Source organism: Notamacropus eugenii, chromosome 3, assembly GCF_028372415.1.
Source record: "Notamacropus eugenii isolate mMacEug1 chromosome 3, mMacEug1.pri_v2, whole genome shotgun sequence".
In the NCBI taxonomy this organism is placed as follows: Eukaryota; Metazoa; Chordata; class Mammalia; order Diprotodontia; family Macropodidae; genus Notamacropus; species Notamacropus eugenii.
The window spans coordinates 219366630-219437275 of record NC_092874.1 but is presented as its reverse complement, the minus strand read 5'-3'; the positions used below and the strand labels follow the sequence as shown (position 1 = coordinate 219437275).

The window sequence follows — 70646 nt, the reverse complement described above, 5'->3', positions numbered from 1 at the left end:
GGCTTCTTTAATGATCCTGCAGTCTCTTCTTACTGAACTACATTTTTCCATCAGCCTCTTTGCTGATAAGGAAGCACAGCACTTTCTATAGACCTCTCTTTTTTCATGTCAGCATATGCCTCAATTCATACCTTTAGTTCACAATCTCTCTATCAAGAGGAGAGAAATATATTGCAAGATCAATTCAATACTATTAGTCATTGAATTGATCTGAGTTTTGTCTTTTGTCATTGTTTTCCTTTACATTAGAGTAGTCATTACATTTCACAGACTTTTGTGAGCTGTCAGATGAACCCTCCCTGGAGGGGAGTATACACCCTTCTCTACCCTTATATTAGAAAACTTAAACATATGGATTGACTTTCCCCTTAATGCCCTACCTCCAATTTCTTCCTAGCTATCAGCTCCTATGATCTAATCCTCCATTCTACTTCTTTAGAAAGAAACAGCAATAATATAATCATACATCTATGCTAATACCTTATTCTTTTTTTCAAGGCCAGCTCAAATGCCATCTTTGCCATATAGCCTCTCCTTTTCTCCATACAGTCTAGCTTAAAGTCGTTCCTTTCTCCTTAAATTTGTTGTTCATCCTTCATTTTGAAGAGGACCAATGACATCTCAGGGTGATGTCTTGACTTGTGAATGAATTGGATTTAAGTGATACAGTCATCAGCCACACTCTCCTCTTCCTCATGGAAGTCCATCACAAGACATCAAGATGACTGGCAATGATCCAGGTTTCAGTGGATGACCTTGGCATCCCTCGACATCTGACCGAATGAGGGGGTTAGGCTTTCTTAAATTTATTAAGCCAATGAAGGCCCTCTTCATACATTCTTTACATAGTTATACAAAAATAATAATGAAATTCATATGAAAGAACCAAAGCTCAAGAATATAAAGGGTAATTATGGGGATGGGGCAGGGAGAAGAGGGAAAGAAGGATGTCTTGTTAATACATTAATACATTATCACCTACAATTACATCCTGTAACTCTGATTCATCAACTGAATTGTGGGGAAGAGTTGGTTAGGACACTACATTTCTGCCCTCCTTCTTCTCCCCCTCGGGCTGAGACTAAGTTACTTCTAATCTCCAATGTAGCTTTAGAATTTTCTTATTCAAACCACATTACAAAGCAGTAATCATTAAACGGATTTGTTTACCGGTTTAAACGGTTTTTTACCGATTTTTAAAAAAGAAATGTTGATCAGGGGAACAGATTAGTTACACAACACATAGAAACAAACACAATAGCATAGTGTTTGATAAATCCAAAGGCCCCACTTACTAGGAGAAAGACTGACAAAACCTGCTGGGAAAACAGGATAGCAGGCTGGCAGAAGTTAGTTTCAGACCAACACTTCATCCCACACACCAAAAGAAACTCCAAATGAATACATATACCTAGATATAATATGTCATATATAAACAAATTAGAGGAACAAGAAAGAAATTACCTTTCAGATTTATGCATAGGGAAAAAGTTTATGACTAAACAAGTGATCAAGACCACACAAGATAAAACAGACAATTTTGATTTTGAGAAATTTTAAAGGTTTTGCTCAAACAAATCTAACGCATTAAAAATTAGAAAGAAAATAAATAATCAGGAAAAGATCTTTGCAACAAGGTCTTATTTCCAAGCTATATAAGGAACTGACTCAAATTTGTAAGACTAAGAGTCATTCTCCAATAGGTAAATAGTCAAAGGATAGAAACAGGCAGTTTTCAAAGAAAGAAATCCAAGCTATCAGCAGCCATGTGAAAAAATTCTCTAAATCACTAATCATTAGAAAAAATATAAATTAAAACAACTTTGAGGTTTTACTTCATGCTTATTAAACTGAAAAAGATTATATAAGAAGAAAATAACCAGTGTTGGAGGGGCTGAGGTATAATAGTATATTGTTGGTTGAGTTGTAAAACTGTAAAGTTGGAACTATGCCCCCAAATTTAATAAACTATACATACCCAGCTATCCTATTACTAGACCTATGCCCCAAAGAAATCAAATAAAGAAGAAAGGGATCTATTTGTACAAAAATATTTTATAGCAAATCTAAGGGGGCTGTCCTCTTGGCAAATGGCTAAATGAATTGTGATATGTGTATGTAATGTATTACTGTTGTGCCACAAGAAATTATGAAATGCACAATTTGAGAGGAAACTGGGAAATGTTTATGAAATGATATGGAATGAAGTGAGTAGAACTAGGAGAACAACATATACAATAATAACAATTTTATGGAGAAAAACAACTTTAAAAGACTTTAAAACGCTGATCAACACAATGATAAAATACAAGTTCAAAACAATGAAGATGAAATATGTCACACATCTCCTCAGAGGCTGTTAACCTAAAAATGAAGAAAGAGAAATACATTTTCAAACATAGCTAACATGGATATATATGTTTCCAGATTGTGTGGCTATATATTGAGGGATTGATATTTAAGGCTGCCTTTTAAAAATAATCTCAAGGGGGTAGGGTGTGTGGAGGGAGGTGGTAGTAGTAGTAATAGTAGTAGAGGCAGATTAATTTAGAAAACACTTATTACTTAAAAAAGAAAAATAATAAACTTATTTTTAAAGGGAGGAAAAGTTAGATCCCCAACTATTGTAGTTTGCTGTCTCTTTTCCCCTTCTAATTAAATTAACTTTTCTTCAAGTACTTAGATAATATGCCATTTGCCATATACATACATACAACTACATACATACATGTATATGTGTGTACATATACAAAGAGAGTATTGCTATTATTTCATTATCTATGATACCTTTAAGCATAATGTTGTCTCCCGATTTATTTCTTTTGTGTCTATTTTTACTGATGCTTTGTCTTCAGTTGTGTTCGATATCCTCACTTCCTTTAAAAAGTCACTTGAATTATAATATATTCTGCTTCAGCCTCTCAATTTAACTTTATCTGAATTGTTACATTTCAATTGTGTCTTTTATAAACAACACATTTTGGGGGAAGTCTTATATTGTAATCTATTCTGCTACTCTTACTCCATTTTATGGACGAATTCTTCCCATTTTTGTTCACTGTTACGATTTTAATTGTGAATTGCCTTTCATCATGTCCTCTTGCACTTTTTCCTCTTTTCTTCCCACTTCCCTCCTTACTGTGGGCATGAAGGGAAAAAAAAGAAAAAATCTAATCAATACTAGTCATCTATAATTGAACGGGTCTGTTTTCACCTCTACCTCCCTTCTCTCTTCACCAAGCACACTCTCATCTCTGGTTCTTATACTTTGTTTCTCTGCCCTCCCTGTGATCAATCACTGATTTTTTTTTTTTTTGCTTATGGTTATTCCCTTCCCAAGTCTACCCTTCCTCTTATGCCCTCTGGTTAATAATAGATGTGGACAATATTCTTTTATGATAACTTTAAATACAGCATTCAAGTTTTTTGTTTAGTTGTGTTTTTTAGGAAATCTGGTGATTACTAAGTTATCTCTCCTTGACTTATTGGAAAATAAGGTTAACTTTGAAAAAGAGTAGATATATTTTATTCTGTTATCAATATAGCCCTCCCTCACTCAAATAAAGTCAAGTGCAAGTCACGTCATCATTTCTCTGATGGCATGGTCTTCTTTGGCAACGAAAGACGAACACAACAATCTGTGAGTAGACACAGTTGCCTGAATGGGCACCCAGCTAGCTAGGTAACTCAGCTCCTCCTCTCCTGTCTGTCTCTCCCCTTCCTTCCTTCTCATCTCTAAAGGAAGGTAAATTTGGATGGCCAGAAGATACCCAGTTAACTTGGGTTTTACTGGCTAGATTCCTCTCTCCTCCCCTCCCCTTCCTGCTCTTCTCCCCACCTGTCCCTTCCCCTTCCTTTCCTTTCCCCAAACCTTCAATCTATTGCATGGTGAAATTCATACATTGGACACTAGGCCCCTGCCTAAGGGCTGGCTTCTGGACCCTCCTGGCTTCAGAGTGATTATCAATAGTAACTGTTGCTGTTTCCCTCTCAGCCTCATTATTTATTTTTCTTTGCTTCATTAAAGGGGCCATCTCCTAGCTACTTCTTAAACAGGCCTATTCAATGAATGGGTGTTACTTCACCCTAAGTGAGTACCTGAATTCACCTTGGCCTAAAGGGGCCAAGGTCTCCCAGTGTATTCTTGGTCATCTCCAATCATTCTGATGGATATCTGGTCACTGGATTCAGATGACCCTGGAGGAGAAGTGAGGCTGGTGACCTGCACAGCCCTCCCTCACTCAAAACAAAGTCAAGTGCAAGTCATGTCATCATTTCTCCGATGGCATGGTCTTCTTCCACAACAAAGGACGAACACTGCAACAAGTATTTCTTCACTGTCTGACACTTTCTTTTGCTTACTCATATTTTCAGTCTCACTTCTTAGATTGAGATTTTGTGTTTGGGCCATTCCCTTTCAGGAAGATTTGTTTGATAACATCCCCTCTGTAATTCAAATGATGCTATCACTGTTGATCTGGATAAGGGAATTGGTTTTGGGTCCCACCTTCTGCCTCAATCTATGGTGTCTGTTTGGATGAATTGAAGTTCTGGGGGAGAACTATGAGTACTTGCCTTAGTTGGCATCTATATTCTTCTCCTTGCAGGATTCCCAAATCAGAATTGTTTTTTCCCTTGTTGTGACCACTAGAGGACACAGTGACATATTGTACATCACTCGGGTCTCAGGCTTCTTGTACAGCCCCTTCTACCTCCAACACTACCCTTATGTATGGTTAGGTGTTGAGTTTCCCTATTTCCTACTGTGGCTCCCAGTGTTCTGAGGAGTGCACTCCTAGGCCCTGTCTCCTTACACAGTGACCTGTAGTGGTTGGTTATGTCTCCTGATTCTCTTCTAATAGTCTAGGGTTAGTATTTGACATCAGGTTCCTGATTACCGGAATATATACTGGCTTAATATGCCCTAGTTCAGAGCACCGCCTAACTTTGTTTGCAAGAACTTGTACAGGTCTCCCTGGTGCATGTCTTCTACCCAACCTCTCATGGTCCTTTTGTGGAGTTTTGTACTGGATAGAGGAGCTTACTTTGTCTCTTTTCAGTTTTCTTAATCATTACTATTTCTGATGTCCTTTAAAAATATTTGCTGGGGTTCATCTGGGCTTCTCATCATCTTAATTAGAAATTTGAAAACTATTTTTCAACCTCACTGTCACTGCCAGTCCCTCCACTCCTCAGTACTATCACCCCTGCAATGGTTATACTCGCCTTAATCTTGACCCTTTGGTTAACCAGTTCACCTCTATACTATTCTCTACCCTTAAACCCTTGACCCTTATCCTATCACCTTGCCTTGCCAAACTCCATCGCTAGATTACTTCCACCATCTGCCTCAACTTCCATTCACATGTTTTTGAACATGAAGGAAGTTACAAAACCATGCTACTTGGTACCACTACAAATTTATGCTATCTTATCTCAACTGAGCCCCTTCTACAGTAAGGCAAACATTTTACTCCTCTCTAACCAATCCTCTATCTCCCTCCACAAAGCAACTGCTACAAACCTTCTCTTTTTTTCCTTAAATTTTTTAAAAATTTGTTTTGACTTTGCATCACTTTCTTTTCTGAATAAAGCCCTTCTCTTGCTTTTGTAACAAAGAATAAAAAAAAAAATTAGTGGGAAGGGGAAGCAGTTCAGCAACCAGAAACTTCAACAAAGTTTGACAGATACAATATTCCACATACACTTCACCCCACCTCAGAATTTCCTTAGCTCTTCTCTAGGGCCAAACTAGGTCCTTATAATTACACAACATTTAGTTTCAGTGGACTTTTTGTTCTTATTTTTATTATTGTATTTATGTATTTTTCTTTGTTGTGCTTACTCCACTCAGTATCAGTTCATATGTCTTCCCATGCTTCTCTGCATTCATTTTATTCATCATTTTCTTACATCACAATAATTCCTTTACATTCATGTACCATAGTTTGGATGAAAATGAAATGAGGAGCTGGGAGCTTCATGGGTACAGAACACTGCATATATTTTCAGATTTTTTCAATGTATTTATTGGTATCACTGATTATTTTTTCCTCTTCTGCCACCCTTTTTCTCCTGGAAAAAATATTCTGTTATATTTTTTAAAAATTAGGTGAAAATGAAAGAGGAATCACTCCCTCCTCTGATCTGTTCCTCTCCCATCTTGGAATGTGGTCATTATTAGCTTGGTGCAGATACATTTTCTCCTCCCTCTGGGTACTGTGAACTGACCCTTTTTCTGACATCACTGTTTTTCTCACTGGTGGCACCAACCCTCCAATCTCCCTTACTGCAGTCCCTCAGGATAAGAAGGGGTATGCATTAATAGGAGGAGTGCAAGAACCACATTTCCTAGAACCTTGTGGACTAGAAACAAGAGGGAAAATACACAGAGTCTTGGGGCAGATGCAAGATCTCCTAAATCAGAACCATTGCCCTAAGCCCTAAGCCAGTGAACAAGCAGAGGAATTACTTGACCTCTCTAAGAACTAGGATTTAGCCAAGTGAGGCTGCAAAGAGAAGTCAGAGGAAATAGGGACGACCAGGGCCAAAAAGGGCTATTGCTGCTTGCTTCACCTAAAAAACTCCAAACCTACCAAGGATGTACTGATAAATGTTGAACAACTGGCCCTCGGAGAGAGAAATTTACACAGACATATTTTAAATTTAAACTGCATTATTAATATTTCCCCATTACTTCCTTAGGTCTAGAAAAAACAATTAATCAAGCCCTGATTTGTAGTTTGTCAATTTCTCAAGTGTAAATGCTCACACGGAAAATTTAACAATCAGCTGTCAACAGCCAGATGGCTCTAGCACAGCCCCAAATCTCACTTACAGCACAGGTATTTCCTTATTGCTGCAAAAATTGTTCCTTGCTACTAGATTGAGGTTCACCTATTTCTTTATCTTTTTTTTTCCTAATAAAAATATCTTTGTCCAAAATGCTGACCTTAACACTAACCCTTGGTTGCAATAAGGTGAACTGAATTGAATTTCTTAGAAGGGAGCTAACTTTTGGGTTTGTATTTGTTTTGTTTTTGTTTTGTTTTGTTTTGTTTTGAGAGAGAGCTAATTTCTGCTATGCATGGATTTATCTAGAAGGGGGCAAAACACCACTTATAAAGGATTGTTGATGAGTCTCCAAAATGGAACGCATTCAATATGTGTTCAGTTAAGGCTAAGTTTATACAACATTTACCAAATGCCAGCTTTTTTCAAGGAACCATGCTACACCTGCCATTAAGGCTATCATCCTCAGCTCCTCTTTCTGGGAACCTTGGAGAACTGGCTTCTGGGCTCTTCAGCCCTTGAGCTTTTGCCTTGTCTTACCTGGGTATATACCTCCATACCACATCCTGGCTGAAGGGAGCCAAGTCCCTCCCAACCCTACTTCTATGATGAAAAAAAAACCAACAGCATTATAAAAATATGCTTTAAATGCACAGATGAAAAAAGAAGTATAGAAAGAAACACAAATGAAGAAATTTCTGCCTCTATAACTCTGCTTCCTCTGAGGTGCTTATTCCAAATTCACCTCATCCTAATGAGTTAGATCTGCAGAGATTAGTTACTATGTTCCCTCTGGGGAGGGGCAGCTTGAGGGTTTGGGGTGCTATGGGGTATATTTTTTAGTATATGAAAAACTCGCGAGTCCTCATTGTTATGCTTCTTTTCAAGATTGTCAACTGAGAATCATTTTAATCAGCCAGCCTTAAGTAGCTTTTAGGAAGGAATATTGATTGAGATGGTACAGTAAGAACAAGTGATATGAAGAATTCCCCTTAGAAGTCTGTGACACGCTTTCATCAAGGTATACGTAGTCCAAAGGAAAATGATCTTGAGCTGAGACAGCATATGTGGCAAAGGAATAATATAGCCCCTTCCAGGTGTTTGAAAGTCCTTTTGTCCCCATTTTGGAATGTTCAAAAAGTTCCCCTTAGTCATGGTGTGGCTTCCTTGCTGGGCCCCTCGTAGAGCTATAAATCTGTGTCCAGTCTGTCTATTAACCTATCTAGGAAACAGACAGGAAGTCCCAAATCCTTCAGACTCTGAAGTTCACAAAGTCCTCCAGGGTCACACATCTAGCAAGTAAGTGTCTGAGGCAGGATATGAACTTAGTTTCCCTGACTCCAGGTCCTAAGCTCCATCCACTGTACCGCCTGATTGCCTCCCTTCCTGGATATGAGGTCCCCTACATGCTGTGTTTCCCCACATTGCACTCTTTTTCCAAATGCATTGACCAGTTTGGGGTAGCAGAGGAAGAGGTGGTTGAATGTGTACGTGGTGTGGGGGGGGGGAGGTGTGAGGGGCCACAGAGCTACTGGCCACCCCTCTCCTGACCCCAGGGAATGGGGAATTCCCAAACCTCTTCTAAACTCAAACCTCCCGAAGCACTCCCTCCTCCCAACCTCTCGGCTGAGGATCTTACCTCATACTCATCCAGTTAAAACAGTCATTCACCATCAGCATCCTTTTCTCTTCTACTTACATTACAATCCCTTATCCTAATACCCAACTGGCTCTCCTTTTACTTGATTGCTTCCCACGATCACCCCCACCCTCTCACTAATCTTTTTTGTTGTTCAGTTTCTTCAGTTGTGTCTGACTCTTTGTGACCCCCATTTAGGGTTTTCTTGGCAAAGTTACTGGAATGGTTTGCCATTTCCTTCTCTAGCTGATTTTACAGAGGAACTGAGGCAAACAAGGTTTAAGTGACTTACCCAGGGTCAAACAATTAGTGAATGTCAGAAGTGGGATTTGAATTCAAGTCTTCCTGTCTCCAGGCCCAGCACTCTATGTACTTCATCATTTACCTCCCGAAGTCCCATATACATCTCCAAATCAACGTCCAAAATGGAACTCATTATTTTTCTCCACCAACCCATTCATATTCTGAACTCTCAAATTACCATTAAGTGAAGCACTATCCTTCCAGTAACCCAGGTACAAATCCTAAGTGTCACCTTTAACTCTTTACTCTCACTTACTTGACATATCCAATCTCTTGACAAATTTCCCAAATATGCCCCCTTTAATCACTAGCTACCACCTTATTTCAGGTTTTCATCACCTCTTCACTTTTAATTGTCCTCCCTGACTCAAGCCTTTACATAATCAACTAAAGTGATTTTCCTAAAATTTAGATCTGATCTTGCCATCACCATATTTAATAAACCCCAGAGGTTCCTTATTACTTCTAGGATCAAATATCAACTGCTCTGTGTGATTTTCAAAGCTCTTTACAATCTAGTTGCATCTTCCTTTTGCAGCATTCTTAAACATTACTTCTCTGGAGACACTCTTTAGTCTGGCCATACCAGCTTATTTGCCATTCCTCACACACAACACTCCATCCCTCTCTCACACTTACCTGGAATGCACTTATTCTTGTTTCTTTCAGGTCTCAGCTCAAGCGCCTTCTATATAAGACCTTCCCAACTCGCCCCAGCTGCTAGGAGCTAGGCAAGCTGCCTTCCCTTCCAAAGTTACTTTGTATCTGATATGCTTTGTATGTGCTTGGCATATACCCATGTGTGTTTTGCAGATGGTGATATGAGTATATGTTGTTTCCCCTGTTAAGCTGTAAACTCCTTTGAGGCATTTTACTTTTTGTCTTTGTATCTCCAGCGTCTTTAGCATATTAGACCCTCGATAAACATTTACGAGATTGACTGATCCTCCAACCAATAACTTAAAGTTCCTTCAACACTCTGGTCACCCTTCTTTAGAGATGATCCAGTTTTGTCTGGCTCATTGTAGGAGCTTAATAAATGCTTGTTGAACCGTCTTGATGCAGACCTAGATTTGTCTATAGTATCCCAGAAATAGTCTAAGCAGGATAATGATAACAATTCACATACCCTTCTCCAAACAGCCAGTACATCTTATTATTATTCATCTAAGTTCTTACAGCTGGGCCTAGGGGGCTAGGCTACTGTATCCATTCCCTTCACCACTAAGGGGCATTTCTCAGGTTTGTGTCTATGCATACTCTTGGCACAGTCCTAGCAAAGCCTGGGCTCCAATGAGAGAAATTAGCCTTTTTTTCTCACTATTTGGCTCATTATACCTTACACACATGTGCATGTGCGCACACACACACACACAAAACTTTGAACCCTGAAATGGATTTGCTTAAAGCTTAGGTTTTGGCTCATGTCTAGCTATGGTGTCCTCAAAGGAGGGAGAGTAGAAATATACTCAATGTGTAATATGAATTAGAGGTACATGGAATCATCCAATCCCAGACATATCCATCTCAAGATCAACATTCAGAAAGGAAACACTAAGTGCAAAGAGCATCCAAGAGCCCTGAGTCAAGCTTGTCTCATTTAGACCCCCTTTTCTAGCTGATATATAGAAGCAGTCATCGTGAGGCTAGGGTAGGGGAAGAGCTCCAGCCCCTCCCCCATCCTGCTAGCAAGAGGTTCCTCATATGCTCATCAGGAGGAAGGGAAGTGAGGCCAAGAGCAGAGTCATTCCCTTTTCAAAGGTCTTCTGAATCATTGGTTCTTCCTACTTAGTGGCCAGTGAAGGGATTGCTTCTTTCTCTCAAAGTGGGAACCCTTCTGCACTGAGTCCTACATAGTAGGAAGCAGCCTTTGTCATTCCCGAAGCACCCAAGTGCTGAACTAGCATTCGTGATCAGTCAGCGTAAGGAAGGGCAGTTTTGTCTATACCATGTTCAGCCCTATCTAACATTCCCATTTGTCAGGTGAGGAAACTGGGGTTGTGATTTGCTTATAGTCACAGAGCTAATAATATCTAGTGGGATTTGAATCTGGGTCTCCTGACAGCAAGTCCATAGGTCTTTCCACTATATCACACAGCTCCATTTGGGCACTTTTCATGTAGTCTTAAATATGAATTAGTTGTTTTGGCCACCTCACCACACTGCTGACTCACTGTGCATACAGTCCACTAAAACCCCCAGGTCCTAGGCAGGCTAAGAGGGAGGATTCTGTTGCAGTCATCCAATGTGCAAAGTGATGAGGCCTTGGCCCTAGGCTATGGCTATGGCAACAAGAGGAAGAATTGTGTGTGGGGGAGGAGGGTACCCTCTCTGCAGTGAAGAGGTTCCCAGTATTACGATCCTATGCTAAACTCAAACTTGTCTCTCTTAGGACTAGTCAGGTTTCTGCCTATAATGTGGGCATCCCAAAGAACTATGGCCATAGCACAGACCTTTCTTTTGGGCCTCAGTTTCCCTTTCAGTTGTGCAGACTCATGAGGATGGTGTAGCTTCCTAATCCTGATAAGAGTTTCAGGGACACTCCCTGCTTTCAAGTTTAAGGCCCCGAACACACAGGAGAGGCCAAAATTGCTTCAGAGAGTGGCTGACACACCCTATCCCAGAAGTGGCTGTATTTCTAGCTAAACTGGGGACCCAGCCAATGGCCAACAGAGAATAGCAGGGAGGTCCTTAGCTCCTGATCCCTGACCCCTGACTCTGACCTCCACTTCCAGTTTGGAGAGGGGGTTAGGAGTTTCTGTGAACAGGCTATCCCTGCCCTAGATTTATTAGGGGAGGGAGGACTAGAGGCAGCTGCATTCCGACTCACAGATGGGAACATTTCTGCAATCCGCTGTAATGCACTGGGAGACACTGGGCACATTGCTGAAGTTTGACTCATAGGGACAGGGAGGGTGGAGGGGGGAACTGGAATTGGAGGGGGAGGAATGAGAAGAGAGGGAAGAGAAAGAGGGAAGGAAATCCCTTGGGAAATTCCTTTTTAAAAAAAAAAAAACAACCCAAAACTTTCAAAATAAACATTGTTGTGACCCCCTTTTCTTTTCTAGGATCAGGCAATTCCCTTCTGTTCTCTTTACAGGAAGATCGGAAGGCGGTGGGGGTGAGTTCGTTAGGCAGTGATTCAAATCAGATCTTGAAACTTTTCTCCTGCAAAGTTCTGTTTGTAGCTGGAATTCCAAGCGTGGGACTCTGCTTGTAAATTACCGTGTGTCTGTGTTCGGGTGTGTATGTCTGAATGTATCTATATGTATCTTTTTCTTCCTTTCTCTGCAGGTGTCTATCTATTTCTGCGTATTGCAGTATGGGTGTGTGTGTTATGTATGTGAACAGGAGTCTGGGCGTTTCTGGACGCATCTGAGTGCCTCTTTTCAGGGGCTGCTTTCTTTTTGTGCGTGTCACTGTGTTCCTGTGTGCATCCGTGCGGGTCTGGGCCTCCGAATTTTGTGCCTTCTTCTCGGTCAGCTGTCTCCGGGTGTCATGCCTTCTCCGCTGTGTAAGGATCGTCAGTTTCTGCGAGTCTCTGTGCTGTGTATGTCTGTTTCGTGCCTCGGTGTGGCGCCTGTGTCTGGGCTGTGTGTGGACCCGCGCAGCTCTGGGCTGTGTGGTGCTGGGCTGCGCTGGGCTGGGCTGCGCCGGGCTGGGCTGGGCTGCGCTGGGCTTCTCGGGGCTGGGCTGGCTGTGTGCACCCTCCCCTCTCCTCCCCTCGCCTCTCCTCCCTTCTCTTCTCTTCTCCTCCCCTCCCCTCCCCTCCCTCCCCTCCCCTCCCCCTTGGCCCGCTCTCAGACTCAGATAAAGCATTTCCTTCCATTGTCATCCTACCCGGACGGCCCCGCTGCCAGGGCCCTCCCCCTCCCGGCCCCCTCCCTTCCTCTCCCGGTCTCGCCGACTCTCTGCAGCCTCTGGTGCCTCGGGGGATGTAAGGCCGGCGCCCCCGACCCCCCGCGCCCGCCCTGATTCCCACCATGAGCCCCCCGCTCTGAGGGCCCCAGCCCCTGGATGCACAGACCCGGTGCTGGTGAGTACATCGCCCGCCCCGGCCCCGGCCCCAGGTCTCCGCCTCCTCCTCCCTGCCCTGCGTTGGCACGGTCCCGGCCCCCCACCGCACCCCGAGCCCGTGGGCCCCCCAGTGCAGCTGGGCGCAAAGCTGGCGCTGCGCTTTCGTCCCTCTCCTCCACGGTTGGGGCCCTTGGATCGTCTGGGCCCCACGGGGAGGGGGGGGGAGTAGCTCCAGGTCGTGGCCGGTTCCAGGGCCGTGGGGCTCCCGCATTGGCCCGCCCTGGGGGTAGCGGCGGATCAGAGGAAGGAGGCCCGCGGGCTGCTTTCCCTGCGCCCTGCTGCCCCGACTCCCATATCCCCCACTCCTGAGCCTGGAGAAGGAGTGCCAGGCCCGTCCAGGGAGCTGTGTAGGGGGCCGGGCGATGCACCCGTGCTGGCCATTTGTCTTGTGCTGCCTTCCTGAGTCAGATATCGCCTCCCCCCAGGCCATTGGCCCTGGGACCGGGGCACACACCCCCTGCAGTGTGGGGTACAGCCGCAGACTTTTAGAGGGACCTTTAAGAGCATCTAGTTGAACCCTCCTCCTTTTACAGAGGAGGAAGCTGAAAGCCGGAGGAATTAGGGCATGAGAGAGCTTTCTTGAAGACCCTTCCTCTTCCCTAAGCCCTCCCCCCTCCCATCTTACTCAGTAGTGTTTAGAGACCTGTGTTTGAAAGTGCGAAGTGAAGGCACCCCCTGATAGGTTCTGGGGCAAAGCAGGTGGAGAATAACAAATTGTATTTGGGGGATGGGGGAGTGGGGGGGGCGCGACTACTCTCTGGTGCTGGAGCGGTACACAGACAGCTGCATTTCCTTCCAGAACACAGTGTTTTCAGACCGGGAAGCCTTCTGCAAAGGGAAAGGGAGAGTTTCCTCGGGCCTAACTCAGCTGAGCTGCTCATATTTTTTTTTCCTCGAGTCCCATTTATCATATGATCCCCTGCACAACCAAAATTCATGTCGTCTGCCCTTCTCTGTTGTCCATCCTTCTTGTCTCTCCTTTTCCCCTCTCCATTAAGAAACTCCCCATCCTAGTCCTCCATTCTATGTCTGCCTGAGACTTTTTGATGCTGTGGCTTTTCTTTTAATTTATATGACAGGAGAGAGGTGTTCTGGGAATTCAGCTTCCTTAGGGAGTCATCTTTAAGCCCTAAATCTGCCCCTAGTATAAACCTAGGAGCCTTCTTAGGTTTTTCCCAAGTTGGGGAGCCAGAGATCACAAGGCCTCTCTTCTTGTAATCTTCCCTCAGGGCTCCCAATAGCCTGAGCTCCTTTATCATCCAGGATTCTCTTGAGGGACTCTCATTCCTGACCACTTAGTACCTTCTCTGCTCAGCCCTGAAGCTGTAATCTTCTTGGCCCTGTCTTGGAATTCTGGTCCCCATGCTCTTCACCTTGTCCCTTGTCTTGTCTGCCATTCTGTTATGTAAAACAATTTGCCACCACCCCCTTCAAAGCCTCTCCGGTGACTAGAGCCCTGGGACATCATCTCCTTCTGACCAAGGAAGGCACAGAACAAAACTGAACTCATGGGACGTCATCCAGTGAGGCCACAGTAGGAATTCAGGGATTTTGAGCTAACAGGGATTCTCTCACTGCCCTTTAGCCCCAGATAGAAGCTCTGTCACCATCAGAGTTGTCCCACAGTATCATTCCCAGGACCAGCCTCCTCAGTATGGTATTTTACTGACTAGATGTCAAAGATTATCTATGAATGTGAACGAACCCATCATTGGTTTGTGTGCTCGTATCTTCAGGGTTGAACCTGTATCATATTTTTGTCAGTTAAGCACCTACTATGTGTCAGACATTGTATTAAGTCTAAGGATACAAAGAGCTTACTGTGTGTGTGTGTGTGTGTGTGTGTGTGTAGGTGGGGAGGGTCAGGTAGGGGAAATGGCACCATGTCTTGTACACAGTAGGCACACAAAATTTTGTTGTTTACAGCAACCAAGCCTTGAAGGGGGATGCCCAGGATGGTGAGGAAGACTTTTTTCCAATTCTGCCATCTTAGTTCTCCTAAGCAACTATCCCTTAACATCAAGGCTTAATTTTCTCATCAATGAAACAGGGAGAAAAATTGGGCTTATTGTTTGCTGCAGATGAGGCTAGAATTAGCCATGCTAATCTCACCTCCAGTGTCTAGTTTGGTGCCATTATGGGCATTCTGTAACTGTATTTTGTTCTTGACTTGGACCTTAGGGAAGCCAGGTCTGGGGAATCTTACTTGCCAACCCAGGAAGTGGGAAGCTCATGCTAGGAGAGCAGGAGTTGGGAGAAGTAAGGATCTTCTTGGTGCAGCCACAGTGAAGGCCCAGGAGCATTCCTAGAGACATTCCTGGGAAGAGGCACATGCAGCTCTAATCTAGAAGAATGGAAGTGAAGCTAGCCCAGGGTTAACTCACCCCACAATAACAGAATCATGGAATTTTTGAGCTAGAAAAAAGCACCTTAGCAATCATCTAGTAGTTAACCTCCTCACTTGACAGATGAGGAAATTGAGACTCAAGGAAATGAAGTGACTTGCTTAGCCTTATACCATTAGCAGAGCTAGAGCTAAAACTTCCTGACTCCCGTGCCAGGGACCCATCTCTTATACCACACTGCTTAGGGCCTTCTCATCCCTAACCTAGTCCTTCTGTGTCCATATTCCCTTCTCTTCCCTGGCTTCCCCAAGGCTCAGAACCTTATCAGCCTGTTCTGTACCCTTTCTGCTTACCCTCTCCACAACCTCAGCTTGGCCTCAGTCGTATTCTAGACTGGAGGTTGGGGAGGGGGCCATATAGTGGGATAGTCCTGGAACAGGAGATAAAGTTAGTCCTTTTGGGGGAGATCTGCCCAGTCTTCAAGGCCCCTATGGCTGGGTGTGTGTGTTGAATCTGTTCACTAGATGGGGCACTTCCTCTGGGACAGGAAGTTTAGATTTCCTGTGAGGGGGGGATAAGGGGTGGGGGGCTTGATATTGGGGGCATTGCTACTGTTGTTATGTGGATCTAGAGAGGTATAGGAGGTGGGGATGTTGGCTTGGTACTGTGCCCATCCTCCATCCCCCCCAGGAAGCAGGCAGAGGGAGGGCATCAGTGGGAGGCCCAGGCTGATGGTAGAGGGAGGAGGGAGGAGGGGGGCCCAAGGCAGTGGGGCTGGAAGGGCCAACACAGCAGGAAGCTGGGTCAGCAGGTGACTTAGCCGGGTATTGTGCTTCCTTGTAATATTTTCCCTTGTTTCTGTGGTAACTTTCCCAAAGGGATGCAGGGGTCCTGGCTATTGGGAAATGCCCCCAGACTGCTTATTCCTTAGAGTAATGAGTATTGGAACAAAAAAACTTTATATCCCATCCCTCAGGTCACACATTGGGAACTCTAGAAAAAGAGGTTGGAGAGTATGCGCAGGAGTTTAGAGTAGAGGAAGGGTAGGAGTTTGGTGGGAATGGGAAGCAATAGTTAGGTAGGCACTGTTGCCCTTAGGTTTCTCAATTTCCTTGGTTTGCAGGGGTAAAACTGAGGAGTGCTAGATAATATAAAATGGGCCTTAGATCACCAAGGAATGGAAACAACTCTTCCCAGCAAAGAGGTAGCTAGGAGTGAGTCCAGGTAACCAGAGTCCCTTCTTCCTCTATCTTTTTCTGCTTCTTCTTGCCTCCTTCCCATCTTGATTGCTAAGCTGAGATCAGAATAGTTTTAGCAAAAGCACTGAATGTACCACTAGGGTCTTCAGCTCTTAAGTCTAGTTTCCTTGCTGAGTTCCCCTGTCATATAATTCCAAATTGCAATGAAGTAGGAGATGGACAGGTGTGTTTCTCTAACTAGAGCAGTTGGGGAAGAAGGAGCGTCAGTAGAATGAAGTGACTGATCTTGGACCAGGGCCAGGTGGCAGAATAAATTGACCAGTGTGTGTGTATGTTCATGTGTATGCAAGCGATATGTTATTTGTGACAATATATTCATATAAACATACATAGATTCAAATATATGTTGGTTGTGCTGGGATGGTACATGTGGAGCATGCATGTCCTTCTGTGTTTATTGTGTTAGATGAATGAGTATTGTGCACATGCATGTAGTATATGTTGGGGTATGTAGTGAGATCCCTGAGGAATTTGTACACGTAGAATGTGTGAAGTGTCAGATGTATGCCTATTTGTAGAATGTATACATAAGTGTAAGAATATGTTATCATAGACTCAAGATTTTAAAGCTGGAAAGGACCTTAGAGATCATATAATCTATGCCTTTCTTTCCACAGATGAGAAAACCTAGACCTAAAGAAATTAAGTGATTTGCCCAGGCTTATGCAAGTAGTTAGTGGCAGGGCTGAGGAGAGAATAACACTACCTTTAATAAGTAAGAGGATTGACATGGATATGGGGTTAGGTGGGAGGGAATAAACATTTATAAAACACCAACCATATGCCAAGCACTGTGCTGAGTGCCTCATGACAACCCTGGCACATAGATGCTATTATTATTCCCATTTTATAGTTAAGGAAACCGAGGAAAAGAGGTTGAGTGACTTGCCCATCGTTGCATGGCTAGTGAGTATTTAAAGGCCAGATTTAAAGTCAGGTCTTCGTGACTGCAAGCCCAACTCTCTATCCACTGTACCAACCTAGATACCTTTAAGGTTTACAAAGCACTTTATATGTGAGGAAGTTAGTGTAAGTACTGTAAGTACTCCATTTTACATTTGAGGAAAATGATTAAATGACCTGCCAAAGGTTACTCAGACAGTTAATGGCAAAGCCTGAATTAGAATGGCAGTCTCCAGATCCCCTTTGTACTAGAGAACCCAGCATCACTTGGTGCTTGGGCAGATTGTACGTACCTCTATATGTGCACATACACCCATCACAGTGATGGTGATGCTGATATTGGGCTCTCCCCTGAGCTGTCCTCATTTCATCTTCTTCCCTCTGACCTTGCTTCCCCCTTCAGACCCAGGTTGCTTTTTAATTCATCCCTCTCCAGGGGAAACCTATAGTTGTTGGTCAACAGATAAGATGCTTGGTGGGCAGGAACCTTGTGGAAACTCATAGCTCAAAATGTTTTCCCTCATTTAGGGAAAACTACTGTTCCCGATGTTTTGCGTCTTTCTCTTCCAGGCACATTTAAGCATCTACCTTCCCACCTCCTTCCCAACCCTTTTTATACTCTGGCCACATCTGGCTAATGGGCTGAGTTAGCATGGGGCACACACAGAATAGTGGTGCTTCTTCTTAGGTACTGAGAAGTTGAGCCATGTCCCAGGATATGAAATGAGCTGTCCTCTCAAAAGACCTCCTGAGTCAGGCTATTGGGTGAGACTGAGGGACGATTGATTTCAGGTTAAGGAGAAAATTTGGGGAGACAGGTTTGGGACTGAGGAGAAGGGGGTGCAGGCCAGATGAAAGGAAGAGAGAGACTAGATAAGGCTCCCATAGTATATGATTGAGTTTTGTCTGTCCCTTCATGAACCTCCCTTACTAGGTACTGTGTATCCAGGGTTCTTTGAACTGGTGGTGTGGAGGTTGCATTGCTTTGAGGAGCCTCCTCTCTATTCTTAGCTGATCTTGCCTTGCCTCCCTACTACCTTCTTTTCTTCCTTCCTGTCAAGCCACACAGAGCCCCAGTGTGCCATGTCCCCCTCTCCTGGGCCCAGCCTGACTATTTCTGCTTCCTCTGCAATGTTTCTGGGATACTATAAGGTCTTTACCCTCACCTAGCATCTTATACAGGAAACTGCTTAAAAGGGAAATGACCAGAGGAAAGGGACAGGACCAGGGAGATGGACTATGACCATTGAGAAGATAGAACCAGAGAGAATTACAGGGCCTGAGAGCCAGGACAGGGTCAGAGACAGACTTTGGAAGTAGAGTGAGAAGTTAGGTCAGGAAGAAGAAACACAGTCTGAAAGATAGGGCAGGGCCAAAAACAAAGCAGACTAGCCAAGGGATTCCAGGCCAGAGAAGAGAGAGGGTAGATGGGAGCCAGAGTCAGACCACAGTTCTAGGCTGTTCCAGTTCCTGTTCGCTTCTTGGAGAATGGCCGAGTGAGCCACTGGTTCCTACGTTGTGTGAGGCTGTCGTGGTCTGATTAAGGCTTCTGTAAGTTAAGTGAAAACCTGTTGCTACTTGGGGCCTGAAACCCATCCCTTTGCAGGCTGGTTACCTTGTACCATAATTATTTTTAGGATTAGATCAGAGCTAGTTCTGTGTTACCAACCTTCTAACATCTAGATCCTCTTGTTCACACTCTGTCCTCTGACTTCCCTGTCCCTTGACTTGAAAAACAACCCCAGCCTTTGTGTCATTCATCTCCACATCAGATTGACTAGAAGAATGTGTTCCCACTCTCAGACCTCCCGTGCAACCCCCCACAGAGCACAAGTGCCTGCTTATTTGCTATGCCTCTGATCTTTGGGGGCTGTACTTTCCCAGTGAGAACAACTCTTTGCTCCTTGGCAGATTATAGGGCAGGGGGCTAGGGTGATAGTGAAGGGCCTAGATAAACTTTGGGCTTCTCTGGATAACCCTGCTTCCTATACTCTTGTATTTCCTCTTACCCTACTCCCGAGGGTGGGTATGAGGGACCCTGCAGGGATAAACAGTTGTAGACTATCAGAAAGACTAAATATCCAGAGACCTGCCTACGGTTGCCTATACCTTGGTGCAGTTGAGGTACACTGTTCCCCAGTCAGGTAACTCAGCCCTCTTGAGCCTTTCTTTGTTTCTTTCTGAAGCTTGGAGAAGTCAAACTCAGCCCTACAGTAGACATTCTGGTGTGCCAGGACCCCAGATAACTCCTAGGATACCAGGAGTTCATGTGATGGGCCAGGGGCTACAGTTTCGGAAAGAGTCTGGGGTGGGGGAATTTGGAAGTGCAATGACAGTTCTCTTGTTTTGCTAAGAGTCCCCGGTCCCTTAAGCCTAGGCCCCATAAGCCCTAGCATCAGCTACCTAGGGTGTCTCGGATTCGGAAATGTGTTCTCAGAATGACGGGGCTAGTAGCACTGGGGGTGGGGGAAAGAGCCCCGGACAAGGGGGAGCCTGAGAGTTAAAAATAGAACAACTTTGGGTTTCAGTTAGCAAACGTGAGGCTGGCAGTATGGAGGTGGGGGTGGAGATTAAGTGCTGTTTGCCCCAGCCCTGTGTTTCCCCTGAGACCTGGGAGTGAGTCACTATGGAGATACTGACAAGTAGCCTTGTTACCCCTATCCCCCACCACCTCAGGAATGGATGCCTAAGCCCCTCCTGGTCCTTGAAGGAAGGGAATTTACACTTCAGGAAACACTTGTTTGGATCTCTAAGTAGGTAGGGCCTGTAAGGAAGGGGTGACTGAAGGAGGGTGTGGAATCTTCTTTTTAGGTCTTTGAGACTGTAAAGGGGCTCAGGAAGCTCATCTGGTTTCTCACATTAACTCCTCACCTGCGCTTATCTATCAGTATTGCCTCGGAGAGAGGTTGCCCTACCTAGACTTGGAGGGAAATGTGGGACGACCTTGGGAACTTCTTTACTTTTGCCAAGCAAAAGATGAGCAGATTCCTGGGGGGCAACCCAGAGCGGGTGACCCTTGGAAGGGAACATTTGGACTGTTGGTGTTATAGATTAGGATTGGGGGATGCTGAGATGAGACGAGGTTGTTGGAGACAAGGGACTCACAATTTCACTCAGCTTTTCTATGTAGGGAGAACTAGGCCACATTCCCCAGGCCAGGGTCCTCCACCCATGAGGGACTTGGGAAAGCAGGTACGTCAGCAAGCCAGAAGTTTTGTTGTGGATCCACAATTTTCTCTCACCCCAATCCTCCAGCCTTTCTTAATGAAGCAGGTCTTCCAAGTCAGCCAGGGGTCAACCACCTGGATTTGGGAAGCAGGTTGGCTGCTGTCTCATTCTGCGGAAGGTCCAGGAATGGAATAGCCTCTGCTGGCTCCAACTTGGAGTCCTATCTCTGTGAGCACTTAGGGAACTCTTTCCTTGGCAGCCCTGAAGAGAGACCCTTCCAGCTCAAACATGCTATAAACATGGGGCAGAAGAGAAATGAGAATGCCACTGATGTCAGTCTCAAGTATTTCCAGCAGAGAGGCCCTGAAAGTAGCATGCACTATTCCTAGTATAAGAGCTATAGAATCGAGACTTTAGGTGTGTACTGTGTGCCTAGCTCTGCTGAGCTCATTGTCATGTAAATGTTGATCTAGGGAATACTGTCCTCAGGAGCTTACAAACCAGGTAATTTCTGATTAATTAGAGAGCCCTGAGACCGTGACAGGAGGGAAAGGAAAACTCTGCCAGTAGCAGAGGCCCTAAATAGCAAGAAGGACTACAGTTAGATACCAAGAAGGTGTTTTAAAGGCTGATGAGGTACTGGAACAAAAAGGAGAGGGCCAACTCAGAGGGCAGTTTGGTTTGCTCTTTTTTTTTTTTCTTTTCTGAGTGGAGGGAGAGAACGGCAATGACCAGGCCTGTGGAAATGCTGCCTGCCATCCTAGGAATATTGGTTGGCCATCATCCATTCTAGGAAGAAGGGAGGATAGTTAGTAACCCTGTCTAGCCATCTTGTAAGGTGAGGAAAGACTGCTGCCCAAAGTGTACCCCATCAGTGTTCTCCTGTATGGCTCAGGAAACGGAAGAGATAATATGGAGGATATTGCTGGTCCAATCTCTGCCAGTCTCTTAGGACAATAGGCAGAGGAATAAAAAAAATCAGGCTATGGTTGAGATGTAGGGTACTTTGGCATCTACTAGAAACAGAGCCATAATAATTCATACCAGTATTATCTTAATATGGCATTAATGTGGGTGCCAGGATTCCTCATTTTTTTGCTACTCATAGACTCATGAATATTTGTGATACCGCTGGCGCAGGGCCTGGGATCCATGTACCCAGAGAGGTTGCTTGGCCTCAGATATAACCCTCTGCTTCAGGTCCCAGGATGAAGCAAGAGTCCTACAGTGACAAATATCTCTTCCCTCCAGCATGAGGTTGTGGGTAAGGGGTACAGTCGGCAGGGGCAGGATGGGAGGCATGTAGTTGGGGAGTAACTAATGTTTGCTGAACTCTTTCTAGCCCAGGGTACCCTATTGAGGGTCGTAGACTTAGAGCTGGGTAGAACCTTACAGGTCAGCTCCCTAATTTGACAGATAAGGAGCCAAGGCACAGAGGGGTAGAGTCACTTGTCCATGTTTGAACAGGGAGTAAAAAATGCAAAGTTGAGATTTGCATCTAGCTTCTACATCCAGCACTCTTTCCATTGCATGGATACCTTTGGCAACTAGCCAGCATCTTCTGCTTAGGGTATACTTCAGTGTACATCTGTCTTATGACTTGAGATAGGGAGTGGGAGGTATATTCCCCAAGGAAATCTAGAAACATGTTGGTTCTTAGTTACATATCTGGGAGGTAGGAAGGTTTTGTTCTAGGCAGTTTCAGTGTCATGCTAGTGTGGGGGAGGCAGTGGACTATGGATGCTGGGCTAAGAATTAGGTCTGGAAAAAACCAAGGTTTGACTAGAAGGATCAGGCAAGTTTACAGGCACCATCAAGGCAAAATGGAGAATCTCGGTCCAAATGTAGGTGGTCAGAATCCAGGTAGACAGACCCATACCAAGAAGACATAAATAACAGAGGCCAGAGCTAAGCAGGTGATTCCAAATTGAGCCCAAAAGTCACGAACCAGGAAATGTGCAGGGGCTGAGAAACCAAGGCAAGCGAGTAGTATATAAAGAAGTCCAATAATATGCTAAGGCTGCATGCTAATATACTATATATTACTGTGTAAAGGACTTCCTTGGCCTGACAAGTTTATATACCATCTGTAAGACCAATAGCTAGGGCCTGGTTTTATCCCTTTTTATTAAGGGAATTTGTTCTGTGAAGTTTGGATTCAGTCAAAAGACCTCACTTGAGGACTTACTTGAGGACTTAGAGGGCCTCATGTGGGCTCAAGGCCACAGGTTTCCCATCCCTGAGCTAAGACATAACATGGTGTAGTGGAAGGAACAGTGGACCCAAAGAGACTAACCTGTTCGACAGTTAATCTCCTTCCACTTCCCAAGTACAGTCTTCCAAAACAATTTAGAAAAACAGCTTCAAGGAGTGACTGTGACTGATAATGCATGCCAGCTCACAATCTCCCAGGGAAGGTAAAAAAAATAAAACAGAATGACTTGGGCTTCTTGTAATAACAAAAAACTTCCTAACAATTAGAACTATCCCAAAATAGAATGGGCTGTGTTGTTAGTTAGTGGGTTCCCTCCCCCCCAACTCTCAGAGGTCTTCAAACAAAGGTTGGATGATCGCTGGTTTGGAGTGTTGCAGAAAGGATTCTTGATATTCAGGTATGGGAACACTATGTAGCCTTGGAAGTCCCTTCCAACTCTGTGACTGTGTGACCCTAAGCAAATCACACCTCCTTGATTCCTCATATCTATAATAAGGTCCCATCAATTCCATATAGTTTGACTAGATGAGTTCTAAGGACCCTCTCCACTTCAAATCCTAGGAATCACTCCCCAGGTTGGCTCATTTGAGGCCTACTGGTAGAGGTGAATGGATGTATCCGTGATTTAAGAAAGGAATAAAAGATAGACTAGTTTAAAACAGATTTTTTAAAAATAAGTTTCATTTTTTTTCTATTTTATATCACAGTCATACCATCCCCACCCAATGAGCCCCCTTTTGTAACAAAGAAAAACAATTATTCAGAGCCAACCTTACATAGTGATGTTGTATGCCACAGCCTAGACCAATAGTCCCCCCACCTCTCTGTTCAAAGGAGGGAGGTACATTTCTTCATCTCTTTTCCAAGGCTGATGGTTAATTGCAGTTATTCAGGGTTCGGTTTAATTTTTTTTTGTTCCTCTCGATTAATTACATTATTATTGTCACTCTATATTTTTTCCTTTTTTTTCTTTTGGTTCTGTTTACTTCACTCAGTCATTTCAATTCATGTTTCTGCGCATACTAATGACCCATTACATTCTCGTACCACAGTTATTCAGCAGTTTCCCAATTGATGAGGTTGAAGATGTATCCAGCGTTTTGCTTTGTGGTTTTGTTTTGTTTTGTTTTTTTTCCCTACCACAAAAAAAGGTGTTGCTGTGAATATTCTGGTATACATGAGAGCTTTCTGTCTTTGACCTCCTTGCTCAAAGTGGTAGGATCTCTGGGTCGAAGAGCACGAGTGACTTTTTTTGAACATTTCCAGATTATTTTCCACAATGGTTGGACCAATTCGAAACACTGTGAGCAGTGTATCGGTGTGCTTTGCTTCTGACAGTCCCTCCAACATGAACTATTTCCATCTTTTGTTATCTTTGCCAGTTTGCTGAGTGTGAAGGGAAAACCTCAGAGTTGTTTTAATTTGCATTTCTCTTATTATTAGTGATTTGGAGCAGCCTTTCATAGGTTTGTTAATAGTTTGCAAATCTTCTTTGAAAATGGCTAGTTCATTTCCCTTTTGGCCAGGGGCAGGTTTTGACACTCATGCACCCAAAACTTGATTGAAATAGTAAACATGTTAGGTAGACATCACAGCAAACTTCCCAGCTCATGGCTGTGATGTGCCAGCAAGGGAGACTGCAAACTGCCCCTGGAGATCTTTAAGAGCCCCAAATTAATTGGGAGCCCCAATCTTTAAGGACTGCAAAGCTGTCTAGCTTATGGGACAGAATCATTTTGTGAAAGTTCTATCAGAATTTCTTGGAGAAGAGAAATCTCATGAATATTCAACAGAAGGCTATGAACTCCAGAGTCCTCAAGGGAAAAACCCAAGATGAAAGCCTCTCATCCTGAACGCCCATAGGAAGCAACATTGTGTTTTCTGTCCTCTGTTCTAGCCCCCATTTCATCTTCCGCTTCACTGGGGGGAGAAATCTGTGGCTCAAGGACTGGTAGAAAATGGGGAAATTAAAATCTGGCCTCAGGCTCCTACTAGTTGTGTGACTCCGGTTAAACATATTTGTCTCAGTTTCCTCATCTGAAAAATGGAGATAATAGCACCTTTGATGGACTCTGTTTTTCACGTTGGGGATCGACCACATTGTTGGTTTGCTTTCATCTTCTTGATGTCTCTGACCTTAGCCTTTACAGCATCCTGATTTTCCCTAGGGCTCAATGACTCGCGTTTGGCAGCTTCACCATCCCTGGCATATTCAGATTGGGCAGCTCCCAGCACTTGCTGCCAATAGGATTGATTTTCTTTCCTGATCTCTGTCCCGTCCCCCTCCCACACACACTGTTCATGACCTGCTAGTGGTCCCCCTCCTAAACTACACAGTATTTAACTACTTTGTATTTACTCACTCTGTACTCTGCATGCTTTTATATATGTACTTATCTCTCCTGTTAGAGTGTAAGTTTTTTGAGAGTAGATATAATTTCTTTCTTCATATTTGTACCCCCCAGGCACCTCACACATAGGTTTGCACATAGTAGGTGCTTAATAAATGCTGGTTGACTGAAAAATACTTGCTTAATTGATGCCAGGGGGCAAGGAGCCAAGGAGGCCTTTCTCCCACCCCCATGGAGCTCTCTCTCCCACTGTCATGGTTACAGCCACTTCCTGTTTGACTCACCCTAAGCAGGAGCAAAAAGAAGGGGCCGGGCAGGCTCCCAGCCGACACTGCTGGCCTCGTGGGGCTGTTTACAACAGCAGCATGTGGGATTCCCAGAAAGAGGCTCCAAACCGGACATCCTGAGGTAGCAAAATACCCAGGTGTCACAGGCTAAAAATAACTATCTTGCGGCTGCCTCAAAGGTGGCTGGCAAACAGGGGGTTAGGACACAACAACCCACAAAGGGAGAAAGCTACTACTGCCCTACCTGCCTGCCAGAGTTTCCCAAGCTGCTGTGTTTCTAGCTCCCTTGGCTCAACCTGGCTCAGCCTGACCCTTCTCCTGGGCAGGGATATGCTCCCACTCTTTTACGTGGATGTATATAGTTAGCATCGTCCCTTTCCATTCCTAACCTCTACAGTTGCTTCACTCCTGCTGACAGCGTGTCTCCGTGGTGTGGGATGCCAGCCCACTTGGCCCCTATTTTGCTCCACTGTCAGAGGAGCTGATTTCTTCTTGATGACTAATGCAGCTACCCTCGTACTAAGTATGAAAGAATCAGGAGGCATAGATAGACTGGTGGAATTAGGTGGGTAGCATCATTATCTTGCCCCCCACCCCCAACCCCAAGGTGCTAACTTGAGGTTCCATCAGGGACTCAAGGGTTGATGCAGCAGAACCAGGGTAGACATGGGGAATATTTCTAAGAGCCCTCTCCCACTCCCACCAAAAGTGGTGTTGCTTCTCTCTCTGTATTTCCCACTGCTTCACTGTCTCGTGACTCTACCAGAGCACTTAAGGCTGACTTGCTTAATCAGCAGAAAATTAGGGCCTTCCCTCTATTTATTATCACAGTTTATCCTGTCTGTATCTTTTTTGTGCATTTGCACATTGCCACCTCCATTAGACTGAGCTCTTTGAGAACAAGGATTGTCTTTTCTCTTTCTTTGTATCCTCAAGGCTTAGCACATTGCCTGGCATACATAGGTGCCTAATAAATGCTTATTAACTGACTAATCGATCAACAATTGTTCTGAATTGTTCAAAATATATTCTATATTTTGTCCTTTTAAGTTGTTTTTCAGTCATGTCTGACTCTTCTTAACCCCTTTTGGGGTTTTCTTAGGATTTACTTGAGTGGTTTGCTATTTCCTTTTTTAGCTCATTTTACAGATGAAGAAATTGAGGCAAACAAGGTTAAGTGATTTTGCCCAAAGTCACACAGCTAGTAAGTGTCTGAGGCCAGATTTGAACTCAGGGAGGGGAATCTTCCTGACTCCAAGCCCTGGCACTGTCTGCTACACCACTTAGCTAATATGAAACAGATAGGCTTCAATTCATCTCATAAGTTAAGTCTACATTTATTAAGTCTATATATAAGACACTGTACTGAGAATTTTAAAAAGATGAAAAAGTGATTCAAAGGGCAATTGACTATTCTGAGCTTTATTTTGGCTCCTCTGTGGCATCCGACTAGATCCGTCCTCTTTTAGCGTTAAATTCTAAATCCTATTCCCATGTTCCCTCTGCTTTCAATCTTCATCCCTGTGTTTGTCCCTATCAGTTGGCTTGTGGAGAAAGAAAATGATGGCTGAAGGACCAACCAACCAACCAACCTTTATGTAAAGGTTCACTAGGTGCTAAGGATTCAAATATACAAGTTCTTCCCCAAAGGAACTTGCATTCTGCTAGGGGAATAGAACATGTTCTCAAAAGATTTATTTCTGCAAAATAAATACATAGTGAGTGGCATGAACAGTAACACCTGGGAAAGGGTTTCTTTAAGAAGGTGGTACTTTAGCTGAAACTTGGAGGGAGATGAGTTGTCAGAGGCAGAGATGAAGAAAGGAGAGTGTCCTTGTCAAGGCACAGGATCAGGAAATAGAATTCACAAGGAAAGCAAATGGGTCAGTTTGACTGGAATGTAGCATTTGTAAGGAAAAACGAGTAGTTAGTTCAGGAGAGGGATGATGAGGGTCGACACTAGGGTGATTGTGGTGTTCACAGAGAGAAGTTGTCGAAGGATCAGGAGTAAAAGGGGGAGCACAGAATGTGGAGGGTGGAGAAGAAAGCTGGGAACAGAGGTAGGGAGAACAGGTAAGGATGGGGAAGGGAGAGAAATGAATAAGGAAAAGAATAAAGGTAGTGTAGAGGAAATAGGGATGTAGTGGGCAGAACACACAGAGTCAGAACCAGAGATGGAAAGAAATGGAACCAGGTGGAGTGGTAGCAGATAGGTTTAGATGGTCAGGGAAGCTGGCAAATGGCCATTTATGGCAATCAGGTTTTATGAGATAAGAAATTTCCCTAGTAGCTCCTAGCCCTTTGAGTTTAGAAGATTACACAGCAAGAAACCTTCCCCATGAAAAACAAAGACTTCGAGAGCTTATTATCTGTTTCTTCACCCGGCTCCCTTTCCACCCTTTGCCCTATTACAGGAAGAATAGCCCCTTTCTTAGCACAGACTGTCCCTTAATTTCCTGTATTACTGTCACACAGGCCTGGAAGGCAGGATTTCTAAATCCATCTTAAAACCAGCTCATGCCTGAGATTTCTTGCTTTCCTCCTAGCTCTGGCAAGGAAATATTAGAGTAAACATGGCACAATAGAAAAGAATATTGGATTAGAAATCAGAAGATGTGGGTTCCCATCCCACCTGTCAGCATCTCTATGACCTTGGACAAGTCACATAATTTCTGTGGGCCTCCGTTTTGTCATTCCTAAAATGAGGGGTTGGACTAGATGACTTCTAAGATCCCTTCCTGCTCTAAATTCTTATGACTTCTCAGTCATAAAGAAGAGTATTCTAGATGGAGGAGACCACCTTGTCAAGGCACAGGAGCAGGAAATAGAATTCACAAGGAAAGTGAGTGGGTCAGTTTGACTGGAATGTAGCATGTGTAAGGAAAAATGAGTAGTTCATTCAGGAGATGGATGATGAGAGTCTGCATGTAGGGTGATTGTGGTGTGCACAGAAGAAAGTTGTAGAAGGATCAGGAGTGAAAGGGGGAGTGTATGGGAACAGAATGTGGAGGATGGAGAAGAGAGCTGGGAACAGAGGTAGGGAGAATGGAACAGGTAAAGATGGGGGAGACCTCCCCTTCCAATCAGAAAGTAGAAACAAGCTCCAAGAGGGATGGAAGCCAGAGATATAGAGCCAGAACTCTTGCCTCTTAAGGCTGTTTTCTTTCCTTTCACTTGGTTACTGGGCCAGCACTATTGTGATCTGGGGTCCTCCTGCTCCTTCCCTCCTGATTTAGGAGTTTGGGGTCTAGGAAAGGAACTGAGCTATTAGTGGTATGCACCATAGAACACAGTCAGTGATATGTCAGTGATATGGAACATCCTGTAAGAGAACCAGTTGACCAGGTAGAGATCAAAAGCGTAGGCAAGTTCTTGAAGCTCACTGGCTGAATGTTACTGTCAGTATAGTGTTTTCTGTCATCTTCCTCACTTTTCAACTGTTGAGTGAGTGAAGCTAAGGCCAAAAGCTTGGATCACCAATCAGAAGCTGGAGAAGAGGATGATGACAAAGGTTGAGGGAGCTGGGGTTGGGAGACATGTTGCTCCTGCGGCTGTTTGCTGCTCTTTGGGGCACTACTATAGTGATATGGTTGGATCTATCACAGAAGATGAGACGAGTTCTGGGGCTGTCTGGTTCAGTAGCTATGGGGCCAGGTACCCCAATTGTGGGGTAAGGGGCATTTCAATGGATGCAACCTCAGCAGGACCTAGACACCTTGAGCTTCCAACTCTCCAAGGAGGGAAAGTAAGGTTCATCTTTGAGACCCCATAAGAGGAGAAGAGAGAAAGAAGGCTAGAAGGAAAGTTCTTTGGAGACAAGACAGTCTTCTGCCACAGGCTGTTAGGATTAGCTGGGCTGGCCATACTTTACTCCTTACTCTGCCCCATCCCACCCTCAGCCTACTTCCTTCATTTTTCTTATCCCTTATGGATTCCCATCTACTCCCTCTTTCCTCATTGTTTCAGGTAACAACAACATTTCTTTGGAGATAAGAGGGCAGGGTATCCCAAATTCAACACCAGACTAAGAATTGGTGTTTACATTCTACATCTGTCTTGTACTTCCAAACCTTAAATGAGTTGTTTTTCTACTCCAGGCCTTTGTTTCTTCCCTGTGTGACAAAGGGAAAAAGGTATCTGCCAGGGTTCCCTTTCTGTCCCAGTATGGCTTCAGACTTCCTCGCCGAGCACAGCATTCAGGGGTGCCAAATGATTTCACCAGGAATTGCTTTCAGAAAAGCAGTTCTAGTTGCCAGCACACAGGGCTTTTCTGAGTGTTGTTTATAACCTGCGCTGTCAGAAAACATCCTTTTCAAGCCCAGTAACAAACACTTCAGAGTTCAGGGTCGTTGATGCTTTTCCTTCCTGGAGGGAAAGCATGGTACCTGATGTGTGGGGTTAACAGGCCTGAGCAGGAGCTCAGGGAAATCTGGCCGAGTTCCAGGGCATCAGAGCTGGTGACATTCACTGACCTGGTGTGGTTGGGCTGGGACCAAGTGGAGGAGTAACTGAGATTAATTGGTGACTGAGCATGCTCCATAGAATCAGAGCTAAGGAGACCTTTCCTTATGGATGAATGTTTATTTGATTTGGCTTATTTTTCAAGAATCTTGGAGGGCCAAGGGCATTCACCTCATCTTCCCTGGGGAGGTGATAGGATAGAACTTGTTTGGAAAAATGGAGGTATTGGTAGATTCCAGAGTGGGAGAAGGACTCTCACGTGGGAAGGGGCATCTGCTCACATTGTCAGAGAAAATGTCAACTTCTAAAGATCTATGCTGACCTTAGGGGAGGTGACTAGGAAGGAATGTGTGTATCAGTTGAACAAGTAACTCTTGGGCATCTACTGTTAGTAGCCCTCTGACTCTACACAGTTTGAAAGAAGCTTAAAATCTAGAGAGACAAAGGGAGGAGATTAAAAACACCCGTGATTAAATGCCCATGGTTGTATAGGAAATCATCAAGATTGCTGGAAGTCAATGAAGTCAGAAAGGAAAGTGATTATTTTGTACTGAAGTGGTCAAAGAAGGCTATAAAGAGATTTGTGGCTTTGAAGAATGGATAAGCAAGGAGGAGGGCAGACCCAGCAGTATGAGTTAAAGTGCCAAGTTAAGAATGCTTTTGGTACGTTTGGGAGGCTGAACAAGTGGGGGGAATGAGAGAAGGGGTCAGTGAAGGGTAGGTATATTTCTGTACCCTCTTATGTCCTGAGTTTCTCACCCTCTAAGTAGTGTGGTGCCCTCAGGGAGTTCTCTGACCTCAGTCTTGGGAAGTAGCTGCTGCTAAGAGGGAAACCAGAACAAAGCAGCACTAGCCAGTTGGCTTTCCTCAAACAGCCCACCTGCCTCTTTACATGGTTTGAGTGTGTTCGCCTAGGGCACCATTCACTCCCTCCTTCCTGAGTCCCTTTGACCTCGCCCCATCTCTCACCCTTTCTCCAGGCTTGAGCTGAGCAGTTTTACTTGGGGGAAGGCAAGAGGTTACTCACCGTCCACTCATTCTGGTTAAAGGATTTTGGAACTGGTACCTCTCTAACCAGCCCCTGTACCCCTGCTTGACAGCCTTTCTCTAGACTTCAGCCTCAGAGCTAAATTTAAGATTACAGTTAGAAGTGGGGCCCAGGACAGGTTGTTCTTATCATTCTGTATATCCCTGCCCTTTTCCTTAAGTTTGTTCACTAGCTTTGGCTCCTTCCTCCTCCAACACCTCTCCCAAGCACACAGACCTTTGCCTCTGCCTCATTCTTCCCTGTGAGTTTCTTGACTCCTTTCTCCAGAAGAGGTCTCAGATGCCAAGTCTGAATGACTTGTGGGCTGGACTCCAACTTGAGGGCCCTGTACACTCCAAGCACGAAGATGAAGTAGCTGGGTCCAACAGCTTCCTGTGTCAGGGAGGGACTAATGTTGCAGCAAGGCATGTGGAGAGGGGGAGGGGAGGGGATGGGACAATCAGTGAAAGGTGACCCTAGTCTAAGGGTCCTCTCCCCAGTATCTCATTAGCTCCTGCCCTGACACCTAAATCTCACTTTCCTTCTCCTAGTTCTCATACATTCTCTGACTCATCTCCTGCTTTTCTAGGGTTTATTTCTCCAGCCTCCACTACTGACTGGCATTTTTCAGTTCAGCCTTTTTCTCCAGATCTAGCATGCTGGGCTTAAAGTCTGGCTCCAGACCTGACTTTGCCACTTACTTGCTGTGTGACCTTGGGCAAGTCACCTAACATCTCTGAGCCTCAGTTTCCTTATCTGTAAAATGAGGATAATAGTAATTCTAATATCCACCCAAAGTGTAAACCTTGTGAGGATCAAGAGGTAAACACTTTTTAATGAATAAATGTCATACAGTATAAAGTATTATTGTTATCTTGAGAGGTAAACTAGTGGTAGAGAGCCAGTCTTAGAGTCAAGAAGACTTGAGTTCAAGCTCCATCTCTTATACTGACTGAGAGGGTGACCCTGGGCAAGTCTTTCTGGAAATTCTCCAAGATTCTAAGTAGCTGAGAAACTGTCTGCATTGGTAGGTGTGTCCTATGCCAATGAAAATACAGCTTTGGGTGAATAATAGATCTCTGGATCTCTAGATAAAGCATTTACTAAGCATTCAGCATGTGCCATGCACTGTGCTAATATCAATTATGAGTCTCAGACTTCTAGCACCCTCCTTTCTGGTTCCCTCCAAGCATCTCACCAGACTACAGGAGGGAGCCTATTTTTGCTGCCCCCCCAGTGAACAGTTACTGTCCCAGGGAAGGGATACTCTAAGGATTTAGAGATTGGAGGGAGGGGACTGTCAGAATGGGATAGTTGTCTGTTTATCAGATACAGGATGGAAAGCAGAATGGGCTAACAGAAAGAGCATTGGATTTATAGCCCAAAAGACCTGGGTTTGAATCTTACCTCTGCAGCTTCCTACTTGCATAATGTTGGGCAAGTCATTTCAGTTCCCAGCTCTCTATCCTTGTCCATAAAAGGGGAATTGGTTTAGATCAGGGTTTCGTATGCCATGGACCTCTTTGGCAGCCTCATGAAGTATATGGATGATTGATGGATGGATGGATGGATGGATGAATGAATGAAGCGAGCAATTACTAACTGATTAATATATGCAAATACACTAAGTGTTGGGGACACAAATAGGAAAGGAAGACAGTCTCTACTTTCCTAGGAACTCATCTTCTAATAGGGAAGGTTTTAGCTACTAGCCCGATGGAAAAGTCCCAGTCCTTAGGATGCAGTGACAAAACAGGTAGTAAGTCTGCTTCTTTAATGTGATTTCTACTCATAAAATTATATCAGTTTCTGATATTGAATCATATAACAATGCCAAGTTCTTGGGTGTCAGAATAATATTTCTAAATATATAATATAAAAAATATAGGGTTACAAGGGAAATCAATTATACTGAAATGGGGTTATCAAAACAGTTTTGAAATAAGTTCATGAACCTCAGGAAAAGAATCTCTGGGCTAGATCATCTCTGTAGTCTTTTTCCAGGTCTAGATTTTGTGATCTTATGTCCATGAAACTCATTTGGACATGTAGGAGAGAGGGCTGAGAGCTCCCAGCCAACATTTATATTTGAGGACATAGTACCTCCTCTTGATGGCTGAGACTCCAGGTTTGTGGGAGTGAGCTCAGGCCAATGGAGGGTTGAGGTAAACAGAAAGCCCGAGAGATCCCCCAGTATTGGGCCTTTCTTTTTTTCATTCTACCCTGACATAGCACAGTCCCTCCTTAATTTTGTTTTCCTCTCTGCAGCTTCCTCATTCATCTTTCTCTCTTTGCAGATGGGACCCAGGTGAGCCCTGGCCCCCAGTATACCAGCCCACCTGGCACAGGTAACAGCTAGTCATCAAGGTTGGGGAATTGGAGGAGTGTTACAGGCAGAGCACAAGACGAATAGGAAACTGAGGGATGAGAAAAGGAGGGGAGACAAGCCTTTAGGGAGAATGCAGTGGAGATGTGGGAGTGGGATTCTAAGCTTCAGGTGAATAGGGAGAAAAGTTAGTTTGTTTCATGGGAGAGAATTGAAGAGTGGGGCTTTTAAAGCTACTTCTCATAGGCTATTCTGCATCTCAGCCTTGATTCAAGGGAGCTCACAATGGAGAAGACAGATCCTCTTCGTATCTCTAATGAATCTGTTAAGGGGACAGGGTGGAGAGGTGAGGAGAAGGGTATTATCTATGCTCTGTTGGTTAGGCTTTGGTTGGGTGGAACGTGTGTTTAATCTTTGTGTAGGAGGTTATGTACAATTTGTCCATTTCTTGGCATTCTCTACCTCCTGCTCTACAACTTACTTGAAGCCCCAGGGTTCCAGTTTTTTTGTTTTATTTTGCTGATAGGCCACCCTGGAAGGGGTCCCAGCCAAGTATTATCAAGTATGTTTTTTTATATATATGTACGTGTATATGTAGCATTTTCACATACATAATCTTATTTGATTTTCACAATAACTCTGTGAAGAAAGAAGGGTAAGTGTTATTATCCCCATTTTATAGATGAAGAAATTGAAACTCAAAAAGGTTACTTGCCCAAGATCACCCAGCATCCAGTGGTAGAACTAGAACTCCAACTCAGGTCTTCTAGCTTCCAGTCCAGTGATCTTTCCACCACAGCTTTGTCTCATGCCCCCATCTCTCCCACCTCCACTCCCCAACTATCTGAAATCGTAGCGCGTGTCTGTTAGGATTAACGTTATTATTGGGCTCTTACTATCAAATGAGATGTTTATAAAGCACATAGCACATTACCCAGCGCATGGTAGATTCTTAATAAATGCCTCACTGCCCTTCCTTTATTATTATCCCCATTTTACAGATGAGGAAACTGAAGTACGTAAAGGTTGGTACCACACAGCTCAAAAGTGTCCGAAGTGAAAAGACAGTGACGAGATAGCAAACCCCCAGTTTCTAGGCTGGGCTGGGTATGGCCAAAGTCCTTGGACTCACTGTCAAGTCAATCAGTATTTATTAAGTGTTTTTGTGCTTAGAATAGGAGATACAAAGAAAGGCCAAAAAAAAGTGTAGATTTAGTCAGGGTTTATCCATTTCTAAGAAGTTGCTTTTCCCTTCTTTCTCATCAGTAGGGGTCCTAAGCAAATCTACATAGTTTTATGTTACCTCTAGCCCCCAGAACTTAAGGAAATATGTGAATCTGGGGAATGCTGCGGGGGAGAGGATTTAGTCTCTGGAGAACCTGGGAAGCTTATCCTGCAGTAGACTCCCAAGTTCACAGATAGCCATCTAGTTTCTTTGGGATGACAGGATCATACATTTAAAACTGGCAGAAACCTTAGATATTATCTGGCCCTAACCCCTAATGAGACCTAAATGAGGCCTAAAGAGGTTTAGTGATTTTCCCAAAGTCCCATAGGTTTCTGGTTTTTCAGCTGTGTCCAACTCTTTCTGACACCATTTTGGGTTGTTTTTTTTTTTTGGAAGAGATACTGGAGTGGTTTGCCATTTCCTTCTCCAGTTAGATGAGGACCTGAGGCAAGCCTGGTTAAGTGACTTGCTCAGGGTCACATGCCTTGTAAGTGTCTGAGACCTGATTTGAACTCAGAAGGATGAATCTTCATAATTCAAGGCTACTATTCTGTTCCATGCCACCTAGCTCTGGTACTAAGTAGCAGAACCAAGATTTGTACTCAAGTCCTGTGACTTATAACTACATTAGTTTTTTACTGTACACAGAGCTGGAAAGGACTTTACAGATCATCTAATCTTAATCTGGAGCTAACTCAGAGAATGTGTGAACTTGGAAGGGAGGAAAATTGCATTTTTATTTGTACAATTCTCTGACTGAAATTTAGCATTTCCTTCAATATTTGAAAACCTTATTCTGAAAAAGGGAACGTAGGTTTATCCAAGATGCCAAAGGGGACCAACAGAAAGGTGAAGAGACTCTCATCTAATCCAACCTTCTTATTTTACAGATTGAGATACTGAGGTACAGAGAGGTACAATGACCCCTCCCCTCCAAAGTCATGTGGCTAGTTTAGTAAAAGAGCCAGGATTAGACCTAGAACCCAAGTCCTAAGCTAGGGTCCTTCCTACTATACCATACTGCCTTATACCTTTCCATCAGCCCCTGGCAACCTGGCTTCTTGCTGGGTGCCCTGCTCTGAGGAAACTAGGCTTTGAAATGTTTCCCGTTCATCTTGATAGAAACCTTTCTGCCAGGCAGTGTGGAGGGAGGGATGTGAGCACTGGCTCCCTGTCAGGAATTACCTGGGGGTAATTCACTTAACCTCCCAGTGCCCCGGGCACTTCTCTTAGATTAAAAGTTGCCAGAAAAGTGCTGATCTGCTTTGACAGAGAAAGTTCCTTTTCAGGGAGCTCCCTACATTGTCAATGTTCCCCTCCAAAAAAAAGGTTTTTTGTTTAAAAACTTTAAAAAGACAGAAGTCCCCCTCTTTTGGAAGGTTTCTTTGATTCTTTTCTATGTTACCAGGTAGGACAAGCACTACCCTCCCACCCTCTACAACCCCTGCCTTTTCCTGGATACTTTCCCTTCCTCCCTCCCTCCTCCCTACCCTGAGCTTCTCTGACTGCAGGGACCGGCTGTGCTTGGTGGAACCTGCTCTGGGAGCTGGCTATAAATAGCCATTTTCACCCAAGACCTTGGCAGAGTTCCCAGCACCATGGAGGGGCCGGCCTGGCAGTGGGTGGGGAGGGCACTCCAGGAAGAGACAGCTGTGCTTGTAGTCCCTGCTGTGCTGTGCCACGGGGCACAGAGGGCACTGGAGGATGTAGGCACCATGTTAGCACAGGTCTGAATGAACCGAATGATTCATTTTGTGGTCAAGATTGCCCCCAGTAACCCAGGGGTCAGAAGTCTAAAGAACTGTGCCATTCACTTAGCCTGTTCCCATGAAGGCCCTCTCCATTTAGCAGATGGGGAAAGCAAGGCCCAAAAGGAGTAGTTTAGGTCCTACTCTGTTGGAGTTGTTGAACGGGTCCATACCAAACTCTACTACCTCCGCATTTAGCCCATTTGAAGTCTGCCTCTACTGGGAATGGGCCCTTCAGTTGCAGGGAAAGCAAGATTGATCATGGGGTGAAGGAAGGATCGAGGGCCAGAGGGACTCACTCCACAACTCCAAAACTCACCGGTTGTCCCCTGTGAGGAAGGCCACAGTTCTAAGCTGTGGTATGTGGATGGGATGGTCAAGACAGGTACTCAGGGCAGCTCTCCTGCTTCTTATACAGTATTTCCTTGTGTTTGCGATTCATGTCCTCAGCTAGTTCCACCTGCCGCCCAGCACTGCCAGTCCCTCAGCTCCAGCCCATGGACCTTCGGGTGGGCCAGAGGCCCCCTGTGGAGCCTGCAGCAGAACCAACTTTGCTGGCCCTTCAGCGCTCTCAGCATCTGCACCACCAGCTCTTTCTTGCTGGTCTACAGCATCAACAGGTTGAACACATTCAGGTTGGTCTCTTCCAGGACCTTTTACATCCCTAGACGTATGTCTCCTATAACCCACACATTAGTCCTTAAGGGTGTCTCTCACTAGGCTTAAGCCTCCTCAGCCCCTTACTCTCCTGACCTCTTTCTCCTTCATTTCATCCCCAGCTCTCCCTGGAGACTCCAGTGCAAGAGGCACCAGGAGGCCATCAAGAGCAGGAGCTGAGGCAGCTTCTCCACAAGGACAAGAGCAAACGGAGTAAATAAAGGGGGCCTCTTCTTGGTTCTCACCCCCAGATGCCCCTGATTCACCCTGGGGCAAGCACCAGGGCTGGTTGGCTTTCCCCGGTTGTCTGCGCCTTTGGCGGGAAGTGGAGGGGAAGGAGGAGTTAGAGATTCTTTGGTCCTCACCATACCCATGTCAGCCCTCACACAGCAGTTTATCTGGCTCTAAATCTGTGTGTGTTGTACAACTGTGTTGGCTCTGAGAGAAAAGAACAGAAAGGCCTGGGGGATGGGGAAGGAGTTCCAGTACATCTAGTGCTGGGGGCCTAAGCTGGGCATTGGGCAGAGAGCATGCTAGGAGCCTACCCCTACTCCCACTCTCCCTTCAACCCCACTTCCTCCCTATCCTAGGTGCTGTGGCCAGCCATGCTGTGAAACAGAAGTTGGCTGAGGTCATTCTGAAGAAGCAGCAGGCAGCATTGGAAAGAACCACCCATTCCAACATTCCCTTCAGGTGAGTCCTTCCCTCCCCTCCCCCTATCCATGTACCTTAACTCCCTATTTCTAACAAAAAAGCTATGAGCCCAAAAGCACAAACCAACCAGCTCCCTCCATCCCCTGCCCCCGCCTCCTCCTAGCTCTCTGATACCAACCACTCCACAAAGACAACACAGCTGCCTCCTCATGCATATGTCCCTAACATGTACACAACAGCAGCCCACTGCCCACAAAGTCTTCTTCCTTTAAAACTCTTCTGGACACACACACTTGTCACAGTGCTTAAGGCAGGTGCACCTTCATTGTCACAAATGGTTTGCCCCATCGAATTGACCACCTGAGCCAAGCTTCAAAGCTTCCAGAATGTTAGATAATAGTACACAGAACTACTCCTTCCATCCACTGATTAATTAAATGAATGAGAATTTGTCGAATGGCTTCTGTGTGCCAGGCATGATGCCAAGCAATGCAAATACAAAGACAAAAATTAGTCCCTGCTCTCAAGGAGCAGCTTACATTCCATTAGGGAAACATGTATACTTATAAGCATAAACGGAATAAATACAAAGGTAATAGGGAAGGGGGCACCGATTGCTAGGGAGGATCATCAAAGTCCTCATCTTTTATAGAAGATGGTGCTTGTGTTTGAAGGAAACTAGGGTTTCCAAGCCAGGGAGACAACATAAGCACAGGCACGGAGATGTAATATTCTATGTGAGGACCAGGTCTGTTTGTCCACTGGACCACAGAGTACATAATACTCTAGTGTATACTCATAGAGTATAAAAAAACCTGGAAAAGTAGGTTGGAGCTAGGTTAGAAAGGGTTGTAAATGTCAAACGGAGGAGATTGTATTTGATCCTAGATGAACTAATAGGGAGCCACTGGAGTTATTGAACAAAGGATACCTCCAGCACCTCTGTAGAGTCTGTTTTGGAGAGGGGAGAGACTTGAGGCAAGGAGACCAGTTATGACACAGTACGGCCCTCTGGAGCCCATTATAAGTGGTCAGCATGGGGGCAGCTAAGCTCCCTCCTGTTCAGAGAAGCAGTGGGCTAGAGTGAAAAGTTAGAGTCTGAGGACCAAAGTTGGAGTCCTGGTTCTTCTACATATTACCTGTGTGACCTTGGGAAAGTCAGCTCTTTAGACTCCAGTTTCCTCATTTATAAAAAATGAGGAGATTGAATGGTACAGAAGGAAGCAAATTAGATCGGTAGTGAGAGGGCTTATTACGTTCAGATCCTGACCTGGCCATTCATACTTCTTTTTTCCACTGGGCCTCAATTTTCTCATGTGTCAAATGAGGGTGTTGGTGTGAATGATATCTGGGTTTTCTTCTGGCTTTAAATCCTATGATCCTGTAAACTAGATGCAGGAGGTTGCCCTAGCCCATAGACGCTCTTCTGGGATAATAAGAGCTAACACTTGTACACAACTATTCTTCTATCTGATTCTTACAATACCTGTGGAAGATAGGTGCTGGTATTATCTTCATTGTACAGATGAGGGAACTGAGGCAAATAGAGGTTAAGTGACTTGCCCAGAGTCATATACCTAGTAAGTGTCTGAAGTCAGATTTAAACACCAGTCTTCTAACTCCTAGTCTGGCCTTGTCTCTGCTGCACCACCTAGCTGCCTCGGAAGCTGCCTTCTGGGAACTCATGGTCCCTGCTCCACTCCCCTCCCCTGCCTGACTCCAGGTCCCTGGCCCTGCACATTGCTGTCTCTCAACGTACCTGAGAGACCCCCCAGTGGAATCAGTTCTGCACTTGCTATTGCATGGTCCTGGGGAATAGGAAGCCCTGGTAGCTGAAGCAGCCTCAGTCTCTAGGTGGATGAGATTACATGAAAGGCTTCTCAGTGCCCTGTGCAGTTATATACCTGCAGGCATTAGGGTGCCAGCTATTCTGGAGCAGCTTGAGCATCTTCTCCACAGAACCCTGGGGTCTCTAGAGACAGAAGGAGCGCCCCCTGCCGTGCTGAACAGCTTCCTGCCCACGGTTCCCACTCTGCTCAGTGACTCCCCAGAACACTTTCCCCTGCGTAAGACAGGTGAGCTGGGGAGAGAACCAGGGGTGGTGGGGGCTGAGAGGGAAGTGATGGGAGAGATAACTTAGGTCAGAGGGTACAAGGACAGAATTGAGAGGGAAGGAAATGTGAAGGGGAGGGATAGAGTCCATGAGAGAAAGTATAGGCTCTTCTCTGCTATCCCCCTTACTTCTCTGAAGGGAGGGTCAGTGGAGGGGGGAAGGGAGCCTAGGATGACTCTAGTCCTCTCTACAGTCTCAGAGCCCAACCTGAAGCTGCGCTACAAACCCAAGAAGTCTTTGGAGCTGAGGAAGAACCCACTGCTCCGCAAGGAGAGCGCTCCTCCCAGCCTTCGTCGGCGCCCCACTGAGCCCCTTGGGGGTGAGGGGGATTTAGGGAAGCAGGCCAGGCACCAGGCAGAGGTTCCCTGGGGTTGGGGGTGTGGAGGTGGGACTGAGGTTACTGCTGCTGTGTCCCCCACATCAGAGAAAGGGTAGTTTACCAAGCAAATGAAGGCCTGACTGACTTTGGGGCTGGGCTTGGCAGGGAGTGGTAAATGGAAAAGATTGAAGAGTCTGTTCTTGGACAGAAAGTGTTGAAGGGTGAGGAGGACTGGACCTTATTCCTCATCCTTGAACATCTCTTTCTTTTTCTCCCAATATTCCAGATTCATCCCCTAGCAGTAGCAGCACGCCCGTTTCAGGTTGCAGCTCCCCCAATGACAGCGAACATGGCCCCATACCTGCCGTGGGCTCTGAGGTAAATACCCCATCCTTACCAAACACTGCTTGCCAGGCAGTAATCATTCAATCCAGGGAGGGCCACTGGAGTACCTTCAAGCCTTTGGAAGCCAGCTAGGCACCTCTTGGAAATTTAGGGTATACATTCTAGAGAGAATGGTTTCCATGTGGGGAAAAGTCCGAGAGTTGTGACCTCTCATCCTGCTCTCTGTGGCAGGAGCTTTTAGCACAACGGCTTCGACTCCAGGAAAGTTCAGTTGCCCCATTCGCCTTGCCAGCAGTGTCCGCGCTTCCTGAAATCACCCTGGGGCTGCCTGCCACCACCAGGGTAAGTGACTAGTACTTCCTCTCTACTCCAAGCCCTCTGTACTCCCTTCCCAGATCTTCTTTGGCATCTAAGTCTTTCCCCCTTTTCCCTTTCCACTTCCCCCATATCCAGTCTTTAGTCTGCATCTCCTTTATTTTTAGCCTATAGCTTAGTTCCTCCTTGGCTAGCCTCCTTCTGCTCACTCTCTGTTTTTCTCCCAGGCTGATGGTGACCGAAGGACTCATCCTGCTTTGGGACCCCGGGGGCCTGTCCTGGGGAGCCCCCATGGTCCCCTCTTCCTGCCCCCAGGTCTAGAGCCTGAGGCAGGGGGTACTTTGGCATCCCACCTACAGCCCATCCTTATCCTGGAGCCCTCGATATCTCATCCCCCACTGCTGACTGGTGAGGCTCCCTCTTAGTCCTGGGGAAGGTATTGGTGGGGAAGGGAATAAGTTGTAGAACAGGTCCCTATACCCTAATGAATATATAACCAGAACTGGCTGGTCCTTTCCCAGGAAGATCCTTGGATGCCCTTCCTGCTAGCAGCCCTTCCCCTCTATGTCCACATTTCTACTTCCCCCCAGTGATCATGTCCTCTGCTCCTTTCTCCCTTCCCTACTGCTCTGAGCTTCTGAGATGTTCCCCTTGCTTCTCTCCCTTCTTCACCCTATTCTCATTCTCTATAGTGCCTGGGCTTGGGCCACTGCCCTTCCATTTTGCCCAATCACTACTCTCCAGTGAACGGCTTTCAAGCTCAGGCCCCCACACACCACTGAGCCGGACTCGCTCTGAGCCCCTGCCCCCCAGCACCACTGCTCCCCAGCCACTAGGCTCCCTACAGCCCCGCCTGGACTGGCTGAAACAACACTCACAGCTGAGCAAGGTGAGGTGGGAAAGTGGGTGGGGAGGGGAGGTATGGGGATGGGGATGGGGATGTATTCAGGGAATACATCTATGATGGGGTGCTAAGCTAGGCTACTGTGAGGTGAAAGAGGAGATGGAAGTTTGGAGGGAAAGGGGCTAAGATCAGAGTGGACTGGCAGCAATTACTCTCAGCTAGACAAACTTCATGGATTCCTAGGAGTCAGTGGCAGACCAAGCAGATCAAGTTCACCCAGCCCACCTTACTTCCTACTCTCTGCCTCGCTGACTTCAGAATCACTCCATAGTGCTTTGGCATCTCTCCTCCCCAGAGGCCAGGAAAACCAAGTGAGAAGCCTCGACTTCGGCAAATCCCTTCAGCAGAGGACCTGGAGACAAATGAAGCACCTATCAGAGGCCCAGAGCACAGGGACCTCAGCCATGGGAAACCTGAAGTTGGTGGTCTTGCCTCCTCCCAGCAGCACCAGCAGGTAGACAGTCTCCACAGCCAGGGACTCCCATTCTTACAGAGGTTTCTGGGTAGGAGCAGGGGGCTATCGGAGCACAGCCAGGACAGGATGGGAATGGGAAGGAGATGAGACTGTGAGTGCAGGGAGCAGTTTCAGGGCACCAGTATCCTTCTCTCCTACCTCACCACAACGCCTGCCCCACAGTGGCATGAGCTCAATTGAATTCAAGTGACACATGTACAACAAAAAATAGAACAGCCTTCTTATATAAGGTAATCTGACAGCTCACCACCACCAGAGGGCATACAATCTGAGTTTTGTCCCTAGAGGGATATACTCTGAAGTCCTTTCACATTCTCCCAACCAGTCTCTTTTGTAACCAGCAGAACACGTTTTTAGGGCAATTGGCAGGAGGTAGGGATAGAGTCTGTGGCCATGGAACACAACAGAGTTCATTTTCCCATGTGGGCTATGAACCTTTGATCTTGGCCTCATTGATCCAGTATCCTAATGAACTAACTAGCTAGTTCTGTGTTTAAACTAACTATCCAAAGATAGTTATTTGCCCTAAGTGAAGAGCATTAGGGAATCTTAATGCCCCTTCTAAGATGATTGGAGCAGGGCCACAATGTGTAAACACTGGAGAGCCCAGCTTGGGTTCTGATTTTGGGGTATGAGAGTTGGGTCTTTGTGAGATGACAATGATGAGTCCAGACCGTTTTGAAGTTGGGGAAACAACAAGGGAATCAGTGGCAGTGGGCAGTAGAATCCTTGGGTGGGGCTTTCTGGAAAAACTACATTAGGGTGGTTTAGCGAAAAGACTCCTGACTCTGGAGTTAGAAAACCTGGGTTCACATCCTATCTCTGACACTACCTGTATAACCTTAAGAAAGTCACTGAATCTTCCATGACCTCAGTATCCTCACCTGTAAAATAAGGAGGCTGGACTGGGTAGCCTCCAAATTCTCTTCCAGCTCAAAATCTGTCATCTTATTCTCCTATGAGGTCTAGAACAGGGGTTTCTGACATGTGCAGGGCACATGTTGAGGGCTGACATGTGCAGCAGGCAGAACTTCTAAGTGCACCCTGCTCCAGCCAAATTAAAATGTAATTAAGAAATGTTTAACAAGATATGACATAGATAATGTTAATCTGAGGTTTTCTAGTCCACATGCAGCCAGCAGGGGTCTGTTTCTATTTGAGTTTAATACCACTAGTCTAGGGGCAGGAGTAGTATTTAGAGCCGGAGAAATCAAATTATTAAGAATCCATCTTCTCTTTCAGATGTTCCTATGGGAACAGCAGCAACGGTTGTTGGGTCGGCTTCCCAGGGGAAGTTCAGGTGACTCATTGCTGTTGCCTTCTACCCAAAGTGGACACCGGCCACTGTCCAGGGCACAGTCCTCCCCAGCTGCCCCCGTCTCCTTACCAACTTCAGAACCACCTAGCCAAGCCTTAGTACTACCTTGTCCTGAGACCCCTGCCAGGACCCTGCCTTATACAACTGGTAAGACTGAGATTGGGACGAGGGCAGAAAAAAGACCATAGGAAAAGGTTATTAAAAGGAGTGTGTGTGTGTGTGTGTGTGTGTGTGTGTGTGTGTGTCTGTGTCTCTGTGTGTGTCTCTGTGTGTGTTACTTATCTCTAGGTCAGGATGTGTCATGGATCCCTTTAACAGTCTGGTGAAACCTGCAGTCCCCTTCTCAGAACAGTGTTTTTGAATACATAAGACATAATGTATAGGGTTATAAAAGAAAACAATCATACTGAAATACAAAATACTTAAGAAATAATATAACTCAGGTTAAGAACATCTGCTCTTTATCCATCCTTGTACATGAATTCTGAAGCCCTGTTTATCCAATGTGTCATGCCCATGAAAGATGCAAGCCCCGACATTGTGTTTGGTGTCCTATATCTAGGATTCTTTCCCTTCCCAGCCACCTTATTCTCTCAAGCTCCATGAGATAACTGAGAACACAAGTTTTCTTTTCCCCTATCCACTCCACACTCTCTGAAGTATCCTTGTATATTTAACTTAAACAACAAAAGTATCTTTTTTTTAAAATATCTTTTAAAGACTTATTATGTCCATATTCGTTGGCACTGTTTAAACAAAAGTGAAAAACCATCAAGAAACTTAAAATCTACCAAAAGGGAAGGGGATCCTTCATATGTGAAAATCAGTAAAACAATGCAGCATGTGATGGATGGGAGTGAAAGGTATGCCCAGTGTGCTTTTTGAACAACGGCAGTTTGCAGATGGAGGGAACCCTTGTGTAGGCTGGCAGGTTGGAGTGGGGTCAGAGGTGACTTCCCAAAAAAAAGCACCACTTGAGAGAAATCAGATTTCAATTGGCAGAACTGAGAAGGAAGTACGTAACTGCTCCTCCCCTTCCCCGACAAGGGTCCCCAGTAAGCCAGAAGAAAAGGATCCTGGGCATAAGGCAGCTCTTTCTACCAGATCTCTTACTGTACCATTTTTCCTCTGTCTGGAAACAGACTCAGATCTTTCCAGAGACTTATCTGGGCCAGTCTATAGGGGAAGTGGTTGGGAAAATAAGATGGTCAGCTCAATATTAAATGTGTAATTAAGTGTACAAGACGCTGATGAAGTTAAGAATATTGGTCCTGTGGAGCTTACATTTCCCTGGAGGCATAAGGTGTAAATACAGAGAAGTCAAAACAATATATTGCTGTTTCCTACTTTTCATGACTCTGTTGGGGATTTTCTTGGCAAAGGTACTGGAGTGATTTGCCATTTCCTTCTCCAGCCCATTTTACAGATGAATAAATTGAGGCAAACAGGTTAAGTGACTTAGCCAAGGTCACAAAGCCAGTGTGTTGAGGCCAGATTTGAACCCAGAGAGAGGGGTTTTCCTGACTCCAGACCCAGCAGTCTTATCTACTGTACCATGTTACTGCTCTATGAATACAAAATAGATACGAGGCAGTGATTTCAAAGCAGAGAGAGCACTCACTAATTGGGATTTGGAAAGGTCCCATGTAGTAGGTGGCTGCTGAAGGAAGGCAGAAATTCTAAGAGGCAGGAGCTACAGAAAGAGAATATCCTAAGCAAAAGGGACAGACAGTCTAAGCTCTAATCACAACACTAAGAGAAACAGATAGAACAAAGACTAGACAAGGTAGCTAAGTGCTGAGCCTGAGCTAATCCACTCACCTTAGGAGGTCTTCATTTTATCCTCTAGCTTTTGAATCATTGAAAACTATCCAAAAATCACCACAGTAGCTCTTGGCTTCCATTCTGTGTTGGCTCCTCCTGTTCTCTCTCTCCTTCCTTTTCCCCTTCATTTCTTTTTTTCTTATTCTTTCCTATCTTCTCTCCTCACTCCCCCTCTGTCTTCTGCTCTCTCTGACTCTTCCTCAGGGATGGTAGTCAAGGAAATAATGGGGGACTATTTGAGTGCTTTCTTATTCCACCTCAAGCCCTGGTAGAGTGATAATTATATAAAGGAGGAAAGGCTATCCTAAGGTAGAGATAGATAGATAGATATTTCATTGGCTTTTAAATTGTGAGATACTGTTCAGTCATACCCAACTCTTCAGGACCATTGCACACCAGTACTATCAGTGAGGTTTTCTTGTCAAAGACACTTGAGTGGTTTGCCATTTCGTTTTCCAGGAGCTAAGGGTCACGCAGATAGTAAACATTTGAGGCCAGATTCAGGTGTTCCTGACTCCAGGATCAGTCCTCTAGCCACTGAGCCATCACCAAACAGTCATTTAGGATTTCCAGATTCTAACCTCTAAGCCCCTTTAGGACTATGACATTCAGTATAAGGATCATCCTGTGAGGCTGTAATTAAATTTCACTTATGCCTGACCACATAGACATATGCTAATTTGCCTGACAAAATTTGTGTTCGGTAATTGATGTGTTTGGGTGTGACTACTATGTGCATGTATGCTTGGGGCTGAGATACATTGGGTAGTGTTGGAGGTGTCAGTCTGTGTCAGCGTGGTTGTGTGCATGTATAAGGAGGTTGTTGGGGTAGGTTTCTGGACAGTGGGAGGGCTATGGTCACATGGGCTACCTGGAAAGGCATCAGGGCATCACTGGTTACAGCTGTGTGCAGTCGTGAGGCCATATTTGAGAATGTTGGGGTGGGGTACATTAGTCCCTGTAAAGGGACTTTGGCTGGGCAGTTGTGTTGAGCTGTATGTTGGCATCTAAGAATGTTGGGCATGGCTATAGCTCTGTGGAGAACTGTCCCCCAACAAACAGTATCTTGTTGTCTGGCTCCTTGGCAGGGCTGGTGTATGATTCAGTGATGCTCAAACACCAGTGCTCCTGTGGGGACAACAGCAACCATCCTGAGCATGCAGGTAGAATCCAGAGCATCTGGTCAAGGCTACAGGAACGGGGGCTACGGAGCCAGTGTGAGGTAAGTGGATATGGGGTTTGGGGGGGTGAGAAAGGAGAGGAGTGAGGGTAAAGGAGTATGGAGGATAAGGAGCAAGCTGAAGAGGGAAGAGCCACAGCAGTCAGGAGCTGTAACAGCTTCTCTCTGCCCAGTGTCTCCGAGGCAGAAAGGCCTCATTGGAGGAGCTACAGTCAGTCCATGATGAAAGACACGTGCTGCTTTATGGCACCAACCCACTCAGCCGACTCAAATTGGACAATGGAAAACTTGCAGGTAGGAAACTGTGCCCCACTTACCTCATCCTGTAGTGTCCTCAAGATTTCTCATCATTCCCAGCTCTAGCCTTTCCCCTGTTCTTGTTCCCTCTATACTTCCCCCTTGCCCTAAACCCACCCCCTGAAATCCCCACAACTGTTCAGTCTAGCCCAACCTCTGATCTGGCCTTCACCTTGGCTTTCCACTACTTTTCTTCAACCTGTCATCCTAGCTTTGATGTCCCAGACTTTGCTCCTTGTCCATGCTTATGCCCTTGCTTACCCCAGCCACCTCTGTTTTATTCTTTCTCCTGTGTTGCTTTTCCAGTCTTCACCTTTGTCCCATCCCTTCTATACCTCTGCCATTGGGTAGAGGGCTCATATGCCATAAAATTTTCTATGTACCCACTCTCCCTGCAGGGATCCTGGCACAGAGGATGTTTGTGATGCTGCCCTGTGGTGGGGTTGGGGTAAGTGCTTCCTTATAGCCCAAGTGGGCATTATACCTGCTGGCAGCGTTCCTGTTCTGCCAGCCTCCTGTTCCCTTTCTGTATTCCCTAGTGCTCAAGTTCCCTACTTAGTTTGTATGCCAGAAAGAACTTCCTAGAGGCAGTTCTTACCAATTCCCAGCCCCTTCTCCTTCCCTACTACTGGCTAGAAGGCCTGTAGGAGGACAACAACCTTGTCTTTGATTCTTTTGTATCCTTCATACCACTGTGCTTGCTGTCTGGCACATAACAGACATGTAAATCATGTGAATGAGCCATGGGCCTGAGAAGCAGGGCCAAGATCTGGATTTGGGACATAATTCACTCCCTTGTGCAAGGGCTCTATGTGCCCCTTGCACCTACCATGAAGTATAATTGTGTCATCAGACCTAATTTACCAGGCTGCTTGCAAGTACTAGACAAGTAGAACCTTTCAGGCATGGGTTGGAAAGCAGTGATGACAGCTAGTAGCCCCACTTCCAAAGAGCAGGCCTTCGCTGTATCCTGGTTCTTTGCTCCCCTATTATGGATTCTTCCCATACTGGATGTCCATATCTTGTACTTTCCTTTGCCTCAGAACAAAGGAGGTACCACCCAAAGGTAGATGGAGTGGGAGGATTGAATGCTGTGGTGGACTTGGCTATGATTTGAGCTGGGAGTATGAAATCATAAAATCCAGGTAGTTTGGGTGCAGGAAGGAGAGCAGAAAGCTGCAGATAGTGGTAGGACCACTTGGGAGCAGCTACCCTGTTTAAAACTTCCTATTTCCTGCCACTTTCTGGTTTTTCCAACTGTTGTTACTTCTGTTTTCTCTTCCCTTCTCCCTTTACCTCTGTCTTTCTCTCTCTCTCTTTCTCTCTCCAGCTTCTTGTGACTCTCTCTGCCTTCCTTGTCTCTCTTGGTCCACCTCGCCCCACCTCCCTACCATTCCCTCCTGGCCCCTCCCTAGCCTTTGAGGGGAGCGGAACCATGGCCCTGGGGCTCGGTTGAGGGAGGCCTCCCAGCCCAGGCTAGGGCCCTGAGTAGAAGACAGTGGTGCAGACGGCCCCTCCAGCTTGGACCATCCTAAAGGGCCTGAGCAGGGTCAGCTGGGGTTTAAACCCCCAGCTTGACTAAAACCCTGAGCTCCACCCAGGTAATGCCATGTCCCTTTACCTGAATGGGGAGGCAGGGATGATGTCGATGGCAGGATATGCCAGCCGATCTGGAACTAGTTCCAGTGACTTAGACATGGGAAAGAAAAAGCACACTGGGATTTGAGGGCCTCAACAGGCCCAACCTCTGAGCAGTGCAAGGCATTAACCTTCTTAGCCTTGAGGGGCAGAACTGTTTACCCAGATTTCTGACCTTTGGCATTCTTGCCATGGAGTGAGCACTGCCCATCCTACTGCCTGCTTTGATACTTGTCCCCATGGGGTGCCCTTAGGCCACTCTACTACCTGTAGAACCCTAGGTGATATTGGCTGTGACTCTGGCCCATACAGGTGGACACAGATACAATCTGGAATGAACTGCACTCCTCCAATGCAGCCCGCTGGGCTGCTGGAAGCGTAACTGACCTTGCCTTCAAGGTGGCTGCCCGAGAATTAAAGGTAGGACATGAAAGTAGGAGAGGGTTAGGGAAGGGTGAAAAGTAAGATTAGGGTGTTTTAGGATTCCAGATCCAGCAGCTGTCATATAATCTATCACGGACTTGTGAGAAGGATTGGGGTAGGGACTGGGGGCAGGCATGTCCAAGACTGGGTTTGAACCCTAGGATACCTGTCATTTGGTAGGGAAGGGAACTCAAAACTGTAGACTACTAAATCCAGACATCTACATGGGGCTCCTTATCTCAGCCATCCAAAATATAGCCATTAACCAGCTGAATAAACCCTCTCTGGGCAGGTTTCAATCTTGGCCTCAGTTCTCGTGTCTATAAAAATGAGGGGGATTGGACGAGGTCATCTCTGTAAGGTCTCATCCAGTCCTAAGATCCTATAAATTCTTTAAGTGCCCTTTTCTATGTGACCCTTTGCCAGGCACCAGAGCCCAAATGTGTTTGGGTTCATATATGTTATTACAAATGATGATTAAGCCTCCTGCCCTACAGACAGGGTAGGGACTAATTTTTCTTGAATTTGATAGTTATAGTCTCTTTCTTAAAACCTACAATTCCTAATAAAGGAGGATTATAATAAAGAATATTTTAACAACATTAACCTTAATTTCCTTATACAAAATTTGGAAAATGTATCCATTTTATTACCGTGCACCAAAGACTTCGAGCCTTCATCATTTTACAAAATATGTGACATTACTGTACACACACACGTAGACGTAGACTTGTGCCACACAATGAAATTAAGGGCATTAAAATATATAAATGTATTTAAATAATTAGTGTCCTTTGTTGTACTCATCTCTCCCCTCCCTACCCCTAGTATGCTTTTGTACTGGGGGAGGCTGCCTATCTGGCCTAACCCTAGTCCTCCAGAGCACCATACAAGGGGTCCTTCACAGATGCAGTCCCTTATCTCTAAACACTTAGAATCCAAGACAGACCTACTGACTTAGAAAAATAATTAAAATGACAAAGTAAAACCAGCCAACCAAGATAGACTGGAAGCTCTTTGAAGGTAGAGCCTGTCTTGGTTTTTTATGTATATCCCAGGCTCCTGTATAGTGCTTGGCATATAGTAAATGCTTAAATGCTTATTGATTGACAGATGGTAAAGTGTTAACATCCAGACCAAGTCATGGTTTATAATGAGGATGTAGCATTGGGGAGAAGAGCCAGACTAGGGAGACCATGGTCATTCCTGACTTAATTAGGGCAGGCAAATGGAAACCATCCACTCACAAGGACAGCAACCAGGAGCCTGGGCTTTAGGACCAGTTTGTACAAGAGAAAGGTAGGTTGATGTAAGGCTGTTAGGGGAAGGTGTGAGACAGAAGTCTGGTTGTGTAATGTTAACGCTAATGTTCTTCTGACCCTAGAATGGTTTTGCAGTAGTGCGGCCCCCTGGACACCATGCAGACCATTCAACTGCCATGTAAGCCCTGGGTGTGGGAGGCCTTGGGAGGGGGAAGGGTAAGGAAGTTCCCAGAGAAGTGATAAGATCTCTACAGGAATATACACACATATAAGTCCCTTAAGGGATTTACTAAATGAATGATTTGCAAGCCACCCTTGCCCCCAGTTTCCTTCTCTCTGTCTCCCTTAGAAGAGACATATGAGTGAGCTATGCATGTGCTACATTGAGGGTGGGACCCAGAGAGAGATCAGACTGGTAGGAATACTTTTCTCCTCCCAGGGGGTTTTGTTTCTTCAACTCGGTGGCCATCGCAAGCCGGCAGCTACAGCAGCAGGGAAAAGTTAGCAAGATCCTCATTGTGGACTGGGTAAGTGTCTTGCCTCCCTCTGGGCACAGCTCCTGAACCTGGAAAGGCTCCAGACTTGAGCTGACTGCAGTATCCCTTGCTTGTGCTCACTGGCTACAGACTTAACCGAAGGAATGCCCTTAATCTACCTATAGCTAGCCTTGTGACCCCAAGATGTTGTGGCTAAAGAAAGCTGAAGGCAAACAAGTGATTGGTAATCAGCCCTTTTTCCATGTTCATTCTTCCCTAAGCCACTGTCACAACACCCCTATAACTGAATAAGAGTGCTCCAATCTCTTTATTTCAGCCCCTTTATTTAGCTGAAGAAAATGTAGAGTATTGTAGTAGAAACTTTTCTTACAAACTTGTAGAGAAAACAAAGACATTTTTAAGTTTATAATGAATATATTTACAAAACATAGATTCCTTAGCCTATGATATCTATAGTCTAAACCTAGGAGTACTTATGCTTTTTTTGCATCATGGACCCCTTCTTAGAACAATATTCACTTAGTTCCCCCATTCCTCATGAGAGTAATACCACCACCACCCCAAGTCCTACCACTGTAGTGGTGTAATGTAACAGCCACTGTCATAGCAGTATATAACAGTAATAGCAGTGAATTTTCACCAATGTTAAGAAGAGGGTTGTTCTTCTAAAACCTATTTCATGTGTCTTTTATATGTCTCTTTGTTCTTTTAAACTCTCTTTCTTCTAGGACTTATAACTTCACTCTAGCACTGGAAAAGAATAAATAAAAGGAAATGAGATAAATATAGACAGTCAAATTGATATCTGAGAAGACTATAGTGACTTAACCCAGGATTGATCAATCACTGGTGATAAAGCCCTGATTTCTTTCTTGACTTAATCTAACATTCTTAACCTACCAAGTGTTTCTCCCTTCTTTTCCTCCAGGTGTAATGTTAGGAATAGAGAGTTTTCTGGTTTCAAAGTGTTTTTCTTCATAACAACCCCAGGAAATATGTAGCTCCAATATGCTTAGTCCCAATTTACAGACAAGGGAAGTGAGACTCCAACTAAGAGAATTGTCGGTGGTCACCTAGGTAGCTAGGCAGTGGAGCTAGGATTCGGTATTGACTGTGCAGAGGTCCCTCCTGGATAGTTGAGATGAAGTGTACCTACTTCTAGACAAGAAATGACAGGTTTAGTGGCAAGGGTTTGGCAGCAGCCATCCGCAGGAAGCTGACTAGTCCCAATCCTTCTGAGCAGAGAGACACTGACTGATAAAACCCTCCCCAGGGCTCCAGACTTTGCTGGACTCCCATAGACACACACTGTACTCTAGACCCAAACCCAACTAGGCAGGTTCCAAGGACACACACCAACTAAGAGACCTAGATGCTTCAGGTGAGGATTTCCCTGGGTCACATGACCTGGGAACATCCTATAACATCCAACAATATTTCATATAACACTAACTTGCTTTGCTTAAGCAGGCACGAGTGGTCAGAATCAGGTCATCAGTGCCAGAGCCTCCAAGTGGCTGGTTTTTATAGGCTAGCTGCTTGCAGTGTGCAGCAGTGTGGGGTTAGGATTTAAAGTAGAAGAGGGCTTCTGCCAGTGATAACAACAGTTGTTTTTCTTCCCCTGTTTCTATACCTGGGCCTTTGTACTTTCTCCACATTGATATATTGGGCAGCTGTTTCTGTCACATGACCTTGAGTGAGCGGCATGTTCTAATGGTCACATATAAATTGATGGCCCAGTTACACAGTCCCTCTCTCCCATTCCATTCCATGATTTAGCTGCTAGACCCTTCCCTACCTCACTTATGCTAATCTCTCTAAAAATAGGATGTTCACCATGGCAATGGCACTCAGCAAACCTTCTATGAAGACCCCAGTGTGCTCTACATCTCTCTGCATCGACATGATGATGGCAATTTCTTTCCAGGCAGTGGGGCTGTTGATGAGGTAACATTTGGAATCCCTCCCTTTCCTCCCATCTTTTGGTTTATCGATATTGACAAGAAGGAGTGGATAGGATGATTCATCCTCCTTTGGCAGTCAGCTTCCTTGTCCTTAACCCCTATCGCCCTATCAGTGAGATGGAAGAGTGAGAGTAAACTGATTGGGAAAGAGACAAAGAGAAAATCCAAAGAAATGACTCCTTTTCCAGGGATTATCACCTCCCTTGGAGTAGAGACTAGCAGGATAGAGAATTACCCTCCCAGGGAACTAGACTTGGGAAAGCTGTAGAATTCTTTGGGCTGAGTCTTTTTAAGTAACAAGAAATTTCTATCTCTTGTGCCTGTATCCTTAAAGGGTTTTCTGAGGTAGCAAGATATGTCAATGACCCTGTTTCTTTAGAGTAGGGAGATTGGGGCAGGGGCAGCCCAAACAGGGCAGAGAAACATTGAAAAAGGATATAAGAGGTTAAGAAAGAGGGATCAGTCTATGGTAGGCTCCCCATGCTTTACATGTTTATACCCAGTCTCAACCAAAACCCAGGTATGACCTTATCTCAGGTATGGTGAGCTTCCTTGGGTACAATAGTTGCCTTAAGTCTAATTCAACAAATATTTGTTAAGTACCTACTATATGCTAGCTGCTAAGGGTATTAAGGCATCTAGGTGGTATAGTGGTTAGAGTGCCAGGCCTGAAGTCAGGAAGACCTGAGTTCAAATCCATCCTCAGACACTTACAAGCCATATGACCCTAGAAAGTCACTTTACCTGTTTACCTCTGTTCCATTATCTATAAAATGAACTGGAGAAGAAAATGGCAACCCACTCCAGTATATTTGCCAAAAAAAACCCAAACCCAAATGGAGTCATGAAGAGTCAGACACAACTGAAACTACTGAACAAAGGGCTGCTAATGACAAAAATGAAACATTTCTTGCCTTCAGAAAGCTGTTATTCTAATTGGAAGATACAACATATGCCCAAATAAATACAAGGTAATTTGAGGTAAGAGAGAATATAGATGCAGGGATTAGGAAGAGTTTTGATTAGGAGTTGGCACCTAAACTAAACCTTGAAGGAAGCTAGTGATTCTAAGAGAGAGCGAGGAGAGAATGTCTTCCCATCAGAGACATGAGTCTGCAAAGACACCGAGGTAGGAAATGTAATGTTGAGTTCAAGAAATGGCTAGTAATCCAGATTGACTGGAATGTGTCATATACGAAGTAGAGTAATTGGAAATAAGTATGGGAAGGTAAATAGAAACCAGACTATGAAGGGTTTCAATTGCAGGGTTAAGGAGTTTGTATTTTGTAGGAGCCACTGAAGTTTTTTTGAGCAAGAGAGTGGTGTGGTCAGATCTGTGTTTTAGATTTATTGTTTTAGTAGTTGTGTAGAAGATGGATTACAGAAGGACACCAATTAGAAGATTATTGCAATATTCGAGGCCAGACGTGATGAGACCCTGAACTAGGGTAGCAGTCATCTGAGTGGAGAGAATACAGATGCAGAAGAATCATCCAGTCTTGGTAACTGATTGAATATGGAGAATGAGGGAAAGAAAAGAATGAAAGATGATTCCAAGGTTGTGAAACTGGATGGCTAGAAGGACAATGGTAACCTTAGATAACATTAGATAATGTTAAAGATTAGATAACTTTAGAAATGGTTTAAAGAACAGGTGAAAGGAAGTGGAGATATATAGGACCACAGCTCAAGTCCATAGCAGGGTCAAGTGAAAGCCTTTTAAAGCAAGGAGAAAACTTAGGAGGAAAGGTGCTGGTGGATAAGAAGGAACTGAAAGACTGATAAAAAGGGCAAGCTCTCAGAGAAGAAGGGCTTGGATGGGATCAAAGGCACAAGTAGTGGGGTTGGCCTTAGCAACAAGAAAAACTACCTCTTCCTCAGAGACTAGAACAAAGGAGGATAGAGTGAGAAATAGTGCAAGAAAGTTTTGAAGGGTCAGGTAAGAGGAAGACCACAGTGGATTCCTTGATTTTTTTGGTAAAACATGAGAAGTGGCCATCTGGTGGGTGTTGGGGGGGAGGGGTAGAAAAGTTTGAAAGTTATCAATTGGCAGCTATTGGAAGCTGAATATATAACACCCTCATCTTTGGATCAGAGGCATTCTCTTTTCAAATGTGCCTGGGATTTTATTCCCTCTTTACTGTCTGATTCTAATTCTTCAAAGGTTTATCTGTAGTGCTTGGGCTGCTCCCTCCCCAGTTTCATCACTCTAAGGAAATGGTGTCATTGAGTTATCTCCCTAATTTGGAGAGCTGCTTCAAGGGAAGGAACCGGCCTATGTCACTGGCACCTACCACAACTTAATATGGAAATGTTCTACTTTGAGAAAACTCAATATGCAAAAATCAGAATTTGACAGATTAGGAAGTGTCTGTTTCTATCAGATTTTATTTTGTCACACAAAACAAATTATACAGAACCACAGGATATTAGCATCAGGAGGGATCTTCGAGATCATCTAGTCCAATCTTCTCATCTTACCTTTGAGAAAACTGTAGCCCAAATATGATTTGCCCCAAATCACATAGTAGGAGAGTCAAGACTCAAATCCAAATCATCTGACATCAAGTCCAATGTTTTTGCCACCAAAGTTCATGTCATCCCTTCAGGACTTTTTTCCTTTCTTTCTTTTTTTCTTCTTTCTTTCTTTCTTTCTTTCTTTCTTTCTTTCTTTCTTTCTTTCTTTCTTTCTTTCTTTCTTTCTTTCTGTCTGTCTGTCTGTCTGTCTGTCTTTCTTTCTCTTTTTCTCTCTTTTTTAAATTCCTTTTCCAGTTGGGGTTGATGTGCCTAGAGTCACATAGCTCAGCTCATAAGTGTCTGATACCAGATTTGAACTCAGGTCCTCTTAATTCCAGGGCCAGTGCTCTATCCACTGCACCACCTAGCTTTCCCCCAGGATTTCTTTAAACCACAAGCTGCTGCCTAGTATAGTAAAGATGTTCAGTTTACCTGCCATTCTTCAGGAACAGGAATAGTTCATAAAACTACCTGTGAAGGAAGGCAATGTCAGTAGAGGAACAAAAGTGCCCTCCTTTCTCGACTACTGCTTACTCATCTGGGTCTTTACCAAGTAGGTGACAAGTCAAAAATTATTTATTAAGTGCCTACCATGTACCAGTCATTGTGCTAAACGCTGGAGATAGAAAAAAGGCAAAAACAAGTCCCTGCTCCCAAGGAGTTCAGACTGATGGCGCAGACTGTATGCAAACAAGATAGAGACAAGAAGCATTGGAGATAATATCAGAGGAAAGATACTAGAATAACGGAGGACCAGGACATAGTTCTCCCAGAAGATGGGACTTGAACATAGACTTAAAGGGAATGAAGGAAATCAGGAGGTGGAGATGAAGAAAGAGAGAGTCAGGAGCTGGAGTATCTTGTGTGAGGAAGAGGAAGGAGGCCAGCGTCATGGGACTGCAAAGTACATGGAGGGGATTTAATTAAGAATACTGGAAACAAGAAGGGACTAGACTATGAAGGACTTTAAAAAAATCATACAGGGCTTTTTGTTCAATCCTGAAGGTAATAGGGAGCCAGTGGAATTTATCAAATGGGGTGGGGGTAAGGGGGGTGGGAAATCTAGTCAGACCTGAGGAAGATCACTTGGGTAACTGATTAGAGGATGGACTTGACTGTGGAGAGACTTGAGGCAAGGAGACGAGCCAGCAGGCTACCACAGCAGTCCAGGCATAAGGAGATGAGGGCCTGCTAGAGGATAGTGGCCGTTTCAGGAGAGAAGGGGGTGTATTAATGAGATGCTAGTAAGGTAGAAATGACAGAAATTGGCAACTGATAGGATATGAGGAGTGAGAGTGAGGAGTCAAAGATGACAGAGTTTGATATTTCCCTTCTTGAGGTGGTGGATGAGAGCACTGATCCTTTGCTTAAAGAGTCTATAATTCAACATGAATTGCTTGGCAGGAGCTTAGACTGAAAACCAGAGGACCTGAGTTCTAGTCCCAACTCTGCCACTAATTGGCCTTAGTTTTCTTCTCTGAGAGAATTAAGCTAGACGAGAGTCTCTGAGACCCCTTTGATTTCTTTCATCTTTCTTCTCCCTGTGTTACAGGTCGGGGCTGGCAATGGAGAAGGCTTCAATATCAATGTTGCCTGGGCTGGAGGCCTTGACCCACCCATGGGAGACCCTGAATACCTGGCAGCCTTCAGGTCAGTATTCAGAGTGACAGGATTTCTGAGGGAGTTTGGGAAATAAAATAAACAAGTTGAAATAGACCTCCTCTCTTGCCTCTTCCTCCAGCTGCTCCAGGTTAGACAGGCAGTCAGCCATCTATTGATTAATCACTGTATGGAGACAGATGGATGGTCCAGAGGATGGAGTGCTAAACCTAGAGTCAGGAGGCCCAAATTCAAATTCTGCCTCAGGCACTTAGTAACTGTGTGATCCTGAGCAAATCCGTTAAGCTCTCAGCCTCAGTTTCCTCACATGGAAATTTAAGAGCTATCTGTTAGAGGTGGGTAGGGTTAGTCAGAAACAGCTTTGTGAAGGACTGGAGAATTTAGCACATTATAAAAGGCTCCAGTGATGCCTAAATAAAAACAAAATCTGTTTAAGAGTAGGATAGGCCAGGCTTAGTGAAGAGAGAGAGACATATTTGGACAACCTGACAGTGGGAGAGCGGGAAGGAAAACAGACCCTTAAGAGCTTTGGACTTTTTTCTCAGTTGGCAGAATCTAATATTTGTGTGAAGTTCTCCGTACTGAGTCCAGGGATGATGAGTGTCTGTCCTGATTTCCTCAGGGCCCATGGTCCTGGTCACTTGGGTTCTGAGGGTCCAGGTTGCCCTTTGCCCCAGTAATGTCCCCTTTTGCACCCCAAGATCACCCTTCCCCAAATGGCCCCTGAGAATATGATGTGCCCCCACAGAACAGTTGTGATGCCTATCGCCCGAGAATTCTCTCCTGACCTGGTCCTGGTGTCAGCTGGGTTTGATGCTGCAGATGGCCATCCCCCACCTCTGGGAGGCTACCATGTCTCTGCCAAGTGTAAGAAGATTCTTAAGGGGTGACTAACTTCTAGACTGGGAAGAGATTCTATTCATCTAAGACTGAAACAGAAAAAGTGGGAGGTGGGAGAAGGGATATGACCTTGATCAGCTTGTGCCTATGAGGCATGATGAATTTGTCACATTCAAGGTTAGGGGAAATTTTAGGGCCAAGTCCCCCTAGCATCCCAGTGACCTGTTAAGTAAGACCTATTCTTATCATTTCATCTTGTCTAGTCATCCTATTGAACTATGAGCACTAGACACTGCCCAAATCCCTAGGGATCCAGGTCACAATCTAGCAGTTAAAACAAGTCAGCAATAAAGCTATCTCCCAAAGATGTGTGTTCCAGATTGAACGAGCAGCCCTTAGGAGATAGTCATAAGGTTGGGGGAGCCAGCTTGGCCCTGGGGGGACAGTCATAGATGGAAGACATCTTAGTGAACAAAGGGGCCCCAAGGCAGTGGCAAGAAGAGACAAAGGCAGAAGAAGCCTCTGCTTCCATTTCCCCATCCATTCCTATCCCAGGTTTTGGGTACATGACACAGCAACTGATGAGCTTGGCAGGAGGAGCGGTAGTTTTGGCCTTGGAGGGTGGCCATGATCTCACAGCCATTTGTGATGCCTCTGAAGCCTGTGTGACTGCCCTGCTAGGGAATAAGGTGAGACACTTCTCCACACCCAACTGGAGCAGAGGAGAAGAGAGGTTCTTATGGCAAAGAACTGGGGATGACTGGAATATGAAAGGGGACTGTATGTGCAGTCCAGGCCAAGGCCAAGAACCCAGGAGGCCCTAGGTATGGGGAGGGTAAGGTATCTGGGCCCTGTAGATGATTGGTATGTGCATTTCCTGTAGGTGGATCCTCTTTCTGAGGAGAGCTGGAAACAGAAACCCAACTTAAATGCTATTCGATCCCTGGAAGCTGTGATCCGAGTGCACAGTGAGTAAAGGGATGATAGGACAACCCTCTAAGAAGGTCAAAGAGGGCATAAAATGAACTTTCTCACACAGGGACCCATTCCATTGGAGCATTGCTAGGGCTGTAGGTACTACACAATGGAACACAGTGTAAGGTTCCCCCAAAGCTATCCAAAAATAATGGTGTGGTCTACTCATTCTTTCAAATTGGGACTACGAGGAGGCTTTCCTATGCTTCCAGTGGTTAAGTACTATTATGCCAGTTAGCCAGAGCTTAGACCTGTTGACAAGGGTCCTAGGTCCTGCCTGATTTGGGAATTGATGTATAAATGTTCTTGGGACTCCAAGTGTGTGGAATGTGTGGATTTGGGGAGTTAAGGACTAATCCACTCTTCCAACATATTTCCCAAACCTGTACTACAGGCTGAAGTCTACAAGCTGACCCATTGCTGCTTTTAGGAAGTCCTAGAAAAGGATGGGCATAGGGCAACAAGGCAGCCTTCTTAGTCGCAGTACAAAGGCCTTTGGGAAAGCATATCCTGGACAGATTTACGTAATGAGTTCCAGGCCTGAAGCAGGGCAGGGACACAGACCTTATAAAGCTGGAAAGGTTATGGGAGCCCCTTTGAATCCATTGGGCTGAACGGGTACAACACCCCAGATCATATTTGTCACTTATCTGTTAAGAACTGATCCCTTCTCAGTTACTCACACCTTTCCACACTGGCACTTGCTGTTCCATCAGCCCCTAAACCTATGCCCATGATTTTCTTTGTAGTTTCTTAGGTTTGCTTTCATTGCAAATCTAATCTGAGAGCTGGGAAGCAGGGCAAAATGGGTGTACATGTGGAGTTTAAGGGGAGGAAAGAATGGCCTGAGGACTAGCTTATGTTCGTGTCTGCAGACCTTGTCTGCTGAACTCGAGACACCCAGGCCCTGGGGATGTTTCCATACTCATGATCAGGGTGTTTTGAATCAATCTTGAATCAATCTTGAATCTTAGCTTCTTATTTCAGGTAAGTATTGGGGTTCGATGCAATGGTTGGCCTCCAGTCCAGATTCTTGGGTCCCTTCGGTGGCAATGGCTGACACAGAAGAAGTAGAGACAGTGTCAGCACTGGCCTCACTCTCCGTGGGCATCCTGGCAGAAAAGAGGTAACTGCCCAGTTACTCCATACCAAAGCCTCTTTAGTCTGGATTTTGGAATCTGTATTATTCACAGCCTTCCAGTGTTCTCTCCCTATCAGTCCTAACCTTGCTAGCTTTTCTCCTTCTGTTCTCAGTGCCTAACCCAGAGATGGCAGGGTCTCCCACTCATCTCAGCCTTCCCTGAGTTGTTCAACTCTAGCCAATCTCTGCCTCTTCTCCCTCCTAAACCAGGCCCTCAGAGCAGCTGATGGAGGAAGAGGAGGAGCCTATGAATCTCTAAGGCTTCAGGACAAACCAATCCACATCCACTCCTGCCCTTCAGACCTAGATCTTCTAACCAATGACCACCGTGTCTAGTCCTTGAGGCTTCAGATTCTAAGGGTCCTGGTCAGATGCCTGCCAGCCCTGCTCCTCCCTGACAGTCACCCCAGAGAACTTGGGAGGATCCCCCAGCCCTAGGGAGTGGAACAGGGAAAAGTCTCCAGAAAGGAACTAAGTTAGAGAGATAAGGGAGTGGTACTGAGCCACTGCCCCACCCCTGGACCTCTCCAAGGGCAGATTCCTCTAGCCCTCTGGAGTATGGCCTACTAGGACCTCCGGCCCACAGCAGACCACTTTTCTCCAGGAGTCTGAAAGAGCCTTGGCTCCCATGTCTCAACCCATCCCTAACCACTGTCTCCACCCCAGGCACCCGAGCCCCTCTACCATACAGCCTCAAGGTCTGCATGGAAATGTGAAATCTCAATCCTTGTTGAGCTTGAGAGAAGACAGGTCCATTATGAGGCCTCCAGGGGTCTCCTCTTCCCTGTGCATGATTAGATATCCTGTCATCTCTCTAGTCCCCCTCTCTTACTCCCCCAAACTTACTGGGCTTTCAGGGATGCCCTTGCCAGGCACTAGGACATAGCACAATCTGGTAAGAGTTGCTAGACAATTCTCCACCCCACCCTCATCTTCAGTGTCTGCATTGTGCATACCTTGATTGAACCATCTCAGTATCCTGGGGAGTGAGCAAGCTGTCCCTCTCCCCCACCCCGTCGCTCCCTCAAGCAGATGGTGCCAACTCCCTTAATCTTCTCTCTGGGATACAACGTAACTTAGAGGGAGCCTCAGCTTTCCCATCCTAAGGCTTGCATTCCCTGTCCCCACATAGAGCTGCCTTAGCTAAAGGGAAGGAGGTGAGGTAAAGATGTGGGCCAGTGACAAGGGCCGCTCCTGGGGACCTCAGCACGGGGGCTTCCTAGCTCCAGCTTGGGGCCAGAAGTATCTGTGTGTGTGCGCATGTATGTCTGCTCCACAGAACTCCTTTGTATGTGCATGTTTTTGTTTAAGAAAAAAGAAAGAAAAAGAAAAATCTGAATAAATGTTTATTTGCTTTAAAACTGCGTAAGAGAAGGACTTCCTAGTGGTGAACTGATCGAAGAGTGTGCACATGACATGCATAAAGTGCATAAGTGTGCATGGGAGTGCAGATCTAGGTCAGACAACACAGAAGAGGAAAGGCAGTCTGGAGATGTGGTAGCAGTTCTTGGCCTTGTTCTTCATCCATCCTTGCCCTTCTGGAAATACCCAGTTTGGTTCCAGTCTTTGCTTAACCAGTACCTCCCTTCCACTCCGCCTCCCTCCCAATCTGTGGATGCCAGTGCCGGCCCATCTGTCTGAAGGGAATCCTGGCCACTCTTTTGGACCCACACCTAGCCCCTTCATTTTATAGGTGAGGAAACAGAAGCCCAGAAGTTAAATGACTTTCCCAATGTCACACAGGTGGCAGAACCAGAATTTGAACCCAGAACCTCCATTTCTAAAAACTGGCGTTTGGTCCACTGTGCCCCAGAAAAGTAGGTTCTCCATAATCTAGAGACATTAGCATTTCCCCTATATCTTGTCCATGGTTGACCAGACATTATTCTGTATACAGGGTACAGTGTCAGGGAGGAGCTGATTATTTATGAGCTTATTATGTGTCTTAAGTACAAAGAAAAAACTGGTAAGGCAGTAACTCTTGGAAGCTCACTGCATTAAGTAAAGGCTGCAAGTCACCATGGGCCCCAGCCCTGTGGGGCACCCAGCCTGGTGGGGGGGACAATAAGTTACAAAGTTAGTTATGGTGCATATCATTCCTAACTGCACATAACCTTGCTGGGGAGGGAAGAAGGTGAGGCAGAGAGCCTTCCTCTTAAAGACCCTAGTTCTTTCTTCCTTTTCCCTTTTTTTTTCTGGGAATGAAGAACAAATAATGGGCACCATGACAGCCCAAGCTACCTTGGTCCTAATAATAAATTAAAATTTAATAATCTATGTCTACAGTAAAGTATGTTGATAATATATAAAATAATGTATATTATCATCATGATACAGGCAGCTCCATGGAGCAGTGGATAGAGTGCTAGGCCTGGAGTCAGGAAGACCTGAGTTATAATCCAGCTTCAGATACTCACTAGCTGTGTGACCCTGGGTGAGTCACTTAACCTCTGTCTGACCTAGTTTCCTCATCTGTAAAATGGGGATTGTTGTGAGGATCAAACGAGATTAATATTTGTAAAGTGTTTAGCATGATACTTGATACATAATAGGTGCTTAATACATGCTTCTTCCCTTCCCCTTCTCCTAGTAGCTAGCGTTTATATAGCACTTTACAAATAGTATCTCATTTTACTCTAACGGACCTCAGAGGAAGGTAGATTATCCCCAATCTACAAATGAGGAAGAAATTAAGTGACTTACTCAGTCACACAGCTTGGAGGTGTATGAAGCAGAATCTGAACTCAGGTCTTCCTGACTCCAGATTAAACGCCCTATTTACCGTACCACCTAGCTCCTTTAAGCCCAAAGCCATAAAGATTTTCCCTCTGCTTGGCAACAGATAAGGATCTATAAGGGGATAAGGATAAGTCCCCAGCCTCTGATGACTCCATCCCTTTGTCCTGAGGGCAGAGAGCTGGCAGTCCCTTTATTCTGTATTACCCTCAAGTCCCCTTTGGAACAGTCCAACACACAAGTGACACCCAGAGGCCATTTAGTGATAAAGCAGCTGTTTGTTGTATTTTTGTTAAAGTGACAGTGACATGGACATGACAGGTTGGGGTGGGCACAAGAACTAGTTTGAGAAGTGGGGAGGAAAGAGCTAAAAACTGAAGCATGCACAATGCCAGTATGATATAAAAATATAACAGCAGACCCTTACAGCTGAGGGGCTCTGGGACAAGGCATAGCATTAGAAAGCAGATATTTTGTCCCAAAGTAGGGAAAAAAGATAAAAGCACTAGGGGAAGGAAAGAAAGCAAGGGACCTATGGTAGGCTAGGGGGCGAATTCCAACTCAGTGGTTTAGCCCCAAAGCAGCGTCCAAAGCCTTCTCTCTCTTCTCCAACACTGTATATCCTCCTCTGCCCCAACTTCAACCCCAGGAAAGTGGCCTAGGTAGGACTGGATGGGGAATAGATGAGGGTGTAAGGGAGTATGTGCACATGTGGGTTGACCTGGAAGAAACATCCCTCCCAGCCTGAGCTATTTTGCCATCGTCCCAAATCTCTTGCAGGGGCAACTGCCCCTAGCATTTGCCAGTACATCTGTGCCCATTCAGGTTTCCCAAGAGAGGCTTTGGGCTGCAGGATTACTGCCTATAAACCAGGGTCCCTAGAGAGGGGAAAACCCTATGGGAGGTTAAAAGAAGGGAAACACCCTTTTCTCCACTCCCCAAGACACAGGGAAAGAGTAAAGTCAAATGTAGGCTCTTCTTGGGGACAGAGAATAGGGGAAGCTGGGAAAAGTCTCCTCTCAGGATTGCCCATAGCCTCATTAACAAAATCTTCTTCAGGCCCAGTCCTGCCCTTAGAAAAAGTAACAGAAGAGGACTTTTTCTAGGTGGGTGATAGAAGCAACCTAAACTACCTCTCTGCGCCTATCTCCTGGCCCTACCAATAAAAATGTTTTTCTAAGCCACTGTTCTGCCCCCAACACAAGTCCATGACCTCCTTCTAACCCTGTTGCTTCATTCCCCACTTATGAAGGGCTTACCTTATGATAAGAAAATAGATCCATATGAAAAAGTACAAAGCATTCCCTCCCTAGATAGGCCAGGGTGGCAAGGCCTTCCCACACTGGGACCTTAAAAAAGAAATAAGGCTCACATCGTGAGGAAAAGTGTCCTGGGAGACCCTCCCCCTTGCCCCTCCCCCCAACCACCACCACCAGCACATCGTCTGTCATGGTTCCTGAGCCCCTCAATAGAAGGAGCACAGAACTAACAGCTCTGCTTCTCAGAGGTTGAGCCCAGTCACTATGAACCACCCCATTGGGGAGGATAAGTAGTCAAGGTCAGAAGTCACTGAGGATGCTGATGTCAGCAAAGTCAGCTCGGTAGCGGTGGGCGTATATGCTGAGCAAGAAGGACCATTTGAAGGAGATGAAGCTCCACACACAGGAGAGGTAATAGCTGGTAGGATCTGTCAAGCCTGCAGAAAGCAAGGAAAGGATGGTTATAAAAGACCCAAAGATGACTTCAGGTCCTGTCTCATAATGCTGCTTTGTCTACCAGTACTCAAGAAAAGGGAAGCCACTGTACACAGGGCAATGTACAATCCCTCCCCAAATCCTGTTGCATGATGCCCTTTACGTCTTGGAACCAACCCAACAGGAAGACCTAAATCTGATGAGTATTTTCTGGTCCAGACAAAGAGGGTAGGGACAAAGTGTTGCAGAGAGGTTGGGAGACTAAAGATGATCAGGGCTTCTGAAAGATGGATGAGACTGGCCAGGCATAGATCTTTATCCTTAAGTCTGGGGTTACCATGCTTGAGTCATCCTACATTATATTTATCCCAAACCTTGTTTTCTAGCACTGGATTGCATCAAGGGCACAAGCCTATGTGCTGTAGACCTGAAAGCAGTACATAAGTGTGCATGAGTATACTGCAGAACCACTACACCCCAATAATCTCAGGAGAATGCAATGTGTTCCAAGCTCATGATAAACTTGTCAATTCTCTGCATTCAGTTTTCACCTGGTCAAGGGGTACCACAGACACTACTACTGCTTGACACAGTTTGTCTTGAGTCTAGTCATATAGTGTTCCTCCCGTTTGACCACTCCCCTATACCCATTTTGCTCCAGTTGCATACCCTCCCAGACTCCAGGCCCTCACCATGATGCTTAGTGATGGCCAGGACAAGGAAGGTGCAGAATGCCGTGATGGAGACAGTGGAGAAGAAGATGCCCACAAGGAGAAAGCATCGAAGGCCCTTGAGCCAGGTGCGCCAGTAATCCTGTATGTACATCACATGTGTCGTCAGAGTCCAGAGCGCCAGAACACCTGGAGAAGGGGCACAGTGTCAGCCTGGCCCTCCTTACAGGAAGCTGAAGACCACAGATCCATAGGTAGCCCTGTATGGGCAGGAGGTATTCTTGAAGGGGGGCAATAGTTAAGACAATTCCCGCTACCTGAAGTGGCAAGAGACAAGCCCCTTTAGCCTCACTATCTCTGAAAGAGGAGAGCCCTGGAAATTAAGCTGATTAGGAGACCCTGTAGCTATGTGGCTAAGTGCTTCTCCCTTTTCTGCCCCAGTCCCCTTGGGACCTCACACCTTTTCCCTTTTCTTCAGGTATCTCTACCAATGCTTTATTCCCAAGCAGGAAAACTACTCCTAACACCAGTACCTACACCTCTAGGGGCCTCACTACTGACCATCACAACACTTGTGGGACAGAAACCAGAAATCCCTGCTTCCTCTCTCTAAGAACCCACTCCTCAGCTCTATCGCGCGTGCACACACACACACACACACACACACACACACACACACACACACACACTCTCTCTCTCTCTCTCTCTCTCTCTCTCTCTCTCTCTCTCTCTCTCACACTCTCACACTCTTCATGGGAAGCTCATACACACACTCTTCATGGGAAGCTCTCACACACACACACACACACTCTTCATGGGAAGCTCTCACTAAATTTCCTGACTTCATGCTGTCAAATAAGTCTTTCCATGATTAGAAGAGACAAGTCTAAATAGGTCAGGCCACATATCTTACAGGGCTTCTCTTAAGAAACTCCTAGGATTAGAATTTGGGAAAGAAAAATGAACCTGTGTCCACAAACACTGCCACCACCTTTCTCTGAACCTGTCCTTCAGGGCCTGGGGAGGCATTTTCCCTAGGATGACTAGCCACCAGGCCAACACAACAGGATTATTCCGTGCCAGGCAGTACCAGCTGCTCAGCAACAATACTGTGAATGTGATCAAGGCCCCAGGGTTCTGTAGTCGTCAAAGACATGGGCAAAGAAAATTTTATACAGTAACTACCACACTGTAAAGAAAAACAGCTGTCAAAGACTTAAGAACTCTGGATCAATTCAATAGCCAGTCTTGATTCCAGAAGAGCGATGTAAAAGAGGTGAGATGGAATTAAGGTGCTGAATGAAACATGCATTTCCACAGATAGCTAAAAGGTGAATTTGTTACAAGGGAGGGCTTTTATTTTCCTTTGTGTTGGGAGGTAGTGGAAAGAGTGAAAAAGGAGTGAGAGTGATACTGACAAAAAAGAGAAGTCAATGAATCATTAAAAAAAACAGAAGAAAACAGAATGAAGTTCAGAAGGAGACAAACAAGCAAGGTGGTGCTGAAATTACCATATTTAACTCGAATTATACCAAAAAACAAACCATACATAATTTTTAAAAATTTACATAACAGAAATTATATATACAATCCACATTTTTGTTTTTCTTTGCATAGTGAAATGTTCATATTTGTTGACATTTGCTCATTATTATGAGCAAATATTAATTTAAATTATAAATTATGTAAAAATTATTAAAATAATTTTAAAATATAGAGCAAAAGAGGGGAGGCTAGCTGCAAGCTCTTGGCAGAGCCATCCAGGCTACTAGAGTCCCATAGTTTCAGTACCTTTAGGGAAGGAAGTTTCACACCTGACAAAGTTCTAGTCATTAGGTCGGTCAGTAGCCAAGGACACAAATAAGTACCCCTCTACTGCCAGAAAGAAGCACTAGATGCAGAGAAGGCCAGGGAAGAGGAACTATAAGAGTATTATAACTGAAACTCACACTAGACTCAGACCTGGCATTTCTCCACCATGCCATTAACACTGTTTCATGAAAGTATTATTGGGTTTCAACAGATCACCGTTTCGGGGACATTCTCCTTCATGGTCAGAAGGGATTCACAAACCATGTGATTCCAAACAAAGAATCCAGTCAACAACTCCAAGTTTTCCAGCAGAGGCTAGAGAGCCTGGGAGGCCATGAGAGCTGTTCTCCCATGACTCAGCGATTTTGGGAACTAGAAATTGCTAAGTAAGGGACTAAGTAAGACGCTGATCATGGAGTTCATAGAGCATGAACTCACATGAAAAAGGGGGAAAGAGGAAAGAAGATGACACCCACCTCCTTTGCAGCCTTCCCAACACCCATGTCTTAAAGGGGCATTGTGGAAGTATATACACAGCACAAGTCAACATAAAAAGAGACAGATGCCATCAGTATTTCCCCCTCCCTAAATGCTCCACTTTACCTGAGTGAGAAAACTTCCGCAACAGTCCCTATTGCATCACAGGTAAAAATGCCCATCCTAGTCATATACATATGTACAGAAAAACTGTGTGCATAAGGGAAAACACGGTAACTGTCATTATCCTCTAGACAAAAAATAGGTCGATCAGTGGGAAGCATTAGTTAACCACACATCCAACTCAATAGAGATCTGACCCATCAGAAAAAATGCATGTTTGGGCATCAAAATAGAACCCCAGCAACAAACTTGGCACATCATATTCTCCCAGAACCACTGCCTTCCAGTGCCCCTGGTGGGGAAGATGTGGCCCAGAGTCACATGGCACTGCCAAGTCTAGCCCCCAATACATTAGATTCAAAGGGTCATCTGTAAATTTTTATTCTTTTTTTTTAATGTTAGAGTGAGAACTTGATTTTTTTTCTTTCTAAACAAAACCACATTTCAGTATGTTTTCTGCCTAGAGATTTGAAGCAGGCCCCCCAAAATGGGCCCTGGCCCTTCACCCCTGCTGTATCCTTTTTGGTCAGTGCCACCTAGCTCAGGAGCTAACTCCTTCTGCTACTATGATGTCTGGCATGCATCCCTCGTTGCTTTCTGGTATCATGCCCAGACAGCTTCACATGCCAGCACCACTGGACATATTCCTCTAGGGAGGGAGGAGAAAAAAAGCTGGAGCTTCTCTCCTGTGACTCAGCATCTTGGGGATAAGTGGTCAGAAGCCATGTGATCTCGTATGTAATTTTTTTTGTTCAAAAGCTGACCCAGAGGTTACCCTGATCCTTAGGGTTCTAATATCTAGAAGACAAAGAGGGATAATGGGATGCAAATACTATCAAGAAGCAGCTTCACATGCCAGTGCTCAATTATGTGTCACTAGATATACTGGCAAAAACTTATAACATTAAGGTAGATTTTATAGTCCCAAAGACTCATCTCCGGGGAGAGTCAAAAGCATTGTTAGGGTCCCACTTCTGCCTTTTATGACTTGAGCAAAAGGTACAAAACTAGAGGCTCTTTTCTGCAGATATGGAGATATTAAAAATATAAGAGTGTGGGTATTAGAATTATATCATAAGAAGGAACCTCAGACATCATCTGGTCCAGTTCCTTCATTTTAAAAATGAAAAAAATTCTAAAGCCTAGAGAAGTTAAGTGACTTGCTTAAGGTCTTTCAGCTAAATGGATTTTAGTCCCTTGTCCATCAGGCCCTTTTTAAAGGGATGAGGCAGATATACTTACAGATCCTGTTCTATTGCTAGAGACTGGTTTCCTTCCCTTAGCTCCCACCACCCTACAGTTGATTCTCTGTTGCAACTCTTTGGCATCAAGTTGCAGATCCCATGGAGGGGCAAAGGGGAGAAGTTCAGAGAGCATTTTTCATTGACTGGCTTTCAGACCTCTCAGGCAGAGTACCTGAGAATTCCTAATCAAGGTTATGATCCACAAGGTTCACATTCTGCTTTGTCCATAGATAATCTTAGCCTCCTTTTCCGGAGGATGGTCAAGGCGTCTGCCCCACATTACACATCAGGGGGATACGCAGGGCCTCCTCCTCTCTGCCACTCCGGGGCACCACCCCCCTGCCCCTTTTTTTGCACGGGGATCCACCTCAAGAAGCGAGGTCAGCAGAGATGACCAGCGTTCCCGAGCGAAGGCAGCCTCGTGTTTGCCTTGGGTCCAAGGAAGGATCCCTGGCACACTCCTGGGCAACACCAAGGTGCCTGGGCTCCCCACGGGCATTTCTAAACCCAGAGAGAACTTGCTTAATTCCCTCCTTCCCGCAGCATCAGCCCCAGGAGAGGCCCCGCTTTGACAGTTTCCTGCCACGACCTCTTTCCGGGGCCTCGGCCCCCCGACACCGCAGTTCCACTGCGAATGGACAGCATCTGCGTAGGGCACGCAAAGGCCAGGGGTTCCCGGTTAGCTAAGAGCAGCTGTATAGAGGCGGGCACGGCACGGAGGGGCGGCCAAGGCCAGCGACCTGCTGCACCGGGCGGGGCCCGGCTCATCCAAGTGCAGGAGGAGGCAGGGGAGCGAGATCCCCAGGGTCAGGGCGCGAGCCGGGGCAGCTATGCAGATGTATGCAAATGAGCCCTCCCATGATGCCCCAAGGGTCTCAGGTGCCTCGGAGGAGCGGAGGAAGATGACCTCCATCCTTCCCTGGGGGCGGGAGAGAGAGGGTTTCCGCCTCGGGGGAGCGAAGAGCTTCAGGCCGAGCAAGGGTCACCATCCCCGGCCCGCCCGCCCGCCCCGTCGGGTACCTGCGAGGCCCCCCATAGCGGCGGTCCCGGGCTGGGGGAAAACGAAGGTCCAGACGAGGAAGGCGGAGAGGCCCAGCACACAGCCCACTGCCGCGTAGGCCGTGCGGATGCCGAGCTGCAGCCGGGTCGGGGCCATGGGGGCTGCTGCGGGGAACCGCGGCGCGGGAACAAGGTAGCCAAGCTGCGAAGCCTCAGGTTCCGAGCTGGGCAGGGAGGTACACCCGGCGGTCACGCTGGCCCCGAGGCTCCGCCTCCTCCCGCGCGGCCTCCGCCGCCGCCTCCGCCCCACCCCCATCCCCATCCCCATCCCCATCCCCATTCCCATTCCCATTCCCATTCCCGGGGCCCTGGCGGAGCCGGGCTAGGCCCGGCAGCCCCGCTGCCACAGCGCCCTCTCTGGTCGGAGGCCGCGCACCAGGCCTGGCCTCCGACCCCCGGCTCCTCCTCGGCGGCAGCTCTCCCGGGGCACCGAGCTCCGGGCACGCGGTTTTCTGGAACTGCCAGACTGTGCAAAGTCATGGCAACCAAGTGGGAAAAAACCCCTATTTTACCGACCTACACAGTAAACCTTAAAGCACTGACATCCATAAGGAGAAAAAAAAGCCATTTGAACATGCCGCAGGCTTTCCTTTTCAGTCCCTTGCCCACCCAGTCTGGCGCGGAGTCTGTAAATCTTCTTCAGAAACCCGTGTATCCCGTCCCTTTTTTATTCTTCATTTACAGGCTGTTGTTTTCCCTCCTTGCACGAAATACGCATAGTTAAGCAAAATCATGGTTCCCCCTTGGCCATGTGAAAAAAACACACATTAAACATTAAGTCCGACTGGCAGCTGTCCGCCCGAGACTTCTCTGTTTGCTTTTAATTTAACTTAGCTTTTCAGCTCACTAGCGTTTATTTTCTCTCCCTCCCACGTTGTAACAAATATTGGTAGTTAAACAAAACAAATTCTTACTTTGGCCGTGTCCAAAATTGTTTTCCCAGCAGATAGTAAGCATACCTTCCAGGGAAAGTTCCATCTTGCCCAATTTAGCCCCTAAGTTTTTCTTTTTGTTTGTTTTTAATTTAATTTTTCAACTAAAAGGCACTCATTTTCTTCCCCTCTCACCTCTCCCACACTGAAAAGACAAGAAAAACAAAACCCTTGTGACAAATATGCAGTCAGGCAAAACAAATTCCCTAAATTGTTCCTGTCCAAAAATGCGTATCTCCTTCTGCACCACCTGTAGGGTTTTTTTTCTTCATTCAATTTTGTATTCTGTTGCAAATTCTTATGCACCCCCATTGACAAAGCAAGAAAAGTAAAACCCATTGCAGATATTTATAGACATGCAAAACAAATGTCTACATTATCTACCTTCCCCCCCAAAAGAGAGAAATAGAAATGTTCTTCAATCTGCTGGCTAAGTCCATCAGTTCTCTTTTTGGAGCTAGATAGTATGCTTCAGCATGAGTCTTTTGGAA

General features: G+C 45.5%; 2 protein-coding genes across 5 annotated transcripts; one reads left to right on the top strand and one right to left on the bottom strand.

The window, feature by feature from the left end:
* The first annotated feature begins 11834 nt into the window (after positions 1 to 11834).
* HDAC7 (histone deacetylase 7) lies at positions 11835 to 60768 on the top strand. Of its 4 annotated transcripts, none has more exons than XM_072654489.1 (26): positions 11835 to 11855; positions 33125 to 33175; positions 36580 to 36764; positions 36909 to 36999; positions 37377 to 37479; positions 39400 to 39515; positions 39747 to 39872; positions 40159 to 40250; positions 40449 to 40559; positions 40760 to 40940; positions 41225 to 41421; positions 41732 to 41890; positions 43154 to 43376; positions 46142 to 46275; positions 46407 to 46527; positions 46929 to 46978; positions 48481 to 48588; positions 49976 to 50031; positions 50293 to 50380; positions 52178 to 52297; positions 56384 to 56481; positions 57200 to 57318; positions 57847 to 57980; positions 58175 to 58259; positions 59254 to 59392; positions 59618 to 60768. In XM_072654489.1, the coding sequence occupies exons 3-26, from the start codon at positions 36627 to 36629 to the stop codon at positions 59664 to 59666; spliced, it is 2838 nt and encodes a 945-aa protein (XP_072510590.1). In that variant the 5' UTR covers positions 11835 to 11855; positions 33125 to 33175; positions 36580 to 36626; the 3' UTR covers positions 59667 to 60768. The 4 variants fall into 4 exon arrangements, with proteins under 4 accessions (XP_072510590.1, XP_072510586.1, XP_072510589.1 ...); XM_072654485.1 differs by lacking the exon at positions 11835 to 11855 and adding an exon at positions 12553 to 12770; XM_072654488.1 differs by lacking the exons at positions 11835 to 11855; positions 33125 to 33175 and adding an exon at positions 12556 to 12770.
* A 1633-nt stretch (positions 60769 to 62401) lies between these two features.
* Positions 62402 to 69500, bottom strand: SLC48A1 (solute carrier family 48 member 1). The gene is made up of 3 exons (XM_072654501.1): positions 69185 to 69500; positions 64530 to 64697; positions 62402 to 63839 (listed from the first exon to the last, which is right to left on the bottom strand). Exons 1-3 carry the CDS (start codon positions 69495 to 69497, stop codon positions 63703 to 63705), a joined length of 618 nt encoding a protein of 205 aa, XP_072510602.1. The 5' UTR covers positions 69498 to 69500; the 3' UTR covers positions 62402 to 63702.
* Positions 69501 to 70646: the final 1146 nt, after the last annotated feature.

Bases quoted from the DNA above. Each gene is read 5' to 3' on its own strand.
- HDAC7 (XM_072654485.1), top strand. The intron at 37,000-37,376 runs GTAAATAAAGGG...TCCCTATCCTAG, and splicing joins CAAGGACAAGAGCAAACGGA to GTGCTGTGGCCAGCCATGCT. The intron at 56,482-57,199 runs GTCAGTATTCAG...GTGCCCCCACAG, and splicing joins GAATACCTGGCAGCCTTCAG to AACAGTTGTGATGCCTATCG.
- SLC48A1 (XM_072654501.1), bottom strand. From the start codon at position 69,497: ATGGGGATGGGGATGGGGATGGGGGTGGGGCGGAGGCGGCGGCGGAGG. The intron at 64,698-69,184 runs GTACCCGACGGG...CCCCTTCTCCAG, and splicing joins CGCTATGGGGGGCCTCGCAG to GTGTTCTGGCGCTCTGGACT. The intron at 63,840-64,529 runs GTGAGGGCCTGG...TGCTTTCTGCAG, and splicing joins GGCCATCACTAAGCATCATG to GCTTGACAGATCCTACCAGC.